At 47.2% G+C, this 70,000-nt stretch overlaps 6 protein-coding genes across 6 annotated transcripts; 4 read left to right on the top strand and 2 right to left on the bottom strand.

Annotated features, from left to right (window-relative positions):
• The first annotated feature begins 20,553 nt into the window (after positions 1–20,553).
• Positions 20,554–21,258, top strand: LOC123124633 (uncharacterized). The gene has a single exon (XM_044545221.1). It carries the CDS (start codon positions 20,582–20,584, stop codon positions 21,041–21,043), a length of 462 nt encoding a protein of 153 aa, XP_044401156.1. The 5' UTR covers positions 20,554–20,581; the 3' UTR covers positions 21,044–21,258.
• An 859-nt stretch (positions 21,259–22,117) lies between these two features.
• LOC123124622 (21 kDa protein) lies at positions 22,118–23,079 on the top strand. Its single transcript, XM_044545209.1, has one exon. The coding sequence runs from the start codon at positions 22,184–22,186 to the stop codon at positions 22,823–22,825; it is 642 nt and encodes a 213-aa protein (XP_044401144.1). The 5' UTR covers positions 22,118–22,183; the 3' UTR covers positions 22,826–23,079.
• A 1,454-nt stretch (positions 23,080–24,533) lies between these two features.
• Positions 24,534–28,870, top strand: LOC123091442 (uncharacterized). The gene is made up of 3 exons (XM_044512954.1): positions 24,534–24,664; positions 28,084–28,340; positions 28,419–28,870. Exons 2-3 carry the CDS (start codon positions 28,086–28,088, stop codon positions 28,722–28,724), a joined length of 561 nt encoding a protein of 186 aa, XP_044368889.1. The 5' UTR covers positions 24,534–24,664; positions 28,084–28,085; the 3' UTR covers positions 28,725–28,870.
• Positions 28,871–35,443: 6,573 nt separating this feature from the next.
• On the bottom strand, positions 35,444–38,416 carry LOC123124611 (uncharacterized). The gene is made up of 6 exons (XM_044545202.1): positions 38,213–38,416; positions 38,050–38,105; positions 37,840–37,963; positions 36,863–36,969; positions 35,833–35,899; positions 35,444–35,743 (listed from the first exon to the last, which is right to left on the bottom strand). Exons 1-6 carry the CDS (start codon positions 38,283–38,285, stop codon positions 35,664–35,666), a joined length of 507 nt encoding a protein of 168 aa, XP_044401137.1. The 5' UTR covers positions 38,286–38,416; the 3' UTR covers positions 35,444–35,663.
• A 32-nt stretch (positions 38,417–38,448) lies between these two features.
• On the top strand, positions 38,449–48,904 carry LOC123124592 (tubulin-folding cofactor D). Its single transcript, XM_044545180.1, has 17 exons — positions 38,449–38,808; positions 39,588–40,135; positions 40,370–40,472; positions 40,598–40,774; positions 42,864–43,040; positions 43,743–43,859; positions 43,991–44,095; positions 44,492–44,662; positions 44,749–44,964; positions 45,303–45,501; positions 45,598–45,803; positions 45,972–46,196; positions 46,315–46,866; positions 47,251–47,520; positions 47,757–47,801; positions 48,200–48,382; positions 48,465–48,904. The coding sequence occupies exons 1-17, from the start codon at positions 38,590–38,592 to the stop codon at positions 48,756–48,758; spliced, it is 3,807 nt and encodes a 1,268-aa protein (XP_044401115.1). The 5' UTR covers positions 38,449–38,589; the 3' UTR covers positions 48,759–48,904.
• Positions 48,905–49,433: 529 nt separating this feature from the next.
• Positions 49,434–54,155, bottom strand: LOC123124601 (methionine aminopeptidase 1A). Its single transcript, XM_044545191.1, has 17 exons — positions 53,914–54,155; positions 53,760–53,838; positions 53,352–53,402; positions 52,716–52,871; positions 52,255–52,330; positions 52,030–52,077; positions 51,892–51,936; positions 51,694–51,793; positions 51,414–51,465; positions 51,298–51,339; positions 51,108–51,169; positions 50,908–51,006; positions 50,643–50,716; positions 50,469–50,538; positions 50,270–50,335; positions 50,074–50,162; positions 49,434–49,797 (listed from the first exon to the last, which is right to left on the bottom strand). Exons 2-17 carry the CDS (start codon positions 53,825–53,827, stop codon positions 49,708–49,710), a joined length of 1,188 nt encoding a protein of 395 aa, XP_044401126.1. The 5' UTR covers positions 53,828–53,838; positions 53,914–54,155; the 3' UTR covers positions 49,434–49,707.
• Positions 54,156–70,000: the final 15,845 nt, after the last annotated feature.

Below are 70,000 nucleotides of genomic sequence, written 5' to 3'. Positions count from 1 at the left end.
TTACCTTAAACCCTACCGCCGCCGTTGAAATGAGGCAAGCATCAAGGGAACCATGGAGAACGGCGGGGAAGCGACGTCGCGCCATATGGCCTCCTCTTGCGGTGGGAGAACGAATACTCATGTGGCTCCGGCTGGCTCTGCACCCTCACGAACGGCACACCATACTCGATCGATTCGTTATCCTCTGGGTGCTCGACCTTCGACCTGTACGCCCACCACCTCCGCCTGACTGTCGCCTCGGGCGAATCCGTCTGCTCCATCACCCAAAGGAGATACTCGATGAACTCGAAGGACTGCGGCGTGACTGCCGCCAAGGAGTACATGTACATCACCGCCCTCATCGCCGTCGTCTCGCTCTTTCGCATACATTGCCACATGGCCCGCACCGTCCTCGAAATCTCCCACTCATTGTCAAACCAACTAAGGATCTCCTTCAACCTGGCTAACTTTGCCTGGTCGCCGCCGGCGATCTGCCTGATTCGCTGCTGCATCCTCTCCATAGATGTCCTTCTGAGTGGTCCGGTGCTAGCTTTGGAAGATGGGAGGAGAGACGGGTGGTCTTGCAATAGAGAAGAGGGAGAGGCGAGACGGTGGTTTTGGAATGGAGATGATGGAGAGGAGAGGAGGTGGTTTTGCAATGGAGAAGATCGGAAGAGGGAGAGGGGAGACGGTTGTTTCGAAATGGAGATGATGGAGAGGAGAGGAGGTGGTTTTGCAATGGAGAAGATCAGAAGAGAGAGAGGCGAGACGGTGGTTTTGGAATGGAGATGATGGAGAGGAGAGGAGGTGGTTTTGCAATGGAGAAGTTCAGAAGAGGGAGAGCCGAGACAGTGGTTTTGGAATGGAGATGATGAAGAGGAGAGGAGGTGGTTTTGGAATGGAGATGATGGAGAGGAGAGAAGGTGGTTTTGCAATGGAGAAGATCAGAAGAGGGAGAGGCGAGACAGTGGTTTTGGAATGGAGATGATGGAGAGGAGAGGAGGTGGTTTTGCAATGGAGAAGAGGGAGAGGAGCGTGCGGCAGCGATTTAGGATTGGACGAGAAGGCCGGCGCGCTATGACTGGATCAAAATCAAAATCAATTTACCCTTCAATTAAGAAAGCGACCCCACATTAACTAGTCTCCCTTTTATTCTGGGTCATAATTGACCATGATTTTCGCACACAAAATATATGTTATACGTTGCAAAAATAATATAATTTTCAAGTACATTCAGATATGAACCAAACGATACAATTTTTGGTGACATGCATTCACATTTTGCATGGGGTACGTGGTCAAACTTTGACCCAAAATACGCAAAACAACAAAAGAATACTTCCAAGACCAGCGCCGCTCTTCCGCTCTTCTCCTCTTAAACCACCGCCGCTCCTCTCCTAATCCAATCTAAATCCAGCGCCGCTCCTCTCCTCTTCCATTTCAAAACCACCACCCCTCCTCTCTTGTTCCAGTCCAAAACCAGCGTCGCTCCTCTCCCGTTCTAATCCAAAACCAACGCTGCTCCTCTCCTCTTCCATTCAAAAACCACCGCCGGTGAGTGAAGGTGCTGTGGAGAAGTAGATCGATGGAGGAGTACAACCGATACATGAGGATCGCAGACGGCGACCCTGTGAATCTAGCTAGGATGTTGGAGATACAGTCTTGGTTTGACAACAAGGACCAACTAGCAGCGACGGCGACATCCATGGCCAAATATCTACAACAGAGCGAAAAGGCGGCAATACTCCCGGAGGGAGTCGCGCCGGAGTACATAGAGCTGCTCCTCTAGGCCATGGAACAAACAGATTCACCGAATCCGATCGTGAGGGAGCGATGGTGGGAGTATCGATCCCAGATGGAGCATCCACCAGAGAATGAAGGATCGAGCATTACAGGGTGCCGTTTGTGAGGGTGTCCTGCCAGAGCGAGCCGGTGGAGTCTTCGTCGACCGAACCCAACAACAAGAGGAGAAAAGCAGTTGGCTCGATGACGCTTCCCCGCCATCATCTCCCTCGCCGTTCACATCGTCTCATGGGGCGAGGAATAGGAGGGGGCTGCCCCCCCCCCCCAGCCCAATAGTCGGGCAGGTTGTGAATTGTCAGGAGGAGCTTAGGGTTGTTAGTATTTGCAGGTTGTGAATTGTGTTTTGTGTTGTGTATTTTGAGAGTACTTTCAGATATGAATGTCTTTTGAATTTCAGATTTGCGTATTGAGCATATGAAGTATTTTATGAATTCTAGAGATCTATTTTTAGCACTTAAAAAATGTAGTTTCATAGGAGTATAAAAGTGCAGACAATGTGATTCTCAGAGAAGAAACTACAAGTTTCAGTTTTAGATAAGAAACTGCAAGTTCAGTTTCAGATAAGAAACTCCAACTTTTAGTTTCAGATAAGAAACTACAACTTTCAGAGGCACGGCATTTATATTAACACGACCTTTTCAAACAGGGTTAACATCATGTTGGAAGTTTTATTCATGGTCAAAAATGGAACTACCAGCCAGTTAACATCATGTTGATCAACATTCATGCATAGCACATCTTCATATGATGCACAGTCAAAATGCCCACACAATGTCGAGTGTGTGAAACACAGAGAAAACGAGGGACGAAGTTTTGGCAAGTGTTGGACGTGGTTTTGGGCTGCCCCGTCTAGGCTTTCATTTTTAACATGCGCAGCCCACGACCTCGGATGGGAGGTCCATAGGCATGTTTGTATTTTCTTGAGGCCGTCATGTATCGACCGGCCTATGGACCTCCCATCCGAGGTTTTATTTTTGGCAGTCCAATGTATGTATTTTTTTGAAAAAAACGCAGAGGTCTGTTCTATTTTTCTATATAATAATAGGAAAGCCAGGTCCAACTTATGTTTCCCTTCTAACTATAGTATATATATTTAAATTATTTTATATGTTATTATATATTATTTTTATTGTCATCATATATTTAACAGATACTTACATATGTAAGAAAACAATATCCCACATCTTATTAACTTATAAAAACAATTTCTTAACAAATAAAATCCTGGATTGTTTTGGCACGAAAATCCTAGTGATTGTGTACAAATGCTTGGTAAGATTTAAGGACGAATGTAATAATATCATTTATTATTTAAATATATTTATAACAAAATGCTCAGCCCCTTTTTATTTTTTGGTAACATTGTTGGCCCAACCCAACATTATAATTAGAATCAGCCCAGCAAAATCGTGTATTTCGAGAAAGTGTAAATGGTCTGTAATTTTTTAGGAAATAAAATAATTGGGCCGCATGGACGCTATATTATTTGTTCACCCAGCCCAGCTAATGACTGTAATTCAAAAGAAAAGATCAAATTGACTGTAAATTCTACCGCACAAAAAAAAGACTGTAAATTCTGAAAAAATGGGTTGAATACGTGCCACAATTTTGAAGGCTGAAATGTGGGCCAATAGGTCGAAGCCAACGCAAGTCGTTGTCAATTTAGTCAACAAATGATTCTGACATGTTTGCGGTTGGATTTACATCCAACGACCGGCATCCATCTTCAATCTCTCGTCTTCTTCCTCCAGCGCCACCGGGACCACCTCCCGCCTCCTGCTGCTAGCAGCACTGCTTAGCACGCTTCGCTATGAAGCACTACTTCACCGTTGGCCAGGCCATCCCTCCACCCCTTCACACCTCCTGTTCTTCTCCACTGACTGCCGAACCAGACCGCACTAGAACCAGTTAACCCTCGTACACCTCTCCCTCTGCGACTCTACTCCCGCATCTTTCCATCTCCGGCTCGTTGTTGTCCGAGGCCTCGCTGTCGTCCACTACCTCGGATGCGCTCGGCGCAGCATGGTCAACGTGGTCAACGAACGACACCATCGGAAGTAGACTGTGCATGGAGAGGCTGACAGCTAGGTCCACGGCCGCACACAAGGAAATGCCTCCTTATTAGACCCAAAATAATGATTCCTCCACCTGACATCTAGGACCCACCGGAAGGGCCTCTGTATTTCACGAAAAAAAACGTGCCCCCCGCTGACATGTCGGACCCACCAGCTATCTTCGCACGCAAGGAAGTGCCTCCTTATTATGCACAAAAAAATGAATACTCCCCCTGCCAGCTGGAACCCAGCATAGTGGGAAGCTGACTTGTGGGCCTACCAAGTTGACGGGGACGGAGGGCTTTGTCAACTTAGTCAATATGAACGATTCTAGCTCCTGTTACCGTACGATGTTCATCCAACGGCTGTAGTGCTTCTTCAACCTCTAGTCTTCTTGCTCCAGCTGCCCAAACCAGCGCCGGTCGTGTCGCGTGCTCCTGCCTCCTATGGCGGGCTGTGATGCCGCGGAGGCCTCACCGCCCCCTACTACTCCCACTGCTGGCCAGGTGTTGGTGTCAAAACCGGTGGATCTCGGGTAGGGGGTCCTGAACTGTGCGTCTAGGCGGATGGTAACAGGAGACAAGGGACACGATGTTTTTACCCAGGTTCTGGCCCTCTCGATGGAGGTAAAACCCTACTCCTGCTTGATTAATATTGATGATATGGGTAGTACAAGAGTAGATCTACCACGAGATCAGAGAGGCTAAACCCTAGAAGCTAGCCTATGGTATGATTGTTGTTCGTCCTACGGACTAAAACTCTCCGGTTTATATAGACACCGGAGAGGGCTAGGGTTACACAGAGTCGGTTACAATGGGAGGAGATCTACATATCGTATCGCCAAGCTTGCCTTCCACGCCAAGGAAAGTCCCATACGGACACGGGACAAAGTCTTCAATCTTGTATCTTCATAGTCCGGGAGTCCGGCCAAAGGTCATGGTCCGGCCATCCGGACACCCCCTAATCCAGGACTCCCTCAGTAGCCCCTGAACCAGGCTTCAATTACAACGAGTCCGCTGCGCAAATTGTCTTCGGCATTGCAAGGCGGGTTCCTCCTCCGAATACTTCATAGAAGATGTTGAACACAAGGATAGTGTCCAGCTCTGCAAAATAGTTTCCACATACCACCGTAGAGAGAATAATATTTGCACAAATCTAATCTGCTGACGTATTCCGTAGTGTGACATCATGCCACAGCCAAGCCTTTATTCGAATCGTTTTACTATCCCACCTCAGCATGTTTAGCGAGGCGTTTTCCTTGGCGCGTCTTGTCAAAGCAGAGATCGTGTCCCCTTATTCCGGGATTCTCATCAATACGGGCATGGGTAACCCAACCGTGACATGGGTATGACTTCTTAATTGAAAGTGAGTCCCAGACGGTCACGGGGAGGGCTCTTGGTATTCAACCCCTTTATAAAGAGACCAAGGTTTGACTCCTTTCTTTCAATCCCATCAAATCCGCCTCTCGCCTCGAGTTCCAACACCCAAAGCTCCAGATTCAGGCGCTTCGGACCTTCGATGATGTCCGGCTCTGACCTTCAAGGCCGGTGGATGCCTTCCTCCGTTACGGAAGAAGACATGTGAAAGCTGAGAGATGCCCGGTATCTAACCGGCGAAATCTCGCATAGGCTGCCTGCTCCAGGGCAGGCTATCCCCACTCCCCAGCCCGGTGAGAGCGTGGTGTTCACATCTCACTTCCTTCGGGGGCTAGGCTTCCCGATTGATCCCTTCGTGAGGGGGCTCATGTTTTATTACGGGCTGGAATTTCACGACTTAGCTCCGGAGTCCATCCTCCAAATCTCATCGTTCATTGTCGTGTATGAGGCCTTCCTCCATATTACTCCTCACTTCGGACTGTGGCTTAAGACCTTCAAGGTAGAACCAAAGATAATCGAGGGACAGCACACTGAGTGCGGAGGTGCTATCATAAGCAAGACTGCCGACGCTCCATAGCCCGAGGGCTCTTTTCAAGAGGAGTTCGGCTTATGGCAACGAGAGTGGTTTTACATCACAGCTCCCAGGGGCACCACATGGGTGGCGCCACCTGCTTTTCACTCGGGTCCCCCACCACGGCTAGCGTCATGGGTCAATAAAGGGCTTAACTGGGGGCCGTCCAAGGACGTGCCCTTGCTACAGGGCCGCATTCGAGATCTCCTAGAAAGAGATATCAATTTGGCCGTAGTGGCGCATGTTATGCTGATTCACCACATATTGCCCTGCAAACGTCGCCCCTCCGCCTGTCAGAATTTAATCCGGAGGGACCGCGAGTCCTCCAACATTTTATGTCCACGACACCCATGGAGATGTATAAATTGTTCTTCGGATCACAAGCAATGTGTCCGGACTCGTCCGAGGACGCAGGTCTGAGCTACAATCGCCCGGACACTCAAGTAAGTAGCCCTGTACCCGGACATGCTACCCGTATGTTTATCATAAAAATTGCCCTTAAAAGAGCTATCCTTTGAACAGGAGTGGATAGCGAAAGCAAAGCTTATCAGGTGTCCGGCCCCCCTCCCTGAGACCACACCGGATCCCGTGTTGACCAGGATGCTGGAGATTGCGCCTTTGGAAGAAGGCGAAGAGGGGAACCAAGAATCTACCGCCTCCGCGAAGGAGGCTATCAAGAAAGGAGGAATTGAGAATTCCCCTAACCAGGGAAAGAAAAGGACCGCCTCTGAAGACCCGGAGGCGATGGCCTCAAAGCGGGGGAAGAAATCTTCGTCAGAGGGTCCAGCGCCGGAGGGTGCTCCGGCCGCATTGCGCCCCCAAGGGGATCAGCTCTCCACCGAGCCGTAAGTAAAGAGAGGGGTTTTAAAATGAGTGACATCCTTGTTTTATTTCTGAGGAAGATAACCAAAATTTTACCTTGCAGTTCGGATCTCAACCCTTCTCAGCAGAGCTCATCTTCAGGGGATCTTCGTCCGGAGATGATGGAGAGCGGAACGCCTCCCCCAGCTGTACCGTATTGCGAGGCGGGCGACCCCGAGGTGTCGTCTCGGAGGGTTTCTCTGAATCCGGCCATCGAAAAAGGTCTTTGGACGAGTCCGGCACCGTCCGGTGCACGGTCGGAGGAGCTGAAGGATCTTCTCGGGCGAGCGTCTATCTCAGAAAAACATCGTGTGTTGATGAACACGGTGATTAGAAGGATTTCATCCGCGGAAAGCGGATTGTACGAGGCCGCCAGGAGTTTACTGACAGGTTTTGAGGTACGCGAAATGATGTACCTTTTGACAGATCCGCATATATAAAATGCGCCCTGTATAGATAGTAGCCCCTGAGACTCTGTGTGTTGTCAAAAGTGACGGCACGCAGAGGACCATAACCCCAGGTATAATATGTCGACTTTCCTATGTAGGTGGCGAGGTGTTCGGTGGCTAGCCGAACTAACAAATTTGCCGAGCTAAAGCAGCAACTTGGCGTGGCAGATGCCGACATCGCGCTTGTCAATGAGCGGCTGGACGAGGCACAAGGTATGTAATGTCTCCGAAGACATCTGGTAAGAGGAGCTTGATGCTCGTACCTTATAACATGTGTGCTTAATGCAGATGGTGCCGCTGCCCTGGAGAACCTTTGGGCGGAACTTGCCTGAGCCAAGGAGCAAGCCAGGAAAAGCGATGCGGCTGCCTTAAAGGCGGCTGAAGAGCTAAAAGCCGAACGGGCTGCTCACTGCCAGAGCAAGAAGGAAATGGCCGAGATGGCTGTAAAATTTAAGGATGCTGCCGACCTTTGTAAGCTTCTTGAAAAAGAAGATAGGGTGGCACAGAAGGACCTAGAAAAGGTCACTGCCGAGGCCAAGGACACTCGCTCTGCAATGAGAGCTTTGAAGGAGGAGCTACGTCAGGCCGGATATATCACGGCTGGAAAGCCCTATATGCTGCGGATGAAGTTCGGGGATCCTAAGTATGCTCCGTTGGACCGGAAGTGGAGTGCGGCGAACACTTATCTGGATTTGGCGGTGAGTGCCGCGGACGCGACCGAACACTTCCGGGGTCTAGATGACCATGAATTGGAAGAACTTTTTTTGTCGCAGTTCCACAATCCAGAGCGCCCACTTTCGGTATCCGATCATTTGGCCGCATGGGCGGAGCTGAACAGGTTATCCGGACTCGCCATGAAGCATGTCGTGAGTCATCTGTGGCCGAAAGGGCCCGAGCCGAAGAGTTATTTTAGCTTGGTGCAGCAGTTCCTTGGTACGGTGCCGCATATTGATGCAATGAAGAGGTTAGCATGCATAGAGGGTGCACAGATGGCTCTTGCCCGTGTCAAGACATACTGGGCGGAGATGAAGGCCAACGTTGTTGCATCCCAGGATTCGGACGAAAGCCGAGTACCTGCCAAGCACTACTTTGAGGAAGTTCTGCAGGGCGCTTGTTTAATAGAGACGCAGTGCTCGAAGGATGTTGTGTTCGAATAACATGTGCTATTGTAAAACAATGTTTTGATGGAATATAAAAGCTTTTTTATACTTGTGCTTTCAAGAATTAGAATACCTCATGTGCGGCTGTTAATGTATATGTGTATATAACCTGAAAGATGGCAGTCTTTGGCTTCAGCCCCCACGCATATAATGCGGGGGTGTTTGCAGAAGGCGCATTTTCACACTTGATCCAACGTCTTGGTCCTATAAAGGAGGTGATAGCGCAGCGAACTAGGCAACCGGACTATAATGCTTTATCACTTTCACTTAGCCATAGGAGTTTGACAGTGGGGCTACTGAATAGCCCCTAGGGGCACCACGCTTGCCCGAATTCAGGGCGCGTGTGTGCCTGACCGGGAAACGGCCCTTCGTTAATGCGGAGGAATCCTAAAGATTCCGGCAAGTCATCAAGTGGTTGACCGGTCTCTCGCTATATCATGACAGTCAGTTTTCGGCTTTCTCTACTGAGGTGCTCGCCTGGCCAAACCGGGGCACAATCGCAGTAGTTCTCCTGGTGCCGCCTTAGCCGATAGTGCGGAACGTAAGGAGCAAAACACAGGAGCCGGGCAAACCCAACATTTGACCAAAGACATGATTCGGAGCTGATGCATATAAGGCCAAACTCGCGACGCCGAACACTCCCTAAGGTATTCGGTCTTTATGAAAACGGGCTGACCAAAAGCCCTTGGTAAGAAGCCCCTGGTGTCCAGGTACGCACAAAATTCTGGCGTGGCCACATGCCAAGACGCCAGCCTCCTCCTCGGTTATAGCAAAAAACCGGGGGATGTTATCAACAAGAGACAGTAAAAAAAAGGTTTACACAGGGTCTTAATCTGAAAAGAATCCTTGAAACGGGTCCCTACTACACGTCTGCGCCTGTGTCTCCGTTGTGCTGTATCCTGGACGGGTGTAGCACGGTGTTCGTCTGTAAAAGAGAGGAACTTAGTTGAAAACAATCGTGCGAGAAATCTATGTTAAAATAAACAAAGTATAATATAGAAAATGGGTAGAATTGAGCTTTATTGTCTCTTGGTGTGAACGCGCAGAGCCCCTTGTACAGGGGTATGCGGCTTTTAAGCCTTTGTATGTTTATGCCGGACTCGTCGAGCCATGTCCGGGGTCTTGAACGACCTGTTTAGGTGCTCTAACTAGTAAAGCTGGTTTAGTGTGCAGCTGGCAAGGCAGCCGCACCATCGTCCGCGCTCGAGGAACACTCGATATTTCCCTTTAATGAGATGATGCCTCGTGGACCGGCATTTTGAGTGTAAGGGATGCATAATGCAGTATTGCGTTAAAGCGGGCGAAAGCTTCGCGTCCCAGTAGTGCTTGATAGCTACTTATGAATGGGGCGATGTGGGAGGTTAGCTTTTCGCTTCGAAAGTTGTCAGGGGAGCCGAACATAACTTCTAACAAGAGGGAACCCATACAATGGGTATCTGGGCCTGGCGTGACCCCTTGAAAGGAAGTGTTGCCATGGCGAATTATTGCTGGGTTTATCCCCATTTTGCGGATTGTGTCCTGATATAGCAGGTTTAGATCATTGCCGCCGTCCATTAGGACTTGTGTAAAGTGGAGTCCGTCAATTATTGGAACTAAGACCAAGGCATTCTAGCCTGCGTTCCGGATACCTCTAGAGTAATCTTGATGATCGAAGGTGATTGGTTGTAACAACCAGTGGCGGGACTCCTCTGGGACAGGCCGTATGGCACGTATCTCCATAGGCGCCACTCTGTTTTTCCCTTTTGTCACATGAAGTGAATCTACTATTTTGACTTCTTGCGGGAACTTCTTTTGTTCTCCGGTGCTCTGCTTGTGGGGTTCGTCGTCATCCTCGCTTGCTATGTCGAGCCCCTTGTGTTCGGCGTTGAGTTTGTCGGATTGCTTGAAGACCCAACAATCTCTGTGGGTGTGGTTTGCAGGCTTCCCGGGAGTACTGTGGATTTGGCATATTTTGTCCAAGATTTTGTTGAGGTTAGATAGCTCATCCCTATTATCTTTAGGGGGCGGCTTTTTCGGATTCTTCCGAGAGCTTTTGAATCTGGCGTTGACTGCCGTGCTCTTCGGGCTGTTATCCTTGATCTGGCGTTGTTCCTTGCTACGGCGCGGTTTCCCGTTTCCATCTCTGACTTCGGATGTACTTGGGTCGCTGGTGCTGCTTCTTGCCAACCAGCTATCCTCTCCTGCGCAAAAGCGGGTCATGAGGCTTGTCAATGCGGCCATTGTCCTTGGCTTTTCTTGGCCGAGGTGTCTGGCGAGCCATTCGTCTCGAATGCTATGTTTGAAAGCTGCTAGGGCTTCGGTGTCCGGACAGTCGACTATCTGATTCTTTTTAGTAAGGAATCTGTTCCAGAGTTTCCGGGCTGACTCTCCGGGTTGTTGAGTTATATGACTTAGATCATCTGCATCCGGAGGTCGGACATAGGTCCCTTGAAAATTTGCCCGAAAAGCATCCTCGAGCTCTTCCCAACTTCCTATGGTGTTTTCAGGAAGGCTTTTAAGCCAATGCCGGGCTGGCCCTTTGAGCTTGAGGGGTAAGTATTTTATGGCGTGGAGGTCATCTCCTCTAGCCATGTGTATGTGGAGGATATAATCCTCAATCCAGACTCCAGGATCTGTTGTTCCGTCGTATGCCTCTATGTTTACGGGCTTGAATCCCGCTGGAAATTCATGGTCCAGCACCTCATCGGTGAAACATAGGGGATGTGCGGCGCCCCTGTATTTGGGTGTGCCGCGATGTTCGGATATTTGTTGCGTTGCATTGCTTACTAGAGCTTGCTTTCTTGGTTCATAGATAGATCTAGTTGGGCCGTCTTTTTGATGTGAATCCTTGTGCGGATCGCGTGCCGGATTGAGTGCGACGCCCTTTGCCGCTCGATGTCGGTCATGGGGTCATCTATCCGACCTGGTGGCTTCCTTGTTTTTTGACTGTAGGGGCTCTAAGGCCTCCTTATCAAATTCCGGTAGTAATTTTCACTTCGGATAGCTCTTTGTGTGGTGACTGTCATCGTACTTGTGTGCGGTGTTGAGTACTTTGCCCCATCTGATTCTTAGTGCATCTTCTACTGTTTTGAGCTTCCGCTTCTGCTTTTTCAGGCTACGCGCAGTGGCGATGAGCCTTTGGTGGAGGTTCTTCTTCTCCAGCAACTTGTCTGGCGTGAGGTCATCCGGCCTATTATCTTCGCCGGGGACGGGTTGTTCGGTTTGTTTATCCAAGTTGCCCTGTTCGGAAGGTTGCTCGACGGCATGTTCGTCGTCCGTCGGTTCGTCTTGCTCTATGGTTGGATCTCTGTCCAGGTGGGGTTTGGCGCGGCGCTTCCGCCACCGCTTTGATTGCTTTTCGAGGGAATGATCCCTCGTTGCGCCCTTTTGATCCTCGTTGTTCTTTCTTTTAGGTGTGTCCATCATGTATACATCGTGGGATGAGGTGGTCGTCCAGTGCCCTATAGGCGCTGGTTCTTGTTCGTCTTCTTCATCAGCGTCCATACCGTCGATGTCTTCGGAGTCGAAGTCGAGCATGTTGGTTGATAGTGGCTACAAAGTGGGTGGTGGGTGGGTTTCGAATTTCTTCGTCATCCGCATCCCAACCTTGCTGACCATAGTCCGGCCAGGGATCTCCTGATAAAGAGAGAGACTTTAGTGAATTCAGGATGTCACCAAAGGGCGAGTGTTGAAAGATGTCCGTGGCGGTGAACTCCATGATCGGAGCCCAATTGGGTTTGATCGGGATGGGTGCGGAAGATTTGGAGTCCGGAACGGAGTCTGGCACCTTGGAGTCACGAGCTCCGCGAAGGACAAGATTGGTGTTCGGCTCGATCGCCGTAAAGATTGCGGCCCCCAAGGCGGCGTCCAGCCACCCGTCCTCGATCGGCACAGTCGGCTCCGAGCTAAGGGTCGGAGTGGACACCTGAGCAACACTCTAGGCACTGTCCGGCGGCAGAGCTAGATCATGCCCATCGTGACAGTGCGGCGCGCTCGGCTGTGGCTCGAATCCGTCGAAGATCAAGTCTCCACGGATGTCAGCCGTGTAGTTTAAACTTCCAAAACTGACCTGATGGCCAGGGGCGTAGCTTTCGATCTGCTCCAGATGTCCAAGTGAATTGGCCTGCAATGCAAAGCCGCCGAATACGAAGATCTGTCCGGGGAGAAAAGTCTCACCCTGGACCGTGTTGTAGTTGATGATCGAAGAAGCCATCGGGCCTAAAGGTAACGACACAGAGGAACTCTCAATGAAAGCACCAATGTCGGTGTCAAAACCGGGGATCTCGGGTAGGGGGTCCCGAACTGTGCGTCTAGGCGAATGGTAACAGGAGACAAGGGACACAATGTTTTTACCCAGGTTCTGGCCCTCTCGATGGAGGTAAAACCCTACTCCTGCTTGATTAATATTGATGATATGGGTAGTACAAGAGTAGATCTACCACGAGATCAGAGAGGCTAAACCCTAGAAGCTAGCCTATGGTATGATTGTTGTTCGTCCTACGGACTAAAACTCTCCAATTTATATAGACACCAGAGAGGGCTAGGGTTACACAGAGTCGGTTACAATGGGAGGAGATCTACATATCGTATCGCCAAGCTTGCCTTCCACACCAAGGAAAGTCACATCCGGACACGGGACGAAGTCTTCAATCTTGTATCTTCATAGTCCGGGAGTCCGGCCAAAGGTCATGGTCCGGCCATCCGGACACCCCCTAATCCAGGACTCCCTCACCAGGCCATCCCTCTACTCACCCACACCCCTTTTATTCTGCGGCGACAGCAGCATCACACCGCAGTCAAACCAGTGAACCCTCGTACTCCTCTTTGCGTGGGCATCCACTGCTGCGTCTTCCCCGGCTCCGAGTCGTCCCTTCCTAGGCCTCGCCGTCGTCCACCGCCGTAGTGCTCTCGGCGTGGCGTGGTCAACGTGGTCAAGGAATGACTTCCATCGGACGTGGACTGTACATGGAGAGGCTGACAGCTGGGTCCACGGCCGCAGCAAAGAAGTGCCTCCTTATTACGCGCAAAATAATGACTCCTCCACCTGACAGCGGGGACCCACCGGACGGGCCACCGTATTTCACGAAAAAAAATGTTTCCCCCTGACTGCTGGGACCCACCAGCTACATCTTTGCACGCAAGGAAGTGCGTCCGGGAAAAAAATTGATTCGCCCCCCTGACTGTTGGGACCCACCAGCTACATCTTCGAAGGCAAGGAAGTGCTTGACAGTCGGGACCCACCTGGTCGAAGCGTACGTAGCGTTGTCATTCTAGTCGCGAACGTGTACGTACATACTGGTCGATGTAGAGGCGCGCACGTGTCGTAGTAGAGGCGCGCACGTGTCGTAGTAGAGGCGCGCATGTAGCATGTACACGTACGTACAACGGCCAGGGTGCAAGAAAGAAAAAATACGGCCACGTACATACATACGGGCGGGGTCTCGAACGCCTACTCGCGCATACGTACGGCCAGGGCTCGTGAACATGGCTGGGTCGGAACGGAGAAACAGCATCGTCGTCGTGTTCATGCGGAGGCAACGGAATGCGTCGTGTTCATGGGGAGGCAACGGAATGCGTCGTGTTCATGGGGAGGCAACGGAATGCGTCGTGTTCACGGGGAGGCAACGGAATGCGTCGTGTTCATCGGGAGGCAACGGAATGCGTGGGAGCCAACCGGCTGGGTTGGAACGGAATGTGTGGTCATGTTCATCGGGAGGGCTTGGACGAAACAGACGATGGAAACGAGGCCTGGCGTATCACAGAACGGAGGAAACGGCCTTGTGTTCGACCGACCACGTTCGAAACGGGATCATGTTCATCGGGAGGGGTGTGGCGTACCGCAAAATGGAGGAAATGGACCTCCTACGGTCGAAACGGGGGTCCTGTTGATCGGGAGGGGTGTGGCATACCGCAAACGGAGGAAACGGACCTCCTACGGTCGAAATGGGGGTCCTGTTGATCGGGAGGGGTGTGGCGTACCGCAAAACGGAGGAAACAGACCTCCTACGGTCGAAACGGGGGTCCTGTTGATCGGGAGGGGTGTGGCGTACCGCAAAACGGACGAAACGGACTTGTGTTGGAGCGCTACAGTCGAAACGGGGGTCCTGTTCATCGGGAGGGGTGTGGCGTACCGCAAAACGGGACTCCACGGGGTACTATTCATCTCCACCGTCGACCTCCTCCAGCCTCCACGGGCTACTGTTCATCCACCGTCGACCTCCTCCAGCCTCCACCTGCTCCTGTTCATCCACGGGCTCCTGTTCATCTAGCCTCCACCGCGCGCTACTCCACCGGCTACTGTTCAACCACCCATCTCCACGGGCTCCTGTTCAACCACCCCTCCACGGGCTACTGTTCATCCACCCCTCCACCATCTACTGTTCATCCAGCCCTCCACAGGGTCGTCCTGTTCATCCAGCCCTCCACACCACGGGGTCCTGTTCATCCAGAGGCAACGCCACCGCTCACTGTTCATCCAACCCCCCCCCCCCCCCGCAACACTCACTGTTCATCATCGGCTTCAGTTAGCAGCAGTAGCGAAGGAATCACTCGATCGGGTTCAGTTAACAGCCATCGATCGATCGCTCGGGTTCAGTAACGCGTAGCCTGCAGCGCAATTGCTCGGGTTCAGTTAGAGCCCAACGCCTCGCTCGGGTTCAGTTAGAGCCAACGCCTCGCACACACGCGCATACGTGTATGAGAGAAACATGCATCGCTCGGCCCTCGACCTCCCACCGTAACCGGGAACTCCCCGAAATTTTCCTCGCCCTCGCTTCTACCACGGTTTTTTCCATCATGGACGGCCCAAAGAATGTCATGCAGCTGCGTCTCTGGCCCGCCCAGGACGAAAAGCCCATTTTCTGTCATGTTTTTTTGTCATAGAAGTAGGAGCGCACCACATCAATGATGATACCGGGTTTTGTCACAATTATCGTCATAGAAGTGTCATATGTATGACAGGAAAAAAATCGTTCGGCCCAAAATGTCACAGATGTGTCTTTTTTTGTAGTGATTGCACGTACTTGTATCGTTCCCATTAAGGATAAAAAGATGGGGTTTATTCATATTAATTGGGTTTACTTTGTCTACATTATGTCATCTATCTTAAGGCGTTACTCCGCTCTTTATGAACTTAATACTCTAGATGCATGTTGGATAGCGGTTGATGTGTGGAGTAATAGTAGTAGAGGCAGGCATGAGTCGGTCTACTTGTCTCACACGTGATGCCTATAATCCTTGCCTTGGATATCAATTGCCCATAACTATGCGCTTTTCTATCAATTGCCCAACAGTGATTTGTTTACCCACCATATGCTATGTTCAAGAGAGAAGCCTCTAGTGAAAACTATGGCCCCCGGGTCTATTTTAATCATATAATAAAATCAAAAATATCTTACTGCAATTTATTTAATTTAATTTTATTTTGTATTTTTGTTTATCCATCTATCACTATGAGATTTGATCCTTGCAATTAACCGCCAAGGGATTGACAACCCCTTGTTTGCGTAGGGTGCAAGTATTTGTTATTTTGTATGTAGGTGTTGTTAACGAGGTGTTGCGTGGTTCTCCTACTGGATTGATAACCTTGGTTCTTAACTGAGAGAAATACTCATCTCTATTGTACTGCATCATCCTCTCCTCTTCGAGGAAATCCCAACGTAGCTCACAAGTAGCACTGGCGGTGGAGACTCTTAAATATGGCAGGAAGAGTGACTCTGGTTCAATCATGCCTTACAAACGTACCCATTTTTATGATGTCCTTTTATCCTATTCTTGTAGGGGCAAGGGAAAAAGCTGATTTTTTAGAGCTAGATTAGTTTGGCAAGAAAATGAAGATAAAAAAGTACCATTTGATGAACTAGAAAACCTGTTGTTTACCAAAAATGGAAGGTGGTTTGGAAATCCTAAATTTCGGTCTCATGAACAAAGCCCTCTTAGCTAAGTGGTTTTGGAAGCTGGAAACTGAAGAAGGACTTTGGATTGACCTTCTTCTTAACAAATATGTGAAGAATAAATGTATATCTGGGATTAGAAAGAAAGTGGTTGATTCCCAATTTTGGGCTAGTCTCTTGAAAGTTAAAAATATATATTATCAGCATGTTAAAAAAAATTAGGGATGGGAGAAACACTAGATTCTGGGAAGACTGGTGGGTGGGAAGCAAACCACTGAAAGATGCCTACCCCAGACCGTATAATGTTAGTTTTGATCATGAGATTTCTGTTGTTGAGACCATTGACAAAGGCTAGGATAATTTCTCATTTAGAAGAAATCTAATTGGTGATTATGTAGACTTGTGGGCTAACCTCAAAACTAGATGTGAAGAGGTTAGGATGTATGAGGGAAAGACAAACCCCAACGGACGCTAACTAGTGACAAAATATTTTATGTTATATCTTTATACATGTTTCTCATTAAGACTGGTGTGGGTTTCCCACACAAGTTCTTGTGGAAGGTTAAAACCCCTGCTAAAATCAAAATGTTCTTCTGGCTGCTAGCTCGCAAGAGTATTCAAACAAAAGATAATTTGATGAAAAAGGGTGGAAAGGAGGAAAGAATGTGTGTGATGTGGACATGAGGAAAATATCAACCGCCTGTTCTTTGAGGACGTGTTTGGTAGGCGGCATATACCTCAGCCAGGCCCGCGTGGGAAGAAAATGGCCCGTTTGGTTACCCGGATTCACTGTTGGGCCTGCATAGAATGAACATTAAAGCACCTATGGGCCTGCATCCAGAGGAATGCTCAAATCGGTCGTTTTTATGGAGCCAAGCCCGCACAATGCAAACCTAGGCACGTGGGCGTGGGCCGTTGCACGTGTGGGTGCGGTCCCGAGAAGTCGCATTGTTTCTAGACGCGTCATCATAAATTACCCTCACCTCCCTTCCTCGCCGCTATCTCCCCCTCTTCCCCACTCACACAGGCGGCGGCGATCACTAGAGCTCTAGTGTGAATCGATCCAAGACGGCGCAACCACCAGAGCAACTACAGACCTCCACTGGAGCGCATTGGCCATGGTGGTAAAACCCCATCCTCTCTGTCGATTCACTGCTTTCAACTCATGCAAGATTAGATTAGAGCGCACGATTGAAGAGTTAGGGAGGGGATTGAACACATCGGGGGTGGAGGATTGCCATCAATCGATTTTGCATCGACGGCTACTAGGGTTCATAGGTTATTTCTCGTACATCGGGGGTGGGGATTGGGGTACAAACTTTCTTGTCTAGCCGCGGCGGCCCTGGAGTCACGACGAGCGGCAGGGGAGGGGGGTGTAGCCATCTTCTTTTCTTCCTCATCGTCTTCGACCTCATCGTCTTCGTCAAGAACAATGGGTCTTGCACGATTGCCTACCGTCGGCACCCTAGCCACCATCTGCACCTTGTTGTTGTCGGCCTCCGGCGACGCAAACGTGTTACTCTAGTACATCGCAACACGCTGGTCTTGAAGCGCCTTGTACTGACTGTACTTGGCTCATCTTGCCTGTTGTCTAGCATCGCTGGAGTCTGCCTGATTCATGGCCCAATGCAGGATGTCCACTGACATCGCACCCTTGGCTGGGTCCGGAATCAGTGTCTTCCGCTCGTCCGGCGTAGCCTTCTTCATCACAGCATCAGCCTTCTTGTGCATGTCATCGATGATGCTGAAGTTCGAGCACACTTCCATGGTGTGCTCTAACTTCTTGCGGTCACCAAGCGAGCACCAAAGGAAAAAGGCCCTCCATCCAATGCCCCAAGGCAAAGGGTTGGGGTTGGAGTTTATGGGGAGGGGGATGTGGTAAAAAAGAGAGGTGGTGAAACAGAGAGGTGGAAGAGGAGAGGTGGTGAAACAGAGAGGTGGAAGATGAGAGGTGGTGAAACAGAGGGGGTTTGAGTGTGGTGCTGGGTTAGTAGGGTGGGTTAATATAGGAGCGTTAGGCCGATATGAATGACTGCTGACCATTGAACTGCGTGTTGTTCATAATGCAGATGGGCAAGGGCAAGGATGACATGCCACCATTGGAGAAGGGCAAGGAGGTTGTGCCTCCATTGATCGAAGTGTCGGTGCAGGATCACCCAAGCCCCAAGCGGAGGAAATATGGTCACTACCATCAGGAGTCAGGACCAAACCACTTCTGCAAGGTTATCCTTGCTCCAAAGCTGGAGAGTCTGCCATTGCCTCTGGACTTCATGAAGTATTTCTGATGTGGAGCATCCTTTGGTCATCCCCATGGACCTACCATCGTCTCATCAAGTACCAAAAGGACCGATGACACGAGCTAGAGCTAGAGCTCTCGAGGCCGAGGTGACATCTCTCCTTAGTGATATTCCATATGATCCACTCGAGACATGGTTAATACCTAAGTCTGAAATGTTGTGCATGATCAGGTACCAAGAAGGCCCACTCGAAGATGCACGTGAAGACGGAAGAGTCCCCAAGTTCATGGACGAAGAGGAACGACGAAAGGATTCAGAGAAGCCCCCAGGACCTGGACATCCGGCCCCTGGAGCTTTCAACCTCAGCCGATGCCCACCAGCCGAGGCTACAGGGCACGGACAGCCGGCCCAGCCCCGGACATCTGGCCGGACGCCCGGAAATCCGGCTCCTCCTATCCAGAGAGCAACTGAATCGGCCAAGTCAGCCCGGACATCCGGCCTCTAGCCCGAACATCCGGATCCCACCTATCTAAAGAGCACCGAGACCAGCCCCGACCGCTCGGACGTCCGGCGGCAGCCCCGACCGCCCGGACGTCCGGCGGCAGCCCGGACATCCGACACTTCATAAAGGCCCGGACATCCGGCCCGACGCGTGGCCATCCATCCTCCCATGTCTGCGCGCAGTGTAAGGGCCCGAGGCCCATGTACCCCTTCGCCCACCTAGACTATATATACTCCTCCTCGTCCCTCTTTCTAGGGTTAGCAAAGGATTAGCTCATTTGAGAGATAGAGCTTTGCTCATCCACTTGGTTACTTTTCCATAGGAGTTCACGACCTCTGCAGAGAAGATCCCCCAAGTGGATTCAAGACCCCTAACGGGAAGACCCTCAAGACCTCCTCACGGAGATGAACTAGCTACCCTATGTATCGTCCTTTGTTGATCGTGGATCGTGTATCTCGTTGTGTTTCGAGAATCTAGCACATGTGTAATCAAATATTATTGGTTTGAGTGATTTCTCTCGCGTTTCCCTCGTGTTTCCCTTCGTGTTCCCCCTCGTGTTCTTTGTAGGATCCACTCCAATCGTGAAAGATCGGCCCTAGGGTTTCCACCCTACATCAACTTCCCTGCCATCCCTATAGAGTTCAAGCTCAAGACGAACATCGACTACGCATGGAGGGTGACCGTGAGGGTGATCAACGGCAGGGTCGCCCTTGATCAGGGTTGGGCCACCTTCGCCGCCATTCACTAGATCATGATCGGGTACATGCTGACGTTCAAGCTGCTGACCCCCGACACCATGAAGGTGATCGTCTTCAACGGCGAGGGCTTGGAGGTGGTCACCAAGTGCAAGGAGCACGACAACGCCTTTGCTGCGCCCGCCTGAGCTCCTGTTGTCAGTTCCTTGTTGGTTCTTGCTTTAAGACTTGGGTTTCGTTTAAAACTTATCATACTATGTTGGTTTAAAACTTGTGATGCGTGGTTAAGATTTGTGTTTGTGCCTAAGTTTGTTCTGTTGCTCCTAGTTTAGTTCTTAGTAGTTCATGTGTGCCTTTGGTAACGTCACCACATTGAGGAGGAGGTTACCACACAACTGTCTTGGATATAACCAAACACCCGGACTTGTGTTTTCCCTCAAACAAGTCCGCAACCAAACAGCAGGCCTTCCGTTTTAGCACATGCAGCCTAGAGGGGATGTAGGCAACCAATCAATATGCAAATGTTGGTTTTTTGCCTGCATATGCTCAGCCAGGCCCAACTGGGACAAGTATGCAAAGTGACAAATACGATGCAGGTAACCAAACGCGTCCTGAGTGTTCAGCTGCCAGACTTGTCTGGCGTCTGATAAAATGTGCCTCTATTTGAGAACAACTCCAAAATAATTTAGGGGATTGTTTGAATGTTTGGCTCAAAACATTTCAGAAAGCTGACAAACGGCTTGTCCTGGTCGGAGGAGTTAAAACTCTTCTCAGAGATCAGCTAGAGTTGCCTGAAATCTCAATGCTGCCGTTGAAGAAGTTTCTTTCGAAGCAAATGCTTCTCATTAAGTGTGTTTATGCCAGGATCTGTTTCAAACTCGGGTTAACATTAACTCCCTTAACCTGCAATGTGTTAACATTACCATCCGTCAGTTACGGCAACTTGCTATAACTAGTTGTCTGCCACCCTTTGATTCTTCACAGACAGGAAAGGAAGGCGTCAGCAAGCCTGCATCACCAGCAATGGCCTCACTCTTCTCGCTGTGCCTCATCCTCATGGCCCTCCTCCTCTCGACCGCGACAGCCGAGCCATCGCGGGCCAGCCCTGCAGCCGGAAGCGTCGACGGATGGCTCCACGAGGCAGTGCCGGAGGCAGCACCCGGATGGTCTGAAGGCGATGCCGCCCACGCCCACGCCCCCGCCCCCGCCCCCGCTGATGGAATCGCGGTGCCCCCGCCGCCGCCGGGGAGGCAACGGTTGAGGACCCCTCTCCACCCTTTCGAGCTCAGCCCCGATGCGAGGCGAGGGCTGGAGCACGAGGCTCGCTGCGGGCCGCGCGTCCCGGTGCGGCGGGGCTCCCCCAGGCCGAAGTGGAAGCCACGCTGCCGTGGCGACGACGATGGCGATGCCGCGGACGGGAGCAAGACCGGCGCGGCGGGTGCTCCGTCGTCAGCGTGGCTGCCGTTGGACGTCAACGAGCCGTAGCAGCACTAGGAGCGGCAGCAGCTACGTATACATACCGGCGACCCAACCACGCATTCTGCATCAGCAAATGGACATTACGTTACGTGCCAGGTAGAAAATCGTCATGAAGCTAATAAACCTCTTGCAAATAAAGGATCACCTTACGGCATAAAACCAAGTAATTAATACTAGTATCTCTATACATGTACGTTGGTGTTAAATACAGTGCATTCGCAGCATGTTACATGCATGTACTTTCGAGATTTTTTTCCCGAACTCTTTGCTCCTTATTCGAAGAATAAAACAACTGTTTGCTCAATCCAGTCCGCTTATTGAATGAAATCTTGATCCGATCGCTTCCTGATCGGACCTTTGAGCCTTTCCCACCTGGCCCACTGCGACTTAATCCGCACCGGTCCCAGCTGTCGGCGTGCCACATTGCAGCTATGGTTCTCCCAGGGCCAGATCCCTTCGCCACGCCGTCGTGGCAACAGTGCGAGAAGGACGAAGCTGTCGTGACCCAGGTCGCTGCTCACGGTCACCGGCGCAAAGAAGTGTCCGGACTCGCTAGACAGGCACAGGCAAAGCTAGCCATCGTGTAGGAGGCAAGCCGCCAAAGATATTTCGTTCCCGTCGAATCCGACACGAGGCGGCATCGACGTAAACAGATCCGGTACCGATACACCGGTCGATCTGCCTGGCCCCGGCAACAGCGAGCCCTGTCCCCCACCGTGGTCTGCACCTGAAGAGACGCACGCACACACACGTAAACCCAGCGGCCGATCGTCACAGTGCAAGTTGCAGAGAGAGAGAGAGAGAGAGAGGGAGAGAGAGAGAGAGAGAGATGAATTTGTGTAACCATTTGGATCGCGACGTAGCTTGGGTTACGTGCATGCCGACCATGAGCCACGTCGTCACAATTAAGCCCTGGGCCACGGATGGGATGGCAGGCATGTGAACAGCGAGCGCGAGCCGGCGATCTTTTCAGCTAGCGCGCGCCCATACGGCCATACGCCAGCCGCGCCCTTATCCCCTCGGCCGCGCGCCCGCACTATATAACCCCACGACCCCGCGCGCTCCACGGAAAAACTCGTACACACCGCAACACACGCGTCCACACGTTGCCGCATTTAGCCGCGCACGTACGCTCGTTCCGGAGCCATGGCGCGCACCGTTGGCTGCCTGTGGCTGCTCCTCTCGTGCTGGTGCGGCCTCGCCGTCGCGGCGCGGCCGGCGGCGCTGTCGGCCGCCGCTGGCACGGGCGGCGGCAACAACGCGAGCTTCGTGAGGGCGTGGTGCGCGGGGACGGAGTACCCGGCGCTGTGCGACGCGACTCTCTCGCCGTACGCGGCCGCGGTGGGGGACAGCCCGGCGAGGCTGGCGTGCGCCGCGCTGAACGTGACGCTCGCCGGCGTGCGGAACGCGACGGCGGCCATGAGGGGCATGGTGGCCGGACGCCTGCCGCCCGTGGCGGCGGAGGCGGCGGGGGACTGCGTGAGCATGCTCGGGGACGCCGTAGGCATGCTGAGGCAGTCGGTGGAGGCCATGGCGCAGGTCGGGGCCGAGGCGGAGCAGGGCCACTCGCAGGAGAGGACGGTGAGGTTCCAGGTGGACAGCGTGCGGACGTGGGCCAGCGCGGCGCTCACCGACGGCGACATGTGCATGGAAGGGTTCAGGGGCGAGGCTGCCGGCGGCGGCGGCGTGAGGGAGGCCGTGCGCGGCCACGTCGCGGGCCTCCTGCACCTCACGGCCAACGCGCTTTGCATCGTCGGCGCCATGGCCAACGAAACGGCGCCGCCATAGCCGCCGGGAAATATGCATGCCTTGTGTGTGTGCTTCTTCTCCTCTTTTTTGGCAATTGCCATGTGCTAGAAGCTCGAACTGTAACATGTTTTCCCTTGTACACAGTACGTGCAAATATCTCGTGTACGTGTGACCTGTCGTCATGGTAGTATGATCGTACCTACACGGACACAGCACAGAAGGCCTCCGACATCATCTGCGTGCTCGTCCTGTTTTTTACTTGAACAAAAATGAAAGATCTACTTATTGGTCCAGCAAAGAAAGTATAAAGATTATAATAAGGAATATAGAGAACATGGGAGATGATTTTTGGAATCAGGGTACACTGGAACTTACTTCATAAAACTGAAAACATATTTCTATGCATTGAAAAATTCTGAAAAGATCACGTACATATGTATTAGTTTGAAACGTGCACGTGTAAGTTTTCGTAAGATAAATGACTGTTTGCGACCTAGGTAAAAAGGAGAATGATATGGTTCAAGTCATTTTCATACATGTTGCAAATCATCATATGTATTATTTTGTGAAAACTTACATGGGATAGTTTTAAGGGAAGACTTAAAAAACATTGTTTTTGCTATAAAAAACTAAATGAGGTAGAGAATTTTGTGCATTAAGTAATTTTGTGAAAATTTACATGTGTAAGTTTTGACTCGGTACTTATGTGCATTATTCTTTTCAAAAAGAAATAATAATACTAAAAAAATATTACATCGGTTAAGAAATAACTGGCGTGGTTTTAGTTCAAAAGTTATTTCCTAAAGGGGGAGTATATCTTTTGTCAAGTTTTGGAAAATGAGTACGTCGGATGATAATACCGACAACAAAGATCTAAAATAAACATGGCATTACATGTAAAAAAGAATCATAGCCAACATTTCTAGCTTCATTTTTCGTATCTTAATATTTTGCGGTGCCTCTTATGACAAAACTGCAGAAGACCAAACCTAAATAAGATGGGTTAACCTCATAGTTTTTGAAGAGGCGCATGATTCGCTCAACCGGAAAGGTGAAAACGCATTGTGACAGCCCTTACAAGGCAGGCTCAACCGGAAAGGTGAAAACGCGTTGTGACAGCCCTTACAAGGCAGGTCGATAACCGATGGTGAAAAACTCAAGAGTACAAAACATGAGAGCCATAGTAGATTGCGAGGACGACACAAAAGGCATGTCCGTGAAATACTATGTGGCTACTTGGTTTGGTACCAAACATTGGTTTGCCAATATACAGGCAAGCCAAAAATTTGGTTGGCTGCCAACTTACTTTGTCCAATTTTTGGCAACCAACCAAAGCATGCCCTATCGGCCTACAAAGAGGGAGGAGAACCTACACGCCAGATGGTGATCCGTGATTCTTTTTCGGCAAACAAGTGCTCCTCTTGCCTCTCGTGGCCAAATTCACTGTTTTGACCCTTTTGTGCACGTTAAGCCACATCTGACCCCTCTGGGGAAAAAAATTCGGATCTGACCCTTTTCCTACTGCCACCCGATCTGGCGGTAGGCTAGAACACCCTACCGCCGCCAGCTCTGGCGGTAGGGACCCGGTCAACGTCGACGGCGCCGTCTACCTGCTGGCGTGGATAAGTGGCTACCACCACTGGCCGTGGCGGTAGGTCTAGGCAGCCTACCGCCAGAGACGGTGGCGGTAGATGCCTTTTACACAAAACCAATGGCTGGGGGTTTAGGTGGGCCCACAAGCCATCCATTCGCCCCCAAATCCTTTCTTCCCCGAGCTGAGCCCCTCTCCCCCTCTCTCCCCCATCCTAGGGCTCCATCAAATTCATCTCCATTGCTTGAGTTTTCTCCGGTGGATTTAGGCCATTTTCATCACTCAAGGTACCTCACCCACTTTCTTCTTTTTGGTTGGTTGGAATCAACTTATTTGATGGCATTGATTTCTTTTATCCAAACCCTAGTTGTGCTACTTTTTGTGTGAAATCAATGGATTTGATGGATGGTAGATCTAGATCTAGGGTTGTATATGTGTGATTGACCATGTGTAGTGTGCTAACTTTGTTGTTTGTAGCTAGATCTATGGTTATTGTTTTGGTTATTTTTAGGGTTAGGGTTAGTGTTAAGCAAAGTCATTTTTTAGTTGTTAGGGTTAACCCATGATATTTTGTTCTTTAGTTGTTATTTGTTTTGTTGCTTAAATGTATTGCATAGAACTTTTATTGATCCATGGGATGCACAATGGATATTGTCCCATATTATGTTGCCGGTTATCGTTGACATTTTCTAAAATTTATTTAGATGGGTAGTCTTGTGAATCTCCATTATTTGGATAAGGAGACATTTATGAATGGCAATGACGATGAAGGGGAAGAACACATGGTATTTGAGTATAGCCCAACCTATGAGGATGTAGTTGTGAAAGTTAGAAGTGTGTTACATTGGATGGACCCAAGTGATGAGGTTAAACTTATTGGAAGGTATGATGTTGGAGTGGGGGTGAAGTCTCGGTTGAAGAGTATGCCTATCACCTCGGAATTGCATTGGAAGGTGTATAAGGGTAAAGTAGAGCAATCACAAGACAACTCACTTGAATTATTTGCCAACAAGGTTGATGCTCCTCTGCTACAAATTGACTTGAACCGGCATGCCTCCTCCCCAATACATGATGCTAGGGTTGATGTGTATGTCCCCAATTCTTATAGCCAACCACCAAGTAGTCAATCAAATGAAGCGGAGATGAATGATAGAGCCATAGTAATTGAAGACCCAAAGATTCTAGCTATGGATCATGTTGATGATGATGATGCTTATGCGGAAGAAGAAGAGATTCATTACAATCCAATAGGTAACTTGGATGTCATTGTCCATCAACAAGACATGGATCGTAGCCTCCCTTATAACCGTATGTGTGGTTATGGCTCGGATGACGAGGGTCCTGAGGAAGATTTGGACGAAGATGGATTCACGGTGCAAGAAAATCAATTCTTCACGGAGGTGCATGGCAAGGAAAGAGGACCCCCATTGTTTCGTGATCTTAGCCTTGCTGACCATGACATTGTTGATGGTGGCATGAGACTTGGGTTGGTTGAACCAACACCGTGCCCGAGAGTCGGTGATCCAAGGCCAAAGGGTGAGGACGAGAATGCTCATTTGAAAAAAGGCATCAAGTTTGGGTGCTTCCAAGAGTTTAAGATGTGGTTGAGTGACTATGCCATTCGGAACCATAGGCCATTTGTTTTTGGTCATTCGAACCAAGAGGTGCGGTACACCGTGAAGTGTGACAAAGAAGGTTGTAAATGGAAGGTTCGTGGAAGAAAAATTCAAGAAACGGGGCAATGGGAGTTGAAAAGTTGTGTAGCTACTCACAAGTGCATACCTCCAGACAAAGCTGACCGAAGCAAGGGCCACCGTCAACTCACTTCAGAGTTTCTTGGCTACAAATTATTGAATGAGATATCCCATGACCCAACCGTGAAGGTGAAGTTTCTAATGAGTATTGTTGAAAAAATGTATGGATACAAGGTTAACTATGGGAAGGTATGGAAGGCCAAGTCAAATGCTATTAGGATGTTGCACAGTGATTATGCGGCCGCATACAATATTCTTCCGAGGATGTTGGGAGCCATTTCACATAAGAACCCATGCATGCAGCATGGGGTTGAGGACATTGACGGAGTGTTTCATCGTGCCTTCTGGAGTTTTGGGCAATGCATCGAGGCATTTAAGCATTGTCGTCCGGTGTTGTCTATAGATGGCACTTTTTTGACCGGCAAATACATGTGCACACTAATGGTGGCAATGGCTCATTCGTCCAATGATAACGTGCTGCCGATGGCCTTTGCTTTAGTTCCTTCCGAGCATGACGACAATTGGGAGTGGTTCATAGGGCATGTGAGGACCAAGGTGATTGGGAAGAGGCAGGTATGCATTATATCGGACCGGCACCATGGCATTCTCAAAGCCATAGAAGTTGTCATTCCTGGGCTTCCAAAGCTTCATCACCGATGGTGCATGAGGCATTTCGTGGCGAACTTTTATCGGGCATGCAAGAGCAAGGAGTTTTGCAAAGACCTTACCCATGTTTGTGTGGCATTCACCGTCAGTTCTTTCAAAATCTGGTATGACAAACTCTTCAAGGCTTTGGCAAAGAACAAAGGTGGAAGAGCATTCTTAGAAAGGAATTATGGGGAGAAGCATAAGTGGTCACGCACTTACGATGAAGGAGGTTGGAGATACGGTGACATGACGAGCAACATGGTTGAATGCTTCAACAATGTGCTTAAGGGCGTCCGTTCTTTGCTGGTGACTACAATACTGAAATACACCTTCTTCAAGCTGAACGAGTATTTTCTTAGGCATTCTGAAACCACCGCCAAATGGATAGGTGAGAAAAAAGAGTATCCCGACAATGTTGATGATTGGTTGAGGTTTCAAGCAGGGAAGTCCTCGCATCAACAAATCATTAGATTCAACGACAAAGAAATGATCTACCAGGTGGACGAGCCAGGTGGCACAACACGAGATGGTGTGGCTTACGGCGGTGTTGCGTATAAGGTGGACCTCAAGAACGGGTGGTGTCAGTGTGAGAGGCCTCATAAGTACCACTGGCCGTGCTCGCATTTGATGACGGCGGCCAAGGCGAGAAACTTGCATGTTTCTGATGGGAGGACCGTGTGGTTGCAGGAGTTCACATTGGAAGCCACGAGGTTGACATGGGGCGTCTCGATTTCATCCTTTCCTTGACCAGTCACAGTGGCCTGACTACGATGGCCCACATATTGTGCCTGACCCTGAACTCATGGTACCTACAAAGGGAAGAAGAAGAAAGAAGAGGTTTAGGAGTGACATGGATGATCTAGCTGGTTACACCGGAATGAAACAGTTTGGTAGCGGTCATTTCATGGAGCCACCGGACATCAACAACTGTGGACAATGTGACGATCTGGGACACAATGTTAGGACATGCACCAAAAAACCAAGGACCGATGCCAACCCTCGCTCTAGCCAAATAGGTGTTCGTAGAGGAGGTTCTGATGGCACACGAGGAGGTAGGACTGGTGGTCGTGGAGGACGGACTAGTCTTACAGGTAGTGCACGAGGAGGAACTACTATTGGTGGTCGTTCTTCCGGTCTTACTAGGACGAGGAGGATCGATAGAGGAAGGCCTATTGATGTTTTGCTTAATCCGGATGGTTGAAATAATATGAATGGTACTTGCTGTTTTGTGTAATCACTCTTATTTCATTTTCTCTATTCATTGTATTGATATCTTTCACTAACAACCACTCATATTTTTGTAGGCATGGCTTCATCCGGTTCCATGACGAGGCCACCGTGTGCTGATCGTGAAGACATGCCGAACAAGTGGGAGAACGCCAAGCTGGACGAGGTGACGGAAAAAGTTAACAAAACTCCATCATGTTGGTGTGGAGATGTTTGCAAGGTGAAGGTGTCCACCGACCGCAAGAAGTTATGGACGGAAGGGAGAAGATTCTTTGTGTGTCCCAACTATGCACATGATCGGAGGCTACCAACAAACGCATATGACGTACCACCGGTATGGTCAAAGAGTAATCTCAAATTTTGTCCAACTTCAACTCATAATCCTAACAACAAATTTTTTTATCCTATGCAGTCACCGCCTCCTCTTTGCAAGTACTTCACATGGATAGATCAAGATGTTCCAGAGGATGTCAAAAAGGACCAATATCAAGATTGTCTTAGGAGGCAACGGCGGTTTGAAGAAGCATTTCAGAGGGGCTTGGACGAAGAGCGTCGTCAGAAGGAGAAGATGGAACGAAAGAAACGCGAGGAGGAGAGGGCACGCAAAGAGAAGGTTGCTCGTGCAGAAGAGAGGGCAAGAAAGCTTGCACGGGCTCGTGATGCACAAGAGGAGGATGAGGCACGTTACAAGAAGGGCAAAGGGCCCATGTTTCCTTAGTGATCTTTAGATGCATCTATTGAAGTTGTATGTTTGTGACTGTCCGATGGTATTTCGTATGCCGGATATTTGATGATATTGCGATGCTTGAGACTATTTTATTCCACTATGTATGAACTATTTGTGATCTTTAGTGTTGAACTATTTGTGAGCTAAAAAAGTGTCAGACAAATTGTTGCTGAAATATTTTCAGCTATATATGATTGTCTAACATGTTGCTTTCTTTCATTTTGTAGATATTTGAACCCTACCGCCTCAGACTATGGCGGTAGGATGTGGCCACCTACCGCCGGGGGCAGTGGCGGTAGGCCCTGATACTCGCGCGCCGACCCAGACACCTGTCTGGTGGGGGGCGCAACAGCAAGGGAACACTACCGCCATAGTATGCGGCAGTAGGATGTGGGCACCTACCACCGGGGCCAGTGGCGGTAGGCCCCTCATACTCGCTCGTCTGCCCAGACACCGTGTCTGGTGTCTGGCGCGACGCGAAGGGACCTTACCGCCAAAGGCGATGGCGGTAGGGTATGCTGGCCTACCGCCTGGGACAGTGGCGGTAGGGTTGGATCCCTGCAAAACAGCTGCTTAGGGGTAGAGATGGGAGTCAAAAACAATGTTCAAGTGAAATAAGAAACAATGTTCAAGTGAAACAATGTTCAAATGAAAAAAAATGAGATGCAACACCCGGTACATAGTTCAAGTGACACATGTCATGTCGGATAAATGAAATAAGAAGCAACACCCGGTGCATAGTTCAAATGACACATGTCATGTCCGATAGTTCAAATGACACACATCATTTCCCCAAGTTCAAATGACCAACATCATGCCCGGTAGCATCCTAAGTACCCGGAAAGGAGTCCCTAATAAGCCGGAAAAGACGCCCTAACCTGCTTAATACGTTCGATTAGTGCAGCATGCTTTGGATTAGGCTTTGGTTCATACTCTGCATCACCCGCCAATGGATCATGCAACTCTTTTCCTCACGGAACCAGGCCCACCGTGCACGTCGGGTTGGTTTCTCCGACACTCCTTGTTTGATTGCCCATCTAATGATCTGTCCGGGCTTTGCCATGTCCACCTCCTCAAATTCGTCAATGCTTACGGAGAACGCTATCTCCATTGCCAAAGTCCATCTACACTCATCTTCTTTCTCCTGCAACTCATTAACTATCTTTCATTTTTCTCTCTCGAGCTCTTCAGGGAACTCACAGAACACATACTTAATGAAATCTCTCTCGGCCGCACATGCCTCTTCACAACTCTTAATCCATTTTCGAAGCTCCCTCAGCATCCTACGGCGTCGTTCTACTTCACACTTCTCATATGCTATCTGCACCTCAGGGGTCCTTTTTTCCATGCTACATTGAATGGAAAAAAACAAAACTAGAACATCATAATCGAAGTAAAATGACTTGGCTTACATAACATAAGTGGAAATTCTATCCGTCCATCATAATCGAATTCAAATGACTTGGATTACATAAATGATAAGGGTACATGCCATTATAATCGAAATGACACTAGAACATCATGTGTTTGAAATAACTCTATTCGTCCATCAACACGACATCTTCGTCGTACGGCCCTGGGTTGGAGCAAATGACATCATTTCTTTCACGGACCCAAGCCCAACGAGAAGCCCGACTAGCTATCGGCGAAGATGGTTGCCTAACTAGCCAATCAATGATCTGGCCGGGGTTCTTCAAGTCCATCTCATGCACTTCATCCCGTGTACCGCACAATGCAATTTGCCTTGCAAGAGCACGTCTATGAAATTTCTCTTCCTTCTTGAGTTTGCTTATGTTTTTCTCTTTACCTTCATAGAACTCAACTTTGTTGTCGTCACACTCACTCACATAGTACTTTGAAAAGTCACTATAAGCCGCATTCAACGCATCGACGGCTTCTACCCACAGCTTCATCTTTTCCTCAATGACTTCACGTTCACGCTTTGCCGCCGCCTCCGTGGAAGACTCAATGAAGATGATTGGTTGCATCCTACAAGTCGAGGGGTACCTATAACGGTCATCGTAAGCATAACCTTAAACACTAACCGTAAGCACCAGCCCCCATCCCACATTTGGTCTTCTCACACCAAAAAACCAAAGGCATCATAAGCTTAACCCTAAGCACTAACCCTAACCACAATCCTAGTTTGTACTATGAAGTGTTAGATCCACTAACTTGGCACTATAATAAGCACATATATAACCTTACAAATGAACTTGATAGTTGATTTAACACAAAATGACTAAAACTAGGGTTTGCAACAAAGCTAACAATGCAACCAAATGATGTGATTCCAACCAACAAAAGTGAGAGGGGTGGTAGAGATACCTTCAAAGATGAAAATAGTCCGGATCCACCGGACAAATCTCAAAGAATGAAGATGGATTTGGGAGGGCTTCAATGGGGAGGGAGGTGGAAAATAGAAGACCAGCTCGGGGAAGAAAGATGCTGAATGGGTGTGTGTGTGGGGGGGGTACCTTATCCTTTTCAAGTGGCTGTGGTGAGGGCAGGACCCTACCGCCATAGTTGCTGGCGGTAGGGTACGCAGACCTACCGCCAGAGACTATGGCGGTAGGGTCCTGCCCTCACCAGCTACAAAACAGACCTATAAACATCAGTTTTCACAGTTTATTTAGATCAAACAACAACATATATGCACAGTTTTCACAGCAGTTCATCATATGTAATGAATAGAGCACAAATAGTAGAAAACAAGTCCAACATAACACTACAAATATAAGTCCTCAAGTCCAACATAAAACTTGAAATAAAAGTCATCAAGTCCAAAGCAAACTAATAGCTCATGATAGTTCAACATGGCCAAACACTAGTTTAACATGCCCAAACACTAGTTCATTGTCCCATTCTTCCTCTCTTAGAGCACCCCTCATTCGCGGTCTTCTTGCGGCGACGAGGGACCGGCTTTTGGAACGGTGACGGGCTGAATGGATTATCATGAGGGTCAGAAACCCTTTTTGCTTGGGAGGCCGATGGTGCATCCATCATTTGTGACATGTTCATCTCTTACGGGGCTTCGTCGTCCTGCAAGTCCACCTCCTCTTCCTCCTCAGATTCACCAGAGTCGCTGCCATCATCTGCGTGGCTAGAAGAAGCACGGGCATGGCTAGTATTAGCACCGGCGTGGCTAGAAGAAGTGGCGGCTCCACTAGCCCGCACCATGGATGTGCTCGGAGCATGCACATCTACGTCACCCGGGCTTGCGCATCCAAGAATGGTGACTAGCTTCCGGCAACGTTTCATGAAACGCTGCAGCAACAACAAAAACAAAGAAACAATGATTTTTAATGCAACAACGTAAGGCCCTGTGAAGTAAAACAATTTTAATGCAACATACTAAGGATCTCTAGTGCTTACTTTCACCGTTTCCCTCAAGGTGGCATCCGACTCCAGAGTCCCGGGGTTATGGATTAGTGCATTCGAGCCTTCGATGATACTTCTATTGAGCTCAAAAGTCTGAAAATTCAACGTAAGCTCAAAAGTTTGCACAATCAAGATAATATGAATGCACTTTCAAATAGGTTCACAAGACTTACCACTCTATCAGTCAAGGGCGCATACTCTCTGTGAGAACCTTGCGTACTTCTCACTGTGGCGTCATACTCATCGTCTGATTCATTGTTTGCATCATGATCTGCAAGATCTGCGTCGGTCCACCTTGGCCTCAAACGCACCCGAAATCGCCTCCCATTGTCATACCACTTTAGATGAGTTTCTTTGAAATTCCTCATGTCCGCCAGAGTCATATCCGTCTCTCTAGAACCGAGCCTCTGCTCCCACATCTCAACATACCTAGCATGGTGTTGTCCCCACTCAAGCACATTCTGATTATTCTTTCGGTTCTGACTGCATTGAATGACAACAACAAAGCATAAGAAATAATTTGAACCATTGTATTGTTGGTTAACATAGCCTTGGTTAGTTAACTCACTTGTGAAGCTCAAGTCCACCCGTGCTTGCTGGCTCCGATGGGGTGCGTTGCCTCATACCAAATTGCATGGCCACTCGATGTGGTAGATGCCACTCGACAGCATAAATGCATATGAGAGGGCACCTGATCCGCCAAAGATGGGAGTCCCTAGTGCACATCTGGTTCAATGCGAAACCCCTATTTGCCTCGTAAGGCCTCCAGTTAACCTATCAATGAGCTATTAGTTCGGCCAATGCATTTGATGGAAGCTCAGAGAAAATATTGAATAGGTATACCTGACGATATGTGAGGCTGTCCATTTCGTTGATGAAATTCTTGTACAAAGACTTGTTCTTGCTTCCAAAAATTCAAACCCGGTCCCAAGAGAATGCCACGGTGGGGAGTCGAAAAACATCATCTTCTTCATTATGGCCTACCCACACGTGCGGTGAAGGATGCTTTTCAGGACGCCCAACCGGCAAACGCTCCCACATCCAGACCGAGAGGTCCCAAATACATCCACCCATGCATGGCCTCGAGGTGGTTTTCCTACATGTGAGGTCGAGCTGCAACCCAAAAAACAAACTGGTTAAATGTACTAACATAAGAGTTGGAGGGGTGCTCTTTGTAGGAATTCATGAACATACTACCATGCTTAATGAATATTTGCATAACTTGTTACCTGACGGTATAAGTAGGCGAGCCCAGCAGATCCCCAGCTGTACTTCTCGTCCCAGTCGGCCAAAAAGTCAAGAAACATCCAAGGAGCAACGTCTCCAGAGCAGTCTCCAAAGACCACTTGTGATATGAGGTGCCACACGTACGCTCGAGCATACTGCTCCACGGTCTCCTCATTGGCTTCTTCAGGGCATCCCGACCTATGATGCTGGAGCCAAGGGAATGGGACGCCGTTTGTCCTGTTGTCAGTCCTTCCCTGGGCACTAAGAGATGCCGAGCAGTCACCGATGAGAGCGGTAACCCTCGCACGCCAGTTCTTGCCGTCCACTCGTCTGGTGAGAGCCTTGCCATCAATGGGAAGCCCAGTGATCATGGCAAAGTCCTCCAACGTCATCGTTAGCTCGCCACAAGGGAGATGGAAACTGTGTGTCTCCGGCCGCCAACGATCGACGAGGGCGGTGAGAGCTGAATGACACATCGACGGCGGCACGCGCTTGAACTGAAGAACAAACGGTAGCAGCCCGGCACGCTCAAAGTACGGCTCGTAGCGCACGTCATATTGCATCTGGTTTTCCGTCGTGTGGCTCCTAAAGCGGATGACAGCAAGTTTCTGTAACAATTGAGAAAATATGTCAGAAGCTTCCTTCATTCAAAAAATAGCATGAAAAATGTTACCTCTCCACGCTCGATAGCACGGGCACGATGGTCCTTGTCAAAAGCAAGGTCAAGCCCCGTATACAAACGCCCATTGTCCTCATCCTCGGCCATCCTAACAAATATATAAGTTTTTCACTTATTAGACAACATCGTCTAATACATATGAATAAATAAAACTAAAACCAAACACCTACAATTATAAACTGCAAAATATGAAAATACCATACTATTAGTATGCATTATCCATCACAACAAAAATCATCTATATGCAATACACACATTTTCACACTATGCATTAACCACCTACAAATTTTCCAAAAAAATCATCCTCACAATTTTACAATGCATTAACCATCTAAGAATTTTGCAATGCCTTCATCCTCACAATCTTGCATTCACCATACAGAAAAACTCCTCATACAATTCATATCTACATAACAAAAGAAAATTGACCAACATATATGCATTCATCAACATATCCTCACATATCTCGCAATGGTTTCACCCACACATCCTTTCACAAGCCTACTACTAAATCATAAACTACTAAACAACTAAAACATCATAAATAAAAAATCAACACCACAACCTAGGTTGCACCTAGTGCCAAAAATAGCTTCAAAAATAAAAAAGCATTTCGAAAACTTATTGGAGGGAATGGAGGAGCTTGCCGGCCTCTTTGATTTGCCCCAAAGATCCGCGAAAATGGTGAAGGGAAGAGGGAGATCGAGGGAGGGGATCGGGAGGAGGAGAGAGGCGCCGCTCGCCTCTGTTCGATCGAGGGGAGGAGGAAGAACGGGTTGGTGGGTGGGGCAGGGCCCGCCCGCAGCCACCAAGCACAAAAGGCATCTACCGCCACCGTCTCTGGCGGAAGGCTGCCTAGACCTATCGCCACGGCCAGTGGCGGTAGCCACTTATCCACGTCAGTAGGCAGACGGCGCCATCGACGTTGACCGGGTCCCTACCGCCAGAGCTGGCGGCGGTAGGAAAAGGGTCAGATCCGAATTTTTTTCCCCAGAGGGGTCAGATGCGGCTTAACGTGCACAAAAGGATCAAAACAGTGAATTTGGCCGCCTCTCGCAGGCTCCTCATGCAGCACGTGAGCCTGTGATACGACGGACGAAACTCACCTCGTCCACTTCAGTGCAGTGCTTCTCTTGCCGTTTTACGATGAATACGAGGGCTAGCGGCCGAGAGCAAGAACTTGCTTCCTGCTCCACTGCGCATTTCCTCCAAGCAATAATTCAACTTTCCAGTCAACTTCTAATCCACAGGGCATGAAAACGCAACGCAATGAATGGGCAAGTTAGTTCCATGTCACGCTCAGAATCATCCACACGGCGGTTAACCCGCGCCTTCAGTTGCTATTGCCGTCAGCATCCGAGCGAGCAGTGGCAACCATCGGCACCATAAACATTTATAGAAACACATACAGCACACCAAAACGAGACATAAAAGTTCTTCAATTAGCCTTTCAGCCACCACAAAAATCTCCCGGCGAGTCGGAGAACAGAAGAGGGGCTAAAAACAAGTAAACATATGATCGTCATGGAGATTTTGCGCCAATTGCAGTTTCTTTAGAGGCCTGCATCATTCCATCCCACGAGTCTGAAAACACAGCCGGTATTCCTTTGTACTGATAGAGCGCAGCTGCAAGGTCATGGCCTTCATGAAGTTCTCTTGGGAGGAGACATGTTTTGCAGGAGTCTGGTGGTTGTCGCAATGACCACCAATTGGAGCAGGACACCTAACCAAAGCAATGAAGGGTGATGGAAGCCTGAAGTTAGCATCGCATATTTTGTCGTCAACAGATAAAAGGAGCAATCTAGAACTTACCAAGTGCAACACGGACCACATCAAACATCTCATAGCTTGTAATGGCTGCTGTGTTTTGCTTCGTGATCTAGAAAGAATCGGATGCTAATTAATCGATGTATTCGTATTCTGGAGGAAGAATTTGACAATAACTTGGTAAATAAAGGCAAACTCGTGCAGTAAATTGGTAACATGGAACTGCAAAGTGCACAGAGAATGCATTGACTATATTGCTGCAACGGAAGTGAAGTGAAAGCATAATTCTGGCCTTGATGATTCGGAGTTAGCACATGAATGTCTTAAATTGCCATCCTAAATTTATAAAAATTCAAATTCCAAAGCAATTTCAGATCTAAATGATAAGAAAAGACAGTTAAAAGATGGCAAAGAATGGAAATGCCAAATGGGTAGATGTGAGTGCCTGTATTATTGTTGATTGCACTTATAAGGATCAAGATATATGTAAATGATATATCATATACCTTTAAGCTAGCTCAGCCATGTGGACAGTGGCAATCACCTTTCACATGGGATGAGGACAATCCTACACAACATCTTTTTTCAACAGAAAAGGGAACTACTTACAAGTATTTTTCTTCTGCCAGATAAGCCTAATTTTCTTCTCATCTGATTATCAAACTTCTCAAATGTGCTGATGTTATTTATATGCTTTATATAGTCATTCTCATTCCATATTGAGTATAGTACATCTTCTTTGTAGCTGAATCATCACAAAGGCTTAAATTTCCCTCAACTGTTCAACTTCTAGCAGGTGATTGACGTTTAAGCTACATATTTTGGATTCAAGTCTAGGTCTAGCGCATAAATTGTCAATTATGTGGGACTAGACAGCAAACTCAGGGCCAACAAACTACAAGGAGTAAGAGTCTAGACAAAGCGGTTCCTAACTCAATGAAGCTGAAGAAGATTGAACTCATGGGTTTAGAGGTACTTAAGCTTGCCAAAGAAGCAGAGCCTTACATGAGACAACTTCACACATATTACTTGCAAAAATATTTAGGTACTAAATTACATAGTCCAAAGTTCAAACCTTCACGAACAAGTCTGAACGAATAATGCACGTCACAGAGAATGCAATAGCAATCGATGACAAGCTTGTGTACAACCGAAGAAACACTGCCACAGTCCGCCTCCGCCCTGTGAAACAACATGATCAGCTCAAACACCATCATCAACAAGATCAGCTAGAATGCAATCAACAATCTGATGAGGGTAGTTGGATAAAACAATGGCATAAAAGGATGCCCCACTGCGGAGAACCGAATGGAGTATTGAAGATTATTTCTTCAGATGTCCACTGACAAAGTACATTTCCAATTTGGCGTGAGTAAACTTTGGATACCTACAACCCCTTGATCATTTACTCAATATATGTCGAGAGACGGTAGGGGCTGGTCAAGAAAAAGGATCAGAAGCTCATACAGTGCTGCAATTTGCTTGTCGGTATGGAAGGCCTATAATAATGTGTGCTGTAATACAGTCATACTTGTTTAACCTAACATGATTGTCTTTAAAGCGTTCAGAGTGGAACTGTGGGAATAGTACTAACTACAAATTACTAGGAAGGGTTTCGTGCTATGGATGCCAATCAATATACAACTTGAAGGCTCTAAACAAAGCTCACGAGTTAAAACAACCACGAGAATAATCGAAGTACTGAAGTCTCCTAGTTTCGCTAGTCCTACACAAGGAGTGACCTGTGACCATCATTGGCGACTTGGCAATGTTTTCTCTGGATTGTATAGACTTTTTTAGCTCAGTGACACCAATTATATAATTTTAACTCATAGTTTTAAGTTCCCCTTTTTAGCTCAGTGATACCAATTATATAATTTTGTAGTCTTCCACTGAACTATGAAGCCCTTTCTTTTACTGAAACTTAGTAAAGGCTTTGTAGGATCTCATGGCGATTTTGTTACTAAAACCAGATTCAGATCTAATGTTTTGGGCAAAAGACAAGGAAATCTGCAAACAAAAGCTCAAAAACAGGTATAATTGACTCATCACCAAATTCCCCCAACAGAATGGCCAGCAGCCCGGCGGCCAAGGACAGCACGGCGAACTTGTTTATCTCCGCCCCCTTCGACAGAGAGAGCAACAGCAACGCGCCCCCGGCAACTTGGTGCAGTGTCTACAGAAAGCAAACCACGACGAACACTTGTCAGATCAAGAACCGCAGCGATGACAAGGATTATGAGCCAGCGCGCCGGTCCTTACCTGCACGAGCATGAGCCGGGCGAGGCGGGATCTGCCGTCGGCGACCCTCTGGTACCCTGCAATGGCGCGCGAGAATCGCGGATGTTTTGGGGCTGGATTAGGCTTCCCGAAGCGAACAAGAAGGTAGTGCGGGTTTGGTGTTTTGGGGGCGCTGGACGCTTACGGGAGTCGACGACCATGCGGTAGGAGAAGTCGGAGCCATCCGTGCCGGACGGCCGGCCGCGCCGCTGCTGCATCGGGATGGACGACGACGACGGCGACGGCGGTGCACGCGGGGAAGGAAGGGGAGGACTGTCCAGGCAGGGCGCCTCCCTGCCTGCCAGAAGTCTTGTAGACGGAAAATACGCCACTTACCAACAGACGCGTAAAAGGGGGGAATGCGCCTGCAATGCTATTAAGCGTCACACGATCAGAGACGCGCACAAAGAAACACGACGGCGCAGTCTCCGGCACACTCGCAAGTCGCAACCACCTGTCCACTCCGCCGCCGCCTGAGCTCCGGCGACGGAGGAAGCTCCGCCATTCCCAGAGACTGTCTTCATGCCTGCCCCGCCCGACCAGCCCGCGGCCACTGGCGCTGGGGATGCCTCGACTGATCCTACTGCCACTGCTGTCTGCGACGACGTGCACGACTCCAAGGAGGTCGTCCTGCGGCGGTACTTCCTTCAGGAATGGGAGCTGGTCTCCGCCATCCTCCGCCGCATCGTCGCCGCTGGCGGCGTCGCGGAGCCCGCTGACGTCCACAGGATCCGCTCCATCGTAAGCTCTCTCACCCCACCCCTTCTGGATGTTAACTGCCGCTGAACCATAGATCCCAACGAGAATAATGTTTAGCCCTGTAAGCAATGCTAGATTCTGCTTGTTTGGTACGGATCACGGAAGAGCTTATTCTGTTTCAACGTTGATTATTAATTGCGTACACAAAATCTGAAGAGATCATGTAAGTTTTCAAGCCCCGTGCTCTTGGGAAATGGCAAGCCCTCGTTTGGATGTCTTTGTTTCAGTGAACACTCGATGAGTGCTGGATAGTACTCCCTCCGTTTCTAAATGTAAGTCTTTTTAGAGATTCCACTACAAACTAACATACGGATGTATATAGACATATTTTAGAGTGTAGATTCACTCATTTTGCTCCGTATGTAGTCCATAGTGGATTCTCTAAAAAGACTTATATTTAGGTCCGTTCCTAAATATAAGTCTTTGGAGAGATTTCACTATGAACCACATACGGATGTATGTAGATGCATTTTAGAGTGTAGATTCATTCATTTTGCTCCGTATATAGTCCATAGTGAAATCTCTACAAAGACTTATATTTAGGAACGGAGGGAGTATATGATGCAATTTAAGCTGTTTAGTGGACTAGCTAGCAAATTTGCACTGGAAATTGATTGGTTTTGTCAATCTGTGAACTACAATTTATGCCAAACCCTTCATGTTTAAAAGCTTGATACAAATTAATGCCATGGTTTTTGTTGGGAACCTTCATGTTTAAAAGCTTGATACAAATTAATGCCATGGTTTTTGTTGGGAAATAGATGGACAAATATCAAGAAGAAGGTCAACTTCTCGAGCCATACCTAGAAGACATCATCTCACCAATTATGTCATTGGTTCGATCAAAGATAATGGAACTTGGTGCTGCCACAGATGAGCTCCTTGAAATCATCAAGCCTCTGTGTATTATCATCTACACCCTGGTCACAGTCTGTGGGTATAAGAGCGTCATCAAGTTCTTCCCTCATCAGGTTTCAGATCTAGAGCTTGCGGTTGCTCTCCTTGAGAAGTGCCATACAATGAGCTCAGCGACAGCTCTTAGGCAAGAGAGCACAGGAGAAATGGAGACCAAGTGTGTCGTTCTGTTGTGGCTTTATATACTGATCTTAATTCCATTTGATATCTCCTCTGTTGACACGAGCATTGCTGCCACTGATCACATGCCTGGGTCTGAGGTTGTTCCACTTGTGACAAGGATATTGGACATCTGTAAGGATTATCTCTCCAACTCTGGTCCGATGAGAAGGATGTCAGGGTTGCTGCTTGCAAGGCTGTTGACTCGTCCAGACATGCTGAAGGCCTTCAGCAGGTTATCCTTTACAGCTTATAGCCATCATGCATGGACATTTCAAATTGCTAAATCACCTTCAAAAGTATCCTGTCACCAGAGTAACTGTCAAATTTCTATCACTACTAGGAACTTTTTATTGTCTGAATTGAATGCAAAAATGTTAAAAAATTGTATTTAGCTAACCATGTCTTTGTAACTTATGGCATATATAGTAGAGGAAAATGTAATGAGTTGCCTTTATTTTGTCTTCAGTTTTATGGAATGGGCACACAAAATCTTGTTGTCTGTCACAGATGACTTTGTGGATCAATTTAGGTCCATTGGCATAGTGGAAGCTTTAGCATCAATATTTAAGGTTTGACATTGCCGTTTTTTTGTTTATTTCTAACGTCATACTGCATATGTTCTAGAGATATCTGTTCCCAGCGGCCTAACAATTCTATAAACACCATATTTTTCTTTTGGTTCCTCCTGTTGCAGATTGGTAACAGGAGAGTGCTACATGATGCCAATTCTGGTATTTGGAACGACTGTTCATTTGTGATGAAGACTAATATTGCCATCAGAAGTCCCCTCCTTAGGAAATTTCTGGTCAAACTGGCACAGCGAGTTGCTCTCATTAGCCTGGCTCCCCGTACGCCATCATGGCGCTATCAGGTTTGAAATCTTTCATTGTTAACCTTTGCTTAATCAATATTGTATGGGATATAATAATGCTTACTTGCTTAGATTACTCCCTCCGTTTCTTATTATTTGCATATAAAAATTTTCTGAAGTCAAACTTCGTAAAGTTTGACCAACTTTATAGGAAAAAATATCAGCACTCACAACACGAAATCAATATCATTAGGTGCATCATGAAAATAATTTTCATAATATATAACTTTAGTATTGTAGGTATTGATATTTTTAATATAAATTTGATCAAACTTTGCATAGTTTGACTAAGAAAAATTGTATGCGGAGTAAAAAGAGACGGAGGGAGTACATTTAAAATATATAGATCCTTTTGTGCGTGTGCAGCTTCTTTTTTGAGTAAAGTTGTAGGCACAATGTAAAAATTGTTTACTGCTGGTGCACCTGGTATTCTTACGTTCAATGTTCCATTACCTGGTTTAAACAAAACATGTGTCTGATATGGGTGTGCAAGCTCATAAATTATATGCACAATCCAGAACTCCAAATCACATCTTTTCTTTTGGAGAACAGTAGGGCACAGCGTTACTGAAAATATATTTGAAAATAAGGAATCGGTATTCCACAAGATGTAAATGATACAAAAATTGCACGAAGGGCCAAAAACTATCAATTTGCATCCTACTTGATGTACCGAACATCTTTGCAGTGATCACATCCTGCTCATGGATTTCGTTTGTTAAATCTGGATGTGTGAACCATCCATATGGTAGCAGTTGGGTAAGAGCTTGTCTAACATACTGGAGCTCCAACATCTGCTCAGTTAAGGCATAGCTTGGTACTAACTTAGAATCCAACTTCTGTGGGATTCTGGTAAAAGTAAACAGTTTATAGGAAGGTGTTTTTTTTTAATTCAAAATACTGTTTATTTCTTGGGATTACTGGAACTTCTTTCTGGGACGAAGCCTGTCAAAACTAATGTGGGGATTAGCTAAGGACATATAAGGTAATTAGGTGCATCAAAGGCGCAACATGTACCAAACTAAAAGGCGAAGGAAAGCTAGGACGGTAGCCGAAGGCTTGCCGGGACACCTATGGGCGCGGGACATCCATGGAGTTATGGGCATTCACGAAATCGGCCAGTACATCTTACTCTGGTGCCTGATTGAGGGCACGGCGCTCTCAGACGCACCAGACCAGCTCGTGTGGGAGTGGAACGCGTCGGGCATATACACTGCCAAATCCGCCTACATCGCTTCCTTCCACGGTTCGACGACCTGCAGCAACTGGAAGCTCACATGGAAGAGTTGGGCACCCCCCAGAGTGAAATTCTTCCACTGGCTTGTCAGCTTGGATCGATGTTGGACGGCGGACCGCCTCGCCCGGCATGGACTGCAGCACCACACCAGTTGCCCCCTTTGCAGCCAGGAGCCTGAGACGCTGCGCCATCTCCTACTTGGGTGCCCCTTCTCGAGGCATGTCTGGTTCGAGATCCTCTCTTGTATGCACATGACTTGCAGGCCCCCGGACAATGAGGCTACCCTCTTTGGTTGGTGGCATGATGCTCGGCAAGTCACGCCAAAGGCGATGCGCAAAGGGCTGGCATCCGCGACACTTCTTACATCCTGTATGATCTGGAAGCACCGAAACGACTGCATCTTCAACAACGCGCGCCCTTCCATCCGAACACTAGTTCACGGCATTAAGGAGGAAGCCAGACTTTGGGCTGTGGCAGGCGCTGCTGGACTTAGAGTAGTCTTGCCCCCGACCTGGGATGTGCATTAGGTCATGTTCCCAGACTGTAATCCGCCTCCTAGGAGGGCTGTAACATAAAACTCTCTCTTTTCAATACAATAGGTCCTTTGCGTTCTCCCCAAAAAAAACATGTACCAAACTACACCACATCCCTTCTTTTCAAAATTGCTGAGTGCTGGCAGTGATTTAGCTTCTAGTTTCCGAGATGGCTAATGCAGAAGAATCATTTAATAATTGATATCATGTTCTACATTTATCTTTTATCGGATGCATTCTGTGAGAAACTTTTGCTATTATGTTGTATCTGTTCGTCAGTTTGTTCTACCATAGTGCTTACTGGTTTTCTGTCATGCAGTCAATAAGTAGTTCACTGGGTGCAAACCTTTTAAGTTCTACTGCTGCGTCTTCAAGTGGATCAACCCAACAAGTGAACATTGATCAAACAGACACATGTGGGTTGGAAGAAGACATGGATGTTCCAGAAATTGTGGAAGAGATAATTGACTTACTATTGACTGGCTTGAGGGATTCCGTATGTTCTCATCGAATACTATACTGTACATTTAGTTTGTTCTCTGTGTCATGTTTAATAAATTTACGGATAATGTCTTCTTTGCTTTAGGTAGGTCCATCATCTCTACTGTGTTTCTTTCTTCCCGTGTGCATGCATGCTGATTAATATCATTATTACACCAGTATCTTTACTGCAAATCTGCCACCGCTGCATCCTATGTAAATATGCAACTGTACTCCAGATTATTCAGTATTTTGGAGACTTTGACCATCAATGCTACCCAGTCTTGTTTGATCTTCTTTAGATTTTATAAATCGTTTACATATAAGTGAAATATAATTTGATTCAGTGCAGCTTGTTTGGATGGGTTAGAATAGAGGCGATGAAACCTTTTCGTGGGCATTAATGTACATTAAAGTTTCATTGTCATATGGAGTGTGAACATGCTTCAAACAGTCAATTTGCCTACCTGCCACATAAATTCTCTGCAGCAGCGGTTGTTATGACGTCTCCTTCTTGCGACTATGCTTCTCTACATGCAAAAAGTAAATGTTTTCATTCAAAATATTGATGTTTCATTCAGATAGGTGATGCACTGTAGTCTCTGATGAAATTTTTTATACTTAAGGATACTTTGTGAACTATTCATCTTTTCATTTACCTCGAAGATTGTAGCCCTCAAACTAAAAAGTAAAAGCTTTTTTATTCCTCTCTGTCCAGGATACTATTGTGAGATGGTCTGCTGCCAAAGGTGTTGGCAGGATAACTGCACGTTTAACACCTGCACTGTCTGAAGAAGTTCTATCATCAATCTTGCAGCTTTTTTCTCCTGGTGAGGTCCGTTTATGAGAACTTCATAGTATCCTTTGTTTGAAAATATTTTCAGATTCATCTTCCAGCTTTCAAAATTGCAATTCTTATTTAGTGAATTACTTTAGTAAATAACTCATGCATTTTGAATACTGAAGGGTGATGGTTCCTGGCATGGAGGCTGCTTGGCTTTGGCTGAACTTGCTCGGAGGGGGCTGTTGCTGCCTTCTAGCTTCCCTGATGTTATTCCTGTTATAACGAAGGTACGTAATAGAATAATACCAGATACCACCTCTATGTACCAATGAAGTTATCTCTTGACTGCTGGCAGCAAAGATGCTTACTGCTCCCTCTGTAAACAAATGTAAGACGTTTTAAATCACTATATCTGATAACCAGTAGTTTTTAACTCTCTTTTCTGCAAGATACTTTTGTATCTCTATCCGATGACCAGAACTTTTGTGAATTATTTGTGCATGCTTCATTTTTCTGGCATCATTGCAATGTGGGCGTGCTGTTGCATGCCCCCGCGTGCTCTTACCTATCTTCTGATAAATTATTTATAAGATACTTAAGTGTTGGCACCCTTGTTGCCTTGTATAGTTATAATACAGCAGCCTAGTGTCCCAGTTGACTTCATGGCATATTTTTCTTTGCAGGCTTTACACTATGATGTGCGTAGAGGTCCACATAGCATTGGCTCACACGTAAGAGATGCCGCAGCATATGTTTGTTGGGCGTTTGGTCGTGCCTATACTAACTTAGATATGAAGGCAGTCTTGGAACAACTTGCTCCCCACCTTCTAACGGTTGCTTGTTATGATCGAGAGGCAAGGTTCATTTTGTGCTGCTTTCATTGGTGGAATGATATTTTGATAACTGTTTCTAATGTGTCCTTTGCCGTATCTGATTTCAGGTTAATTGTAGAAGAGCTGCTTCTGCTGCCTTTCAAGAGAATGTTGGAAGACAGGGAACTTATCCGCATGGCATTGATATTGTGAATACAACAGACTACTTTGCACTGGCTTCACGGTCAAACTCTTATCTGAGTGTCGCCGTTTCTGTTGCTCAGTATAAGGAGTATGTGTATCCCTTTGCAGAAGAGCTACTGTGCAATAAAACAACTCACTGGGTACTGTAATACTGTGCAACTATTTTTTAGTTGGGGTGAAATTGCTTAATTTTCCCTACTCTGGCAACATTTGCCTATTTTCTTATTTCCTGTGCTTCAATCCTGTCAACTTCTGCTTGAATCATTTACATAGCAAATACAGATGTGTTATTTACTTCTGTAAATTATTGTAACAGCAACACCCATTGTTTAACATAATGTTAGTTTGACGATGATCCCTGTTAAGCATCCATGGCTTTTCATCAGTCATTTTTATATCCTTTTGTCGCCATGTTTTTTTCCTATTGTTTTGTCTATCCATAGACCACATGATTTGGCTGAACTTTCTTTCTTGTTAGGAGAAAAGCCTGAGAGAGTTGGCTGCGCAGGCCCTTGCTTTGCTTGTGCAATATGATATGGATTACTTTGCTGGGCATGCCCTTCAAAAGTTAATTCCCTGCACTCTGTCATCAGATCTGTGCACTCGACATGGGGCCACTTTAGCTGCTGGCGAAATTGCTTTGAAGTTGCATCAGCTTGGTTTCATTTTTACCACAGGTAAATGTCCATATCTGGATTATCTATGCAGTACTTTTCAGTGAATTTCTTACCCTAAAGGCCTAAAGGGGGCCTTGCATCTGTGCATATCTGTAGACATGCAGAGAGGTTTGTCAGGTATTGTCCCTGCAATTGAAAAGGCACGCCTTTATCGAGGTAAAGGAGGAGAGATTATGCGCTCTGCTGTTTCCCGATTCATTGCATGTATTTCCATGGCTGCAATATCCTTGAATGAGAAGACAAAGAGAAGTTTAGTTGAAACCCTTAACGAGAATTTGAGGCATCCCAATTCTCAAATACAGGTGAGCTTTCTTTTTTCTTGTACTAGCAATGCAATAGTTAAGATAGCAGTAAAGGCTTGTTGATGTCCATTTAGTGTCATTTGTTGTTGCTGCTGCTGTTTCATACTGTACAAGCATGACACTGTTGTCCCGCATTGTTGACTGGGTGCTATTCACAATCTTTTCCAGTGTGCCGCTGTTGACGCTTTGAAGCATTTTATTCCAACATATCTGGTTTCTGCTGGTGAAAAGATTGCTAATGATGTCATTTCGAAGTATGTGACGCTTCTAGATGACCCGAATGTAGCTGCAAGACGAGGCGGGGCGCTGGCCCTTGGAATATTGCCGTACGAGTTCTTGTTATTAAAATGGATGCCTGTCATGAGTAAGCTCTGTAGCTCATGCACAATAGAGGTAGTGAAATTTCCTATTGACATTTCAGCAGCAAAACATATATAAGGAACAATAACTCGTGCTGTTGATGCATTTCTTGAAATCTCTGACTGAAACTCTTATTTCATATAATATGCAGGATAAGGCTGATGATCCTGATGCTGAAGCACGAGTGAATTCTGTTAGGGGGCTCATTCTGGTCTGCGAAACATTAACATCTAATGTTGATCAGAGCTCAGATATTGGAGAATCTGTATATGCATACATAAAAGTTGAGGTCATGCCAGCTGTATTCAGAGCACTTGATGATTATGCTGTAGATAACAGAGGAGATGTGGGTTCTTGGGTACGTGAGGCAGCAATGGATGCACTAGAAAGATGCACGTTCATCCTCAGCAAGAGAGATGCTGTTGCAGTGAGAGCAGCACCAGCTGCTGAGGATGAATCTCAGCCAAGCGACATGGATGCAAATGCAATTAGTACCACATACCAACTATTTGATTCTGCTATTGCACAGGATCTGGTCGCTGGCATTGCAAAACAGGCAGTTGAGAAAATAGATAAGATAAGAGAAATAGCAGTCAGGACTCTGCAGAGGATTCTGTACAACCAAGAACAGTTTGTCCCGTCTATACCTTACAGGAAGTTGTTGGAAGAAATTATTCCCAACAATTCAGATTTGGAGTGGGCAGTAAGTAATTTTTCACCAATTTCATTTCTATTTATTGCCAAACCCACTATGATCTATCATATTTCATATCTAATGCTTGTATTGTGGTACGTTGTACAACTAGCTGTGCTGCCCTCAGCTCTTATCTTTTTAATGCTCAGTGCTCACCAACTTTCTTTATTCCGAAATGGTAGTCATCTCGGAAATAAGTCCTTAGGCGTTTAGTTTTGTAGTGACCGCGGCCCATAAGTACATTTGTTTTGTTTAACACATACATTGCCATTTTGACAATATTGCCTCAATAATAAATTGCACGCTGATTCATTTTGCACCATTATGTGCATTATATTAAGGGTGATCGTACTGTCACTCAAGCATCAACTGATAGTCATTTGCCTTGGTTAGGTTCCTACAGTATCATATCCACGATTGGTGAAGATTCTTCAGGCTAGCTGTTACAGCAGGCCTGTGCTTTCAGGGCTTGTGATTTCTACCGGTGGGTTGCAGGAGTCTTTGAGGAAAGCTTCAACATCAGCTTTAGTAGGATACTTGCAAGATTCAAGTATTAATATACGTGATGAAGGGAAAAGTAGAGAGTATCTATTGAGTCGTGACATTTTGTGGGTTCTCCAACGTTACCAGAAGTGTGACCGTGTAATTGCACCCACATTGAAGGTAACATAGTGTATACATATATCTGAAGCTGGATGCATATTTTTTGTCTCTAAGATATGTTGTATATTTAAATTCTAGCCTGTTCATGTTTAGACTGATGTGATTATCACCAGTTCTAGTAATTTAGTTTCGATTTGACAAGTTTAGTCTGAAGGTTCACGTGTTTCTACATTGTTGTTCGCCATACATTATTCTTTACTCCTTTTGGTAAATCTAACGAGGTCCCTGTATTGCAGACTATCGAGACTCTGCTCAGTAAACAGGTTTTCTTGAACAAGGAGGTGAGTTAATTTTAGCTATGTAAGAAGGATTTTTAGTAAGACACCTATTGTGCTTAGCATTGCGAGGCTGATCTGGAAAGCTAAATTCCATTCTTTTGACCTTCATTTGTAGTGGCAGATGAACAAAGCTCATTTTGTTAAGCATTAATACTGACAGACAAAGAAGTGGAACTTGATGATCAGAGAAACCAAAACTATTACTATTATACTGCACATTTTTTATTAGTTGACAACTTAAAAGCTCATAAAATAGGATATAACTTACAAAGTCTACGCTTCATCATAGTATAAGGGCAATACATTGTATGATACTTGGTTATCTGATGTTGTTAGGTTGTTTCCACATCTTAGCTATGTTTACAAAGCTGTATATCTTCTGGCCTTGCAACGTTAAACAGGGGCACGGCGACTTCTACAGTGAATTGGTAAAATTACTAGGCCCTGAACTAAAGGGATCGAAGGACTTCACGAAGTTATGTGCAGGCCTCTCAATCCTGGGATATATTTCTTCACAATTGGATGGAACTGGCACCAAGGCATTCTCTCAACTTCTAGTGTTCCTAGGCCATAGATACCCCAAGGTAACATTTGATATATTTCTTGCCTGAGAAGTGCAGAACGCCAATGGTGGACTGAACTCAGATACTCTCTGCCAACTTGCAGATCCGGAAGGCTGCGGCTGATCAGGTGTACCTTGTGCTGCTGCAAAATGACAGTCTGATCTCTGCGGAAGATATGGATAAAGCCCAGGAAGTGCTCGCGGAGACATGCTGGGAAGGAGACGTCGAGGAAGCGAGGCACAGGAGGTCAGAACTGAATGCGATGGCTGGTTTTGGCGTTGCCACCTCGCAGAAGTCCGAGAACCGACAGGGAGCAAGAGCTCCCGATGTTCGAAATGCTGCTTCAACTGATGAGAACACGTCTTATTCCTCACTGGTTGAATTCAGTGGGTACTAGGAAGCAGGGGGCCATCGTTCTCCCCTTCTATAATGTACACCGTTGTGCACTACACTTGTACAATATTTCGTTTCAGCGTTTATCTTAATTTTGTATATTAGGCATTTGAGACATTTTTTGCTTGAAGAAATGCATTACACGCAGCAGCAGCAGCTTAGTTCATGATCAACAACAAGGTTTGCAAGAAGCTTTTCTGCTATGAGCCTTGAAATGGAGTAAGCTGGTGTAAAATGTCACCAGTTGCACCCGAGGCTTGCATCCCAGTCGATATGAACCGACAGTCTACCAACTAGAGATGAAAACAGAGCTTAAGTGGACCGTATCTTTTAGGGAAAACGGAAAGAGAAGTTCAGTGCAGAAACTGGTGCGAAAAGCGAGGTTTTTAGCTCTAAAAATCTCCATTGGGACATAGACAAAACAACAAATTGTCTAGTTACACTCCAAGAATGCAATACGGAAATTCTGTTTGCACAAAAATTCTGCTGAAAACACTGTCCTGTTTCCCACAAGAAACTTAAGTTGCCACTTCCATTTTTCCCTTCCATTTTGTGGATTCCCATTTTCGCGCTTCGTTTCCATTCTGTTCTCAGAACCGGCACAGTTTTCACTGCACTCATATTTTTTTATCTTATTATCACCAGTCGATTGAACATAGCATAATGGGAGGACCTCATGTAACAATATAACTCGGCATGAATCTGCTCAAAATTGTATGAATCATCATATGTTTGACTCTCATGACATAGCATAATGGGAGGACACCTCATGTGCCCAACACCACATTCAACTATATAACTCAGTTCGAATTGGCACAAATGATCAACATTCGGTAAAAAGAACAATGGTTGCAGCAAGTTGTGACCCAAGGAAAATCCACGCGGTTTGGCCTCTGGAGAGTCGACACCGTCTCAATGGCAAGCTGATCAAAAAGATGTGCTCGTATCACTTGCTATTTGCTGACACCGGGCTTCAACCATGGGTAGACGTCCGGTGATGAGGGCAGCCTTGCTGTCAAAACTTCAACTCCGGTTTCCGTCACCTAAGGGCATAGGAGAACAGAGAGAATGAGTTTGTGTATACCATCAAACAGCAGAGAAAATAAGTTTATCTTCTTAGACAAACTGGAGGCAGGCCGAAAAAGTGAAAACCATGTTTGGTCTACATGTCCAATTTTGACAAAGGATTAACCTACGGCGCAGATTTTGAGGCGACAAAAACTTTGGAAAAGACACCCACGTGGCCACAATGCCACATCCACACCACACACTACATGAGCAAATTGGATCAATTCATCTAAACAAAACAACATACTCACCAAAAGGGTGTGCTCAAATTGAGCACTACGTTTACCATCTGCAGTCACTGCAGTCCACTCGTCAGGCCATAGACGGTCACGCCAAAGTCCTGCAAAATATGAAATCTTTCGTTATAAAACAATGCAGCAGACCTAGGCCAAAAGTAGCATCGAGGCGTTCAACCGCACATTGTGTTTGCCACTGTCACACACTTGCCTGTGTTAATCATTGGCTCAATTGTAAATGTCTGACCAGCTTTCATGATACCAACAGCCTTGTTTCCTACATTATGAAGCAACCATATCTCATATTCAATGGCATTTTGTAGCATTTGGACATAAATATACTAAGGTAAAGCTTATATAGCTTTAATAGAAGGAATGCAAATAAGAAATACAAGCTGCAAGAACCATACTTGAATAATGAGGGATGTTCGGGGCACAGTGGAACAATTCTCCTATGCCATGACCACAATAAGATTTCACCTGGAATAACAAGATACGGGAGTAAAGGTGCAATTATATAACACAAAAGGTAACAAAAGAGCTAAGCTATTTCAGGATCAAGTCGGTGCCAATGCAATACTGACCACAGATAAACCTGACATCGATGCATGTCGACTTATGACTTCTCCAACTTCCCGAAACCTAACTCCAGGTTTAACTGTGCATCAAAATGTGTAAATTTAAATGGCATGTCTCATTTCAGAGATGCTGTTTTCCAAAATCTTGCAGGAATTTCAAACAGAAGAAAATTACATTTCTTCCGGTATGATATAATAGCCGCAAGAGAAAATGATAAGAAACAAAGAAAGGTGAAATTACTAAATTACAAGAATTAAACCGGAGCATCACCTATTGCGATAGCTTTCTCCAAGCACTCATAGGTACAACGGACAAGCTGTTTCGAAGCTTCATCAACGTTTCCAACAAAATATGTATCATTCAAATCACCTGCAGTTAATAGTTGCATCTTACAGGTTATATGTCTAGTCAAACACCAAATATAACAATTTTAAGTGGTTAAATACAGCATCAGGCGCCTGAGACTTTACCATGAACACCTTTATAGTATACAGTAACGTCAATGTTTACAATGTCACCATCTTCAAGTTTTCTGTTAGGAACATTTAGATAGAAACCGATGGTTAACCTTACAAATGTAAATCAAAATTAGACAAAGCAACATCAGGTTCAAGCAAGAATGAGATAAATGATTAGCTCTATGTGTAAATATCAAGGGACCTGGCATCTGGAATTCCATGGCAAATGACTTCATTAACTGACCTGAATACAAACGACGATAATAAGAAACATCACTTGATGCTAAATAGTAAGTAACAAATAATACAATAACCTACGTGCAGCATGACTTCGGGAAGAAATGGTAATTCAATGGGGACGGGTATCCACCTGTAGATCAAGAATGGAAATTACGAAAAAGATCGAGATGCATATTAAATAGCTTGGGAATACATTTAATTCTCTTATGTACAACAAATGTTAAGACATAAAAAACAAGTACAAGATTCCCTGAAACATTTCATGAGATATGATAGTGATTTAAAAGGTATATTCATCACTGATTCAGCTGGTGATCAATTTGCTGCATTTCAAAATTTTCAAGAAGGTTAATCAGACCTCTGGCAATTGTCTCCTCATGAATCACTCTATCAATTTCATCTGTTGTAATTCCTGGCTTGATTATACGAGCACCTGCATCTAAAACTTCTCTTGCAATCTAACAGTAACAGTTGGGAACAAAGTGGAACGGGTCAGTACAATGCCACCATAACATTTCATTATTTAAGTACAAAACTTGATGTGCTGAGAACTTACTCGGCATGTTTCCCTCATCCTTTCAATTTGCTCAGGGGTCTTGATCTACAGAAATAGCAGAAAAAGATCCAGCAAAATAACATCAGATATCTATTTTTGGAACATATATGATACTTGCATATCAGTGGAATGCTCTACCTCTACTCTTTTCTGCAAATCACTGTCAGGCTCGATCTTGGGGATTCCCTAAAAAAGTTTATCAAACGTCAGAGGATATGTACTAGAGCAGATTACAGGATAACAAAATACTGCCAACTTAATGATCCTCTCTTTTGGTACAGGGATCTATATCATTCCAATAGTAATGCTAAAAAGACACAAAGAGGATGGGATGAAATAAACTTAGCCACAGTTGATACTTACATCAAGCGCCCAATCAGGTTTCTCGATTCCGTCTGGCACCAAACGCATCTTTGATATAGGAAATGGTCTCAATGGACTAAAACCACAATAAATACAAAGTAAAAAAAAAAGTTAGTCCTATGCTACAGAATTAGCTCCAAATGCAATAAAATCCAATTATATGAGAGAACTGCTTCTTTTGGTTTACCCAGACTAATTTTGTCAAGGAAGTTACTAATATATAGACATAACAGAAACTAAAAATAAGGTACCCATATGCCAGGCATGATCTCAATAAACTGTAATACATGATCAGTTGATATAAACTATAAAGTAAGAAATGCATTTTTAAGTAGTTTGCCCTAGAGGTACATACAAAACCAAAATGCACTAGCAAGATACTTTATATTGTTGGTTATAAGAAACAGAAGCATCGGCATTAACACAACAACGTAGATATAAATATGTGGCAAAAAAAATACCCTGTCCAATCAAAACGAGGAAGCTCCATAGTCCGGGTCCGCCCTTTTTTCAAACAATATTTCCAGCCTTCTTGAGACAGCTGGGATGTCAGTGCATCTACCTTTGTGTGAACAGACTTGTGAGAGGCCCATGCTGCCTTGAAACAATCCTGCGAACTGTGGATGATTTGCGCATTAGTATAAAGTGTTTTCACTCAGAGGCAGAATTTACCCTGTACTGGTAAGTACGCTAACGCCTTCAATAGATGCTTAAATATCAAAAGATCCATTTTCTTCAGCAGGTAACTCAATTTTCCTCACTACTGAAGGTCATCGAAAGATGTATTGGACAGAATGGTAGACTGAACCAAGGCCATACTTATTGGTGATGAAATTGGTAATACAGCATAGAATAAACATCTAGAAGGCTTTACTAAGATAACTGGCAATCTAAAAGGAGCAATTCTTACAAGTCCATTCAGAACTCTACTTAGAAGTATTAGTATCAAGGTCTCCAGGACAAACCATAATTCATGTCAGCTGACTACCAAGGACAATCTAGCTGTGAAATGAGCAGCACCTATAGAACAGCTGAAAATCTTCACCGACACTATCGCAGTACAAAACTGTGGGAAGAAAAAGGAGGTTGCAACTCACCAGAAAGCAGCAGCTTCACGGGGGAGCTTCAGTTGTGCGCACTTGGGGCATCTGAAAATATCGAACTGTTAGCAAACATCTTAACAGAATAGCTCGTCTGGTTCCTTCGTGCGCACTCCACACCATGGATCAAATGGGCAGGGGATGGAATAAATGCCCCTCATAACAAACTAAAACAAGGATCCCACAAGTAAAGATCCGACGACATAACTTCCCTCTTTATAGCGCCCCTGCAAAGTTGCCCAGGACAATGACTACTTGCGCTAGATTGAGGATTCTAGAGCATTTAATCTGTCGAGTGCTTCGAACTCGTATAATTGGTAGCAGCCGGAACCGAGACGGCGCCGTCTTTCAGCTATTTTCCGACTAACTGGTGGCGGCCGGAGGAAGATGGGCAAGAAAACGTACTGGAGAGACGCGGGCTTGCCGCAGCGAGCGCAGTCGAGCGGCGACGACTCCGACGCCCCCTTCTCCATCTCTCAGCTGCCTGCGCCGCACGGGTGGTAAGATGGCCGACAAGAGGGGTGAAATGAAAGCGAAGGGCGCGAAAAGATCAACTCACCTGCAGCGGGGCGGGGGTGCGGCGCGGCGGGGCTAGGGTTCAGGCGGCGCCGGCGGTTGACCCTAGGGAGGGAGAGTCAGAGGATGGAACAGAGGGGAGGAGGGTTTTATTGCGGCCAGACAAGTTTGGTGAACTTGAGCCGGGCCGGGGCGGCGTCGGGTAATCAAGAAAAGTCTTATCTTAAATTTTACAAAATATGTATATGGCAATCGTGTGGCAGATTACGAAAACTATTGTATGACCCGAGTAACGTCTGATCTCGATCCTGTGTCTATTCCTCCCCTTCGATCGTCTTCATCTCTGCACCACCGCATAAATCTTCCTTATCGTGAATTTGGCCAGCAAGGCACGCCGGCTTGAAGAGATGCGCTCACACGTCTGGCCGCCCCGCCGCAGCGAGGAGATGGGGGACGCCTGCATCGCAGCCCCACGCTTCGCTGACAGGCTGTGTGCCTGCTCGTCATGCGTCGCGACCTCGGCGGGCTGGGTCTCAACGCCGACGCGCTTCGCCTCTCACCGCACCTCTTCGATGGCCACGACGATGCCTAGGTACGCCCAGAACTGGAAACCCCTCCCATCTCCTCGGAGTCATCACCAACGGCAGCCCAGGACTGGAAGCTCCCCGTTGTGCTCGTTTTGCTCTCTAGGACGACGAGACGGCTTGATTTGTTGTTGTTTTTAGATTGTTTTTTGCATGTGATGCGGGGCGCAACGAGGCGGCTCCAAATTCATATACCTTTGTTGCTCCTGTTCTTTTCATCAACGCCTCTTGCTGTTGTTGCTGCTCACCTCTCTGTCGCAACCCCTTGTAAGATTCAGTGTTGTCTGAAGCTTGGGTGAATAGACTAATCATTACAATCAGGTTCGGTTACTTGCATGACCGACGGACTACAAAAGGCTCCAACCAAATCACTATACAAAAGCCTGAAACACTAGCATTGAGACAAGAGTTTGAGTTGGGATCCCTGATCTGCACGATGATGACGCACTGACGATCCTCTCCTCTACTTGCATAGTAGAAAATGAAAATAAAACCTTTGTAAATTTTTGCACTGAGTTCGGGTTTATGGTTTACCACTGTATCAGTGCTCATCGATCTAACTCGGGCCTAGACGGCATAAATCGAGCACACTTGTGGTCCTAACAACCCACAAGTAGACCGACAACTCAAACGATGTTTTATTGGAAGCAACATGTAAACAATATTGGTAACGATTGGTTGTACCGGACGATACTTTCAACCTAAAAAACCCCATTGAAACATTGAAAGTAGTTCAGGTTTTCATGTCTGGTAACATCTGCATAAACAACATGGTAATTTTACATACTGCAAACGCGATAACTTATGCAGCCCAGGCCAGGTAATATTTTGGACCTAGGAACAAAATTCTTGAAATATAGCCGGTAACTTTTATGTGTATAGCATGCTAATTTATGCACCATAGACCTAACAGCTTATTTGCAACATTGTGCTAATTTCTACCGAGGAATTTTATTCGTAGAAAAATACCTCGGTAGTTTCTGTTTAAATAGTATAATAACTTACACACTGCATATTTGATAAGTTACATATGAACACCGTGGGAGGAGGCTATGCAGGCGGAGACGAGGCCGGGAAAAAATACTACTTACAAACACCACGGTAATATTGACCAAGGAGGAAAAATGTGTCGAAAAATATTTCAGCGGTAGCTTCTATGTAAGGAGGAAAGTTGTTGAAAAACATACTCCGTTAACTTCTATTCAGCACGGTAGTACACACACTATAGACATGATAACTTACACAAAAACACCGCATTAACTTTGATCTAGGGGAAAAAAGTTGTTGGAAACGTACCCCTCGGTAAATTTTGTGTAAACAGTATGGTAATATACGCACCACAAACTTGACAACTTAAGCACAAACACCATGATAACTTTGACCCGAATAAAGTTGTTGAAAAGCATACCCTCGGTAATTTATGTGTAAATAACATGATAATTTACCCACCGAAGACCTAATAACCCCCGTTCAAACAACATGGAAACTTTTTGACCTTGAATTTTTTTCGTTGAAGAACATTAACCCTAATAAGTTCTAGGTAAATAGCACCGTAATGTACTTACTATAGACACAATAGCTTAAGTAGAAACAGTATGATAGCTTTGACCCACGGAAAAAGTGGTCGGAAACATATCATTGGTAAATTTTGTATAAATAGCATGGTAATATACACAACACATGCCTGATAAATTACGCACAAAGAGCATGATAAGTTTGATTTGGGTGGATGAATTTGTTGAAAATATACCCCGGGAACTTATGTGTAAATAGCACGGTGATAGTCTTGTTGGGGAACGTAGTATTTCAAAAAAAATCCTACGCACATGCAAGATCATGGTGATGCATAGCAACGAGAGGGGAGAGTGTCGTTCACGTACCCTCGTAGACCGTAAGCGGAAGCATCATGATAACGCGGTTGATGTAGTCATACGTCTTCACGATTGACTGATCCTAGTACTGAACGTACGACACCTCCGTGATCTGCACATGTTCAGCTCGGTGACGTCCCACGAACTCATGATCTAGTAGAGCTTCGAGGGAGAGTTACGTCAGCACGACGGCGTGATGATGGTGTTGATGAAGCTACCGACGCAGGGCTTCGTCTAAGCATCGCTACGATATGACCGAGCTGGATTATGGTGGAGGGGGCACCGCAACGACTAAAAGATCAAATATCAACTTGTGTGTCCATGGGGTGCCCCCCTCCCCGTATATAAAGGAGTGGAGGAAGGGAGGGGCCGACCCTCTCTATGGCGCGCCCTGGGTAGTCCTACTCCCACCGGGAGTATGATCCCCCCTCCAAGTAGTAGGAGTACGAGAGAAGGAAGGGGAAGAGAGAAGAGAAGGAAGGAGGGGGCGCCGCCCCTCCCCCTAGTCCAATTCGGACTAGGCCTTGGGGGTGCGGCCTGCCCTAGGCAGCCCCTCTCTCTTTCCCGTATGGCACAATAAGGCCCAATACTTCTCCCGGCGAATTCCCGTAACTCTCCGGTACTCCGAAAAATACCCTAATCACTCGGAACCTTTCCGGTGTTCAAATATAGTCGTCCAATATATCGATCTTTACATCTCGACCATTTCGAGACTCCTCGTCATCTCCCCGATCTCATTCGGGACTCTGAACTATCTCCAGTACATCAAAACACATAAACTCATAATACGGATCGTCACCGAACGTTAAGCGTGCGGACCCTACGGGTTCGAGAACTATGTAGACATGACCGAGACTCATTTCCGGTCAATAACCAATGCGGAACCTGGATGCTCATATTGGCTCCCACATATTCTACGAAGATCTTTATCGGTCAAACCGCATAACAACATACGTTGTCCCCTTTGTCATCGGTATGTTACTTGCCCGAGATTCGATCGTCAATATTCAATACCTAGTTCAATCTCGTTACCGGCAAGTCTCTTTACTCGTTCCATAATGCATCATCTCGCAACTAACTCATTAGTCACATTGCTTGCAAGGCTTATAGTGATGTGCATTACCGAGAGGGCCCAAAGATACCTACCTCTCCGACAATCGGAGTGACAAATTCTAATCTTGATCTATGCCAACTCAACAAACACCATTGGAGACACCTGTAGAGCACCTTTATAATCACCCAGTTACGTTGTGATGTTTGGTATCACACAAAGTGTTCCTCCGGTATTTGGGGGTTGCATAATCTCATAGTCTGAGGAACTTGTATAAGTCTTGAAGAAAGCAGTAGCAATGAAACTAACACGATCATAATGCTAAGCTAACGGATGGGTCATGTCAATCACATCATTCTCCTAATGATGTGATCCCGTTCATCAAATGACAACACATGTTTATGGTTAGTAAACATAACCATCTTTGATTAACGAGCTAGTCAAGTAGAGGCATACTAGGGACTATAGGTTTTGTCTATGTATTCACACATGTACTAAGTTTCCGGTTAATACAATTCTAGCATGAATAATAAAAAAATATCATGATATAAGGAAATAAATAATAAATTTATTATTGCCTCTAGGGCATATTTCATTTAATCTCCCACTTGCACTAGAGTCAATAATATAGTTCACATCGCCATGTGATTTAACATCAATGGTTCACATCTGTATGTGATTAACACCCATAGTTCACATCGTCATGTGACCAACACCTAAAGGGTTTACTAGAGTCAATAATCTAGTCCACATCGCTATGTGATTAATACCCAAACAGTACTAAGGTGTGATCATGTTTTGCTTGTGAGAGAAGTTTAGTCAACGGGTCTGCCACATTCAGAGCCGTATGTATTTTGTAAATATTCTATGTCTTCAATGCTCTACACGGTGATACTCTAGATAATTGCTCCCACTTTCAATATGTATCCAGATTGAGACTTAGAGTAATCTGGATCGGTGTAAAAGCTTGCATCGATGTAACTCTTTACGACGAACTCTTTTATCACCCCATCACCGAGAAACATTTCTTTAGTCCTCACTAAGGATAACTTTGACCGCTGTCCAGTGATCCACTTCTGGATCACTATCGTACCCCCTTGACAAACTCATGATAAGGTACACAATAGGACTGGTACACAACATAGCATAGTTTACAGAACCTATGGCTGAGGCATCGGGAATGACTTTAATTCTCTTTCTATTTTCTGTTGTGGTTGGGTTTTGAGTCTTACTTCAACTTTACACCTTGCAACACAGGCAAGAACTCTTTCTTTGACTGTTCCATTTTGAACTACTTCAAAATCTTGTCAAGGTATGTACTCATTGAAAAATCTTATCAAGTGTCTTGATCTATCTCTATAGATCTTGATGCCCAATATGTAAGCAGCTTCACCGAGGTTTTTCTTTGAAAAAATCCTTTCAAACACTCCTTTATGCTTTCCAGAAAATTCTACATTATTTCCAATCAACAATATGTCATTCACATATACTTATCAGAAAGGTTGTAGTGCTCCCACTCACTTTCTTGTAAATACAGGCCTTTCCAAAAGTCTGTATAAAACCATATGCTTTGATCAACCCATCAAAGTGTATATTCCAACTCCGAGATGCTTGCACTAGTCCATTGATGGATCGCTGGAGCTTGCACATTTTGTTAGCACCTTTAGGATTGACAAAACCTTCTGGTTGTATCATATACAACACTTCTTTAAGAAATATCCATTTAAGGAATGCAGTTTTGACATCCATTTGCCAGATTTCATAAAATGTGGCAATTGCTAACATGATTCGGACAGACTTAAGCATCGTTACGAGTGAGAAAATCTCATCGTATTCAACACCTTGAACTTGTCGAAAACCTTTCGCAACAGGTCGAGCTTTGTAGATAGTAACACTACTATCAGTGTCCGTCTTCCTCTTGAAGATCCATTTATGTAACTTGGCTTGCTGATCATCGAGCAAGTCAACCAAAGTCCATACTTTGTTCTCATACATGGATCCTATCTCTGATTTTATGGCCTCAAGCCATTTCGCGGAATCTGGGCTCATCATCGCTTCCTTATAGTTCGTAGGTTCATCATGGTCTAGTAACATGACTTCCAAACCTGGATTATCGTACCACTCTGGTGCGGATCTTACTCTGGAAGACCTGCGAGGTTCGGTAGAAACTTGATCTAAAGTTTCATGATCATCATCATTAACTTCCTCACTAATTGGTGTAAGAATCATTGGAACTGATTTCTGTGATGAACTACTTTCCAACAAGGGAGAAGGTACAATTACCTCATCAAGTTCTACTTTCCTCCCACTCACTTCTTTCAAGAGAAACTCCTTCTCAAGAAAGGATCCATTCTTGGCAATGATCTTGCCTTCGGATCTGTGATAGAAGGTGTACCCAACAGTTTCCTTTGGGTATCCTATGAAGACGCACTTCTCCGATTTGGGTTCGAGCTTATCAGGTTGAAACTTTTTCACATAAGCATCGCAGCCCCAAACTTTTTAAGAAATGACAACTTTGGTTTCTTGCCAAACCATAGTTCATAAGGCGTCGTCTCAATGGATTTTGATGGTGCCCTGTTTAAAGTGAATGCGGCTGTCTTTAATGCATAATCCCAAAACGATAGTGGTGAACCGATAAGAGACATCATAGATCACACAATATCCAATAAAATGCGGTTACTGTCGTGGTTCTAAGCCTGACAGTAGAGTGGGGGTAGGTATGGAGAGGCAAGGTCCTAGCTATGGAGAGGTTGTAAGCACAAAGGATGTACGAGTTCAGGCCCTTCTCGGAAGAAGTAACAGCCCTACGTCTTGGAGCCCGGAGGCGGTCGAGTGGATTATGAATGTATGAATTACAAGGTGCCGAACCCTTCTGCCTGTGGAGGGGGGTGGCTTATATAGAGTGCGCCAGGACTCCAGCCAGCCCACGTAGGAGAGGGTTTAAGGTGAGTTAAGTCTGGGGCGTTACTGGTAACGCCCCACATAAAGTGCCTTTACTATCATAAAGTCTACTTGATTACAGGCCGTTGCAGTGCAGAGTGCCTCTTGACCTCCTGGTAGTCGAGTGAGTCTTCGTGGTCGAGTCCTTCAGACCAGTCGAGTGAGTCCTCATTGGTCGACTGGAAGGCGACCTCTTCTAAGGATGTCTTGGGGTAAGTTACTTGGATCAGGTCCATGACCCTATCCTAGGTACATAACCCCATCATTAGCCCCCGAATGGATTGAGGCTTCGAGTGAAGAAGGAGTTGATGTCGTTTCCGATTAACCTTTGCGCTCTAGTTGTGCGCTGTTCTAGACCAAAGAATCTCTTTGTTGACAGGGAGCAATTTGCCTTCAGTCGACTCGATCCATTCTATTTTTGCGTCGAGTGATCTTTCGGGCTTCGACGATCTCCGAGCGACGGATCGCCGGAAACACCGCGTCTGACAGACTGATTTGTTGCTCGCGGATTCCGCGGGATGCGAAATTTGGGCGCGCGCGCGAAGCGGGGCAGACCGCGGCGTTCGGATGGGACGGGGCATAGACGCCTCGATCTCCGCGCCGCCTTTTTCGCCACGTATCCAGTCTCCATAACTGCTCCCAGATATGATTAGATCGACCGGGCCCACATGTCAGCCACTCGGAAGGGACCTTATAAATGCGCCCGGCAAGGATTTCTGTGCTGCGCCTCAGCATTCTCCCTCTCTCTCTCTGCTTCCTTCCTCCCTGCTCAGCGTGCTCGCTTTCGCCCCCGCACCACTTCCCTTCGCGCATCTCACCGGCGACCATGGCCAAGGAGAAGACGGCAGCGCTGGAGCGTGCAAAGAAGGCGTCGGCATCGGAGAAGGCGAAGGGGAGATCCACCAGCCGTGGAGGGTCCTCGTCCAGATCCCGCCTGCCGAAAGGCTGGGTCCAAGGAGACTGGATCCAGTCGACCATCACGGAGAAGGACCTCCTCGACATGGCCAACGAGGGCTTGATCCCTCACGGAGCTGCGAGGTTGCCGGGGAAGGAGTGGCAGCCACAGCCAGAAGAGGGTGAGTGTGTGCTTTTGGCCACTCATGTTGATCGTGGGTTTTCCTTGCCGCCAAGTATTTTCTTCCGTGGCTTCTTGAATTTCTTTGGAGCGCAGCTTCACCACTTTACCCCAAACTCCATTGCCTATCTTGCTGCATTCGTGTCCATGTGTGAGGGTTTCTTGGGCTGTCGACTGCACTGGGGTTTGTTCAAACATATCTTCACGTGTCGCTCTCAGACCGTGAAGAAGGCGAGCCCAGGTGATGAGAGAACCCGAGTCGTCCAAATGTGTGGGGGCCTGGGGATTCAGGTGAGGAATAAGAGCACCTTCCCGCCCATGACCTTTCCCGAGTCCGTCAGAGGCTGGCAGTCGACTTGGTTCTACTGCCAGGTCCAGTCGACGCCAGGGCAGTCGAGTGGACTCCCTCCGTTTACCATGGACCGAGTGAACAAGCCTTCCCCTCTGAAGCTGATTCCGGAGGAGAAAGCTGACGTGAAGATGTTGATGGAGCGCGTGGTGCAGTTGGTTCGGGAGGGAGTGACGGGCATGGACCTCCTGGAGGTTTTCCTCAGGCGTCGCATCCAGCCTCTCCAGTTCCGGAGCCACTGCATGTGGTTGTACTGTGGGACCGAAGACGAGACTAGAGTCCATCCAGAAGCAGTCGACGATGTCACTCTGGAAAGATGGATGGTAGCCGTCACCGGAAACAAGGACAACCCACGCGGAGCCAGAAGGATTCCTCCACTCGACCACAACAGTGATCCAAATAAGGTACACTTGCCCTACTCTCCACTGCATTCTTGTCGCATTCATCTCTGTTTACTCTGCCGACAGGTCGACTGATCATTGTCTTGATATCTGCTAGGCCCTCACCGAGCTGTACTCGATGCCCAATGGGGCACAAACTCCGACTGAGGAGGGTGAGGCGAGTGGGGGCGAGAGCCAGGACGAGGAGGAATGGGACTCGGACGTTGCAGGGGACGACGACGACGATGATGATGACGACGGCGATGATGATGACGCCGAAGACGAGGAGGAAGAGGAGGAGGTCGTGCCACCGCGCTCGGAAAGGCGGTCGAAGCTCATCCACGACCCTTCGACTGAACGTGGCAAGGGGGTTGCGACGCAGTCGACCAAGCGCCCTAGGACCACTTCTCCAGCGCCGACTGAAAAGGCGCCGAAGCAGCCTAGGGGGGCTCCGCCAAAGCCGACCAAGCTCCTGCCGAAGATGAAGGTGTCCATCCCCACCATATCAGGGTAATTGTGCTGCTCATATTTTCTTATTCTGTGCGAACTTTATCTCTGGTCGACGTTGAAGTTAGTCGACTGGTCCTTTGGAGTTGCAGTGCTGCTACTTCTGAGACCTCGGCCCGGGCTGATGACCACGAGATGGAGGATGCAGCAACTTCGAATCCAGGTACTGTGTTCTCAACACCGTTCTTAGTCGGCTGACTCGCGATCTCTGATCCTGATCCTTCTCCGCAGCTCCACCCAACACTGTTATCAATCTCCCTGACGACGACGAGGATGAAGAACCACTGACACGCAGGAGGAGTCGGAAAGCGTCCGCCAGTAAGGTACCTCAGGATGTGACGGCGCCTGAGATTCTGACTGTGGAGGAAGGGAACGCCACTCGACACACGGTGTCCTTCGCAAATCCACTGACGAGTGCTCAGCAGCCCTCCCTCTTTACGACGCACCACGTCCCAGAGGACCAAGCTGGCGCAGCGAAGGAGGCAATACGCCAGGCGGGACTCATGATGGAGCAGCTGAAGACCATCCGGGACGCGAGCCAGGCAGCTTATGACGCCAGTTCTGCCCTCCAAAGCAATGTCCAGGTCAGCCGACCGCTGTTTGTTCTGTTGGATATGCTACCAAAAACTTTTCTTTTCCGGAATTTATATTAGTCACCCACTGGGTGTGTCTAATAAACTCCGTGTTAGCGGGGGCACGCTGAGTGCACCCGCTGGGTGTAGTCCCCAAGGCTAAGGTCGACTGCTGGCAGTCGGCCTTAGGCTTTATGATGTCAATCTTTCTGTCAGTCGACTGGTCGACTGGACTTCACAAACCGGTGGGGGCACGCTGAGTGCACCCACTGGGTGTAGTCCCCAAGGCTAAGGTCGACTGCTGGCAGTCGGCTTTAGGCTTTATTACGTCAATTTTTCTTTCAGTCGACTATGTCGACTGGATTTCACAAACCGGTGGGGGCACGCTGAGTGCACCCACTGGGTGTAGTCCCCGAGACTGTGGTCGACTGCTTGCAGTTGATCACAGTCTTAGAGAATGCATCTCGCACACTTTTTTTTTGAGGTCGACTGGTCGACTTTGTCTTCAACAGGATTAGTGGGGGCACGCTGAGTGCACCCACTGGGTGTAGTCCTCGAGACTACGGTCGAATGCTTGTATTCGGCTGTAGTCTTAGAAACGTGTGTTTTCCCTTTTTCACTCGGAAGTGAATTATATTTGACATTTAGTCGATTGGTTCTTCGCAGAACTCTTGTGATCTTGTGGCTCGCTACTCAGAGCTGGAACACAAGCATACTCAAGTCGAGCTGAGCTTGAAGCTAGTTCAGGAGAAGCTGACAAAGGCAAAGGAGGAGACCGAAGGTATGTTTGGTGAGACCCTGACGACTGCTTTTCCCCTTGCTTGTTTCAAAATCTGATCTTGCTGTAACTTGCAGGTAAGGTAAGGGAGGCCCAGCAGAAGAAAGACCTTGAGCTAGCTGAGAAGATCAAGCTTGCTGACGAGAAGTTAGCTTCAGTCACCAAGCTCGAACAAGACAATACCAATCTGAAAGCTGCTCTTGGGATTGCCAACAAGGAGGTCAGTCGACTGAAAACTGACAAAGCTGCCCTGACCGACCAAGTCAGCAAATTGACTGAGAAGAAAACTGAACTGGAGGCCTTCCTGAGTGGCCTTGCCAAGAAGTTGTTCCTTATGCTTGAAGGTAGACCTCCATGTTTGGCAAATATTTCCAATTGTGGCTTTTTCCATTCGACTATCTCCTTGACTTAGTGATCACCCTTGCAGAATTTTGTCAAAACTTTGAAGAAGAAACCAGTCGACTGGAGCCAAACCTTGACCCTGTCAATTCTCCGGTGAACGACGAAGTTGCCATGGATGTTTTCCGACTGGAGTCTCGTGTTGCAGCTGTCGTGGACTATCTCGCAAGGCTGAAGGCCGCCACATCTCGCATCGACTCGACGCTCTGGCCTGAGGAGACACTTCAGAATGACCTTGAGTCGCTGATGGCCCGCTTGAACACGATCCCTGGTCGAGTGCAGGAGTGGAAGAAGTCCTCGGCTCGGTGTGGTGCAGATGTCGCTCTGTGTCTGGCCCGAGTCCACTGCAAAGATGCGCGAGAAGAGAAGCTGGCGGCCCTTCGGGTGGCCAATACCAAGAAGCACGACTTCAGATCCTTTATGGAAACTTTCCTTGCAGCTGCCACTCGGATCGCCGACGGGATTGACCTTGATGAATTTGTTGCACCTTCCAGCCCTCCACAGGAGGGGTAAAAAACTTCTTCTGGCTCGACGCTTTAAATTTGCCTCGGTATGCCGAGTGAAATTGTAACCGACAAACCTTAACAGGCTTGACGCCTGAGCACTTTCGGTTCCTTTAGATGTCGATTCAAACTTGGATTTGGTGCTTGAATACGATTGCCTTCGGCTCGGAATGTCTTTTGCAGGTTCAAAGCAAGGTGCCTGTGCTGCAATCGACTTATTCTTTAGTCCACTTAGACGAGCACTGGGCTGCAGCTAAGTCCTCCGAACGAGAGGGTTGCTCTCCACTTGGCAGGGTCTTTATACCTTAGGCGAGCGCTTGGACTGCAGCTAAGCCTCCGAGTGAGAGGGTTGCTCTTCACTCGGTAGGATTTTTGTAACTTAGGCGAGCACAGGGCTGCAGCTAAGCCCCCGAGTGAGAGGGTTGCTCTTCACTCGGTAGGATTTTCACAACTTAGGCGAGTGCTTGGACTGCAGCTAAGCCCCCGAGTGAGAGGGTTGCTCTTCACTCGGTAGGATTTTCACAACTTAGGCGAGTGCTTGGACTGCAGCTAAGCCCCCGAGTGAGAGGGTTGCTCTTCACTCGGTAGGATTTTTATAACTTAGGCGAGCACGAGGCTGCAGCTAAGCCTCCGAGTGGAAGGCTGGCTTACCACTCGGTAGGATTTTGATAACTTAGGCGAGCACGAGGCTGCAGCTAAGCCTCCGAGTGAGAGGATTGCTCTTCACTCGGTAGGATTTTCACAACTTAGGCGAGCACGAGGCTGCAGCTAAGCCTCCGAGTGGAAGGCTGGCTTACCACTCGGTAGGATTTTGATAACTTAGGCGAGCACAAGGCTGCAGCTAAGCCTCCGAGTGGAAGGCCGGCTTACCACTCGGTAGGATTTTGATAACTTAGGCGAAACGGATTCGCAGCTAAGCCTCTGAGTGGGAGTCTGGCTCACCACTCGGTAGGATTTTTACAAACTTAGGCGAAACGGATTCGCAACTAAGTCACCCACTGAGGGGAATTTTATTGGAAAATAAAAATAAAAAGTGACAGATATTGTGGAGGAACTATGACACTATTATTTTGAGGTCCATGAACTACAAAAGTACTTTATTGCAACTCATTTGAGTGATAAAACTTAAGTGTAAAATGGGCGGAGTAGCTCCGCGTTCCAAGCTCGGGGCTCGTCGATATTATGCTCGACGTTGTAGAGACGGTACGCCCCGTTGTGGAGAACCTTGGTGACGATGAAGGGGCCTTCCCAAGAAGGAGCAAGCTTGTGTGGTTTGTGCTGATCCACTCGGAGAACCAAATCCCCTTCCTGGAAGGCTCGACCTCTCACATTTCGGGCGTGGAAACGGCGCAGAACTTGTTGGTAGATGGTCGATCGGATCAGAGCCATCTCCCTTTCTTCCTCTAAAAGGTCGACTGCGTCCTGCCGCGCTTGTTCAGCTTCTGCTTCGTTGTAGATTTCAACTCGAGGAGCATTGTGGAGAAGATCACTCGGCAAGACTGCTTCAGCTCCATAGACCAAGAAGAATGGAGTTCTTCCGGTCGACCGATTAGGCGTGGTCCGCAGTCCCTAGAGTACAGATGGAAGTTCGTCGACCCAAGCTCCAGCCGCGTGTTTGAGATCACGCATCAGTCGAGGCTTCAGTCCCTTGAGAATCAGTCCATTAGCTCGCTCTGCTTGTCCATTCGACTGTGGATGGGCGACTGATGCGTAGTCGACCCGTGTGCCCTGGGAGTCGCAGAAAGCTCTGAATTCCTCTGAGTCAAAGTTCGACCCATTATCCGTAATGATGCTGTGCGGGACTCCATATCTGAATATTAGTTCCCTGATGAAGCTAACAGCAGTACCGGTGTCAAGGCTCTTGATTGGTTTAGCCTCGATCCACTTGGTGAACTTGTCGACTGCCACCAGTACATGCGTGAAGCCACTTCGTCCTGTTCTCAAAGGACCGATCATGTCCAGCCCCCAAACTGCAAAAGGCCAGACGAGTGGGATGGTCTTCAAAGCTGACGCAGGCTTGTGCGACATATTCGAGTAGAACTGACATCCCTCGCACTTATCTACTATCTCTTTTGCCATCTCATTCGCCTTGGGCCAGTAAAATCCGGCTCGGTATGCTTTGGCCACGATGGTCCGAGAGGACGCATGATGACCACAGATCCCCGAGTGAATATCATTGAGGATGAGTCGACCTTCTTCTGGTGTTATGCACTTCTGACCGACTCCAGTCGCGCTTTCTCTGTATAATTGTCCTTTGATTACGGTAAAGGCCTTAGATCGACGGACGATCTGTCGAGCCTCTTCTTCATCCTCCGGAAGCTCTTTCCTCAAGATATATGCGACATACGGAATCGTCCAGTCGGGAATGACCACCAAAACCTCCATGATCAAGTCGACCACCGCTGGGACTTCAACTTTAGTCGGATCTGTGGCGCTCTTGGGCTGCGGAGTTTCTTCGGTGAAAGGATCCTCTTTGACTGACGGAGTGTGTATATGCTCCAAGAACACACCACTCGGAATGGCTTCTCTCTTGGAACCTATCTTTGCTAGATCATCAGCTGCTTGATTTTTCAGTCGGGGTATATGATGGAGCTCCAACCCCTCGAACTTCTTCTCCAGCTTCCTCACTGCACTGCAGTATCCAGTCATGGCTGGGCTTCTTACGTCCCACTCTTTCATCACCTGATTGACCACTAAATCCGAGTCTCCATAGACCATTAGGCGACGGACGCCGAGTGAAATGGCCATGCGCAACCCATATAGGAGGGCCTCATATTCTGCCTCATTGTTGGAGGAATCAAAGTGAATCTGGAGCACATATCTGAGCTTATCTCCTCTGGGGGAAACCAGGACAACCCCAGCACCGGAACCATTCAACATCTTAGAGCCATCGAAAAACATGGTCCAATGCTCCGAGTGAACTTTAGTCGGCTGCTGTTGTTCAATCCACTCGGCGAGGAAATCTGCTATCGCCTGGGACTTAATGGCTTTCTTTGCCTCAAACTTGATATCAAGGGGAAGAAGTTCAATCGCCCATTTGGCCACTCGACCAGTTGCATCTCTGTTGTGCAAAATCTCTGATAGTGGAGCGTCGCTGACGACTGTGATGGAATGGTCAGAGAAATAATGAGCAACCTTCTTTGTGGTCATGTATATTCCATACACAAGCTTCTGATAATGAGGATATCTCTGCTTGGATGGAGTCAAGACTTCAGACAAATAATACACTGGGCGCTGAACTTTGAGAGCTTTTCCTTCTTCTTCCCGCTCGACCGTTAGCACAGTACTGACGACTTGTCCTGTGGCTACGATGTAGAGCAACAGAGGCTCTTTGCTGATTGGAGCAGCAAGCACCGGCTGGGTGGAGAGCAGAGCTTTTAGCTCGGCAAACGCTGCATCAGCTTCTGGAGTCCACTCGAACTTGTCAGCCTTCTTCATCAGTCGGTAAAGAGGCAGTGCCTTTTCACCGAGTCGTGAGATGAATCGACTTAATGCGGCCAAGCATCCAGTAAGCTTCTGGACATCGTGCACTCGCACAGGGCGTTTCATTCGGAGAATAGTGCCAATCTTCTCTGGGTTAGCGTCGATTCCCCGTTCGGAAACGAGAAAACCGAGTAACTTGCCACCAGGAACTCCAAATGTGCACTTTGATGGATTGAGCTTGATATCATACCTTCTGAGGTTGGCAAATGTTTCGGCGAGGTCAGCGAGCAGGTCGGAACCTTTTCGTGACTTGACAACAATATCATCCATATAAGCTTCCACATTCCCACTGATTTGGGTGAGTAGACACTTCTGAATCATTCGCATAAATGTGGCTCCGGCATTCTTGAGGCCGAATGGCATGGTGATATAGCAGAAGCACCCGAATGGAGTGATGAAAGCCTTTTTTACCTCATCGGGCCCGTACAGACGGATCTGGTGGTACCCGGAGTAAGCATCTAAAAAAGACAACCTCTCGCATCCCGCGGTCGAGTCAACAATTTGATCTATGCGAGGGAGAGGAAAGTGATCTTTCGGGCAGGCCCGGTTGATGTGCTTGAAATCAATGCACATTCGGAGCGACTTGTCCTTCTTAGGAACCATGACGACATTAGCGAGCCACTCGGAGTGGTATATCTCTCGGATAAATCCTGCCGCCAACAGTCGAGCCACTTCTTCACCGATGGCCTTTCTCTTCTGGACGGCGGACCGCCGAAGATGCTCTTTGACTGGTTTTGCAGACGAGTCGACTCTTAGGCGTTGCTCAGCCAGTCCCCTGGGAACACCTGGCATGTCAGCGGGCTTCCATGCAAAAATGTCCCAGTTCTCACGGAGGAACTGGATGAGCGCTTCTTCCTATTTTGGGTCGAGTGTTGTGGAGATGCGGGTCGGAGCTGCTTCGGGGTCGGTCGGGTGAATGTGAACAGGCTTCGTCTCACCGGACGACTGGAATGCAGACTCTGTGGCGGGCTTCTTGGATCGCAGCAAGTCACTCGGATCTGCATTTTGCTTGTATTCTTCGAACTCGACCGCTGTCACTTGGGAATCGGCAATCTTGGAGCCCTTCTGAAAGCACTCCTCTGCCTTTTTCCTATCACCGGTGACAGTGATCACACCTTTGGGACCGGGCATCTTCAATTTGAGGTACACGTAACATGGTCGAGCCATGAACCGTGCATAGGCTGGTCTCCCCAAAATGGCATGATATGCACTTTGAAAATCCACGACCTCAAACGTCAACTTTTCTTTGCGAAAATGCTTCGAATCACCAAACACTACGTCCAAAGCTATCTGGCCGAGTGACTCGGCCTTCTTCCCTGGTATAACTCCATGGAAGCTCATGTTACTAGTGCTCAGTCGGGACATCGGAATGCCCATACCTTTCAATGTGTCTGCATACAATAAGTTCAGCCCACTTCCACCATCCATCAGCACCTTTGTCGGTCGAGTGCCTTCGACAACTGGATCGACCACCAAAGCTTGCCTCCCGGGGGTGGCAATATGAGTCGGGTGATCAGATTGGTCGAATGTGATGGGTGTTTGAGACCACTTCAGATAATTTGCCTTTGCTGGGGCAACCATGTTCACCTCTCGGTTAATCACTTTCAGTCGACTTCTGCTTTCCACATCTGCAAAGAT

Source organism: Triticum aestivum, chromosome 1B (assembly GCF_018294505.1).
Source record: "Triticum aestivum cultivar Chinese Spring chromosome 1B, IWGSC CS RefSeq v2.1, whole genome shotgun sequence".
NCBI lineage: Eukaryota > Viridiplantae > Streptophyta > Magnoliopsida > Poales > Poaceae > Triticum > Triticum aestivum.
The sequence above is the reverse complement of the archived record's forward strand: the minus strand, read 5'-3'. Positions and strand labels throughout refer to the sequence as shown.

Excerpts from the sequence above, each read along its gene's own strand:
- LOC123124622 (XM_044545209.1), top strand. The coding sequence starts at position 22,184 with ATGGCGCGCACCGTTGGCTGCCTGTGGCTGCTCCTCTCGTGCTGGTGC.
- LOC123124633 (XM_044545221.1), top strand. The coding sequence starts at position 20,582 with ATGGCCTCACTCTTCTCGCTGTGCCTCATCCTCATGGCCCTCCTCCTC.
- LOC123124611 (XM_044545202.1), bottom strand. The coding sequence starts at position 38,285 with ATGCAGCAGCGGCGCGGCCGGCCGTCCGGCACGGATGGCTCCGACTTC. Across the intron at positions 38,106-38,212 it reads CCGCATGGTCGTCGACTCCC|GGTACCAGAGGGTCGCCGAC; the intron begins GTAAGCGTCCAG and ends GCGCCATTGCAG. Across the intron at positions 35,900-36,862 it reads GTTCAGACTTGTTCGTGAAG|ATCACGAAGCAAAACACAGC; the intron begins GTTTGAACTTTG and ends GATTCTTTCTAG.
- LOC123091442 (XM_044512954.1), top strand. The coding sequence starts at position 28,086 with ATGGCTTCATCCGGTTCCATGACGAGGCCACCGTGTGCTGATCGTGAA. Across the intron at positions 28,341-28,418 it reads ACGCATATGACGTACCACCG|TCACCGCCTCCTCTTTGCAA; the intron begins GTATGGTCAAAG and ends TATCCTATGCAG.
- LOC123124592 (XM_044545180.1), top strand. The coding sequence starts at position 38,590 with ATGCCTGCCCCGCCCGACCAGCCCGCGGCCACTGGCGCTGGGGATGCC. Across the intron at positions 40,473-40,597 it reads CTTTAGCATCAATATTTAAG|ATTGGTAACAGGAGAGTGCT; the intron begins GTTTGACATTGC and ends CTCCTGTTGCAG. Across the intron at positions 46,197-46,314 it reads GTAGCTCATGCACAATAGAG|GATAAGGCTGATGATCCTGA; the intron begins GTAGTGAAATTT and ends TATAATATGCAG.
- LOC123124601 (XM_044545191.1), bottom strand. The coding sequence starts at position 53,827 with ATGGAGAAGGGGGCGTCGGAGTCGTCGCCGCTCGACTGCGCTCGCTGC. Across the intron at positions 51,170-51,297 it reads CATGGAATTCCAGATGCCAG|AAAACTTGAAGATGGTGACA; the intron begins GTCCCTTGATAT and ends TGTTCCTAACAG. Across the intron at positions 50,717-50,907 it reads GGAGAAAGCTATCGCAATAG|TTAAACCTGGAGTTAGGTTT; the intron begins GTGATGCTCCGG and ends TTTGATGCACAG.